Source organism: Acomys russatus, chromosome 16 (genome assembly GCF_903995435.1).
Source record: "Acomys russatus chromosome 16, mAcoRus1.1, whole genome shotgun sequence".
In the NCBI taxonomy this organism is placed as follows: domain Eukaryota; kingdom Metazoa; phylum Chordata; class Mammalia; order Rodentia; family Muridae; genus Acomys; species Acomys russatus.
The window spans coordinates 28,364,049-28,433,437 of record NC_067152.1 but is presented as its reverse complement, the minus strand read 5'-3'; the positions used below and the strand labels follow the sequence as shown (position 1 = coordinate 28,433,437).

The window sequence follows — 69,389 nt, the reverse complement described above, 5'->3', positions numbered from 1 at the left end:
TGGCTCAGTGGTTAAGAGCACTGTCTGTTCTTCCAGAGGTCCTGAGTTCAATTCCCAGCAACCACATGGTGGCTCACAACCTTCTATACCCACTAATGCCTTCTTCTGGCGTGCAGGTGTACATGGAAATAGAGTACTCATATACATTAGAAAAAAAAACTTAAATAAAGTAGGGTTTTGAAAAATCTAAGCCTACATGTAAGAGTGTTTGCCTGTGTACCGCATGAACGCCTGGTGTCCAAGAAGGCCAGAAGAGGTCATTGGATCCCCTAGAACTAAAGTTACAGACTGTTGTGAGCTGCCATGTGGGTGCTGGGAACTGAACCTGGTTTTTTTTTTTTTTTTTTTTGCAAGAGCAGCAAGTGCTTTTAATTGCTGAGCCGTCTCTCCAGCCCTAATAAATTTTGTAAAAGTTCAGAAATCTTTAGAAAAGCAAACTTTGAATTTGCTACTTGTTAAGTAGTACATTGAATGCATGTGGGCAGAGTGACCCAGGCCAGGCTCTGCTGTAGGCCCACCATTTCAGAGACCAGACCCTTAATATCTCTCCAGCACTCGGGAGCTGGGTGTTGTCACTACAAATCTGTGTGTGTGTGTGTGTGTGTGTGTGTATGGGTGGCTGGGGAGCAAACTTAGGCAAGTGTGTCTATCACTGAGTTATCCCTCTAATCCTTATTTTATTTTATTTTTTGACTCAACCTCACTAAGCCACCCAGGCTGGCCTTGAGCTCACTCTGTAGGCCAAGCAGGCTTTGAAGCTGCAACTGCTCTGCCTCAGCTTCCCAAATAGCTTTGATAAGAACCTGTGCCACCAGGATTGGCTCTTCAGACCTATGATGTCTGTGTCTCTGGCAAACTTGTTACTCTTCTCCAAGCAACATAGAACAGTTATCGACACAGTGTTTACTTTGTGTTATGTATTTGAAGCGTCGGGGGAGGGCGTGGGAGCAAGCTGCATGTAAATACAATGCCATTTTGTAGATGGGACTTGGGGAGGCGTTTCGTGTTTTTCAGTCCGGGGGTGGGGGGTACTAGAGTCGATGCCCTGTGGGAGATGACTGCATATTTATAAATCTCCTTAAGAACACTAACAGCTAGATGCCATGTGGTACCTTGGATTGGATCCCAGGACACAGAAAAGTTATTAGTGAAGAAACTAGCAGCATAATAATATAAAATCTGGAGTCTACTTAGGAGTCACATACCACGGTTAACTTCTTGGCTCTGACAAATAATACATCCTGGTTGCATTAGACGCTAACAGTAGAAGAAACACTGAAGGCTATTCAGGAACTTTCTGTGTTGTCTTTGAAACTTCTCTGTGAAGGCAAAAATTATTCTAAAATATAAGTTCATAAGACAAAGGCAAATTTTAAGTACCCAAGAATGAGGGAGAGTGGGAGGGTTTAACCAGGTGGCCACGGTCTGCGAGCAGGAAAATGAGCCCAGCCTGCCAGGCGCAGTCATCCTTGAGTGTTCACCGATGCAGAAAACCCAGCTACAGTGGGAGTGTGCTTGCCAAGCATGCGCTGGGCCCCAGATTCAGCCTGCAGTGTTGAAGGAGAGACACCAGAAGACACACTGAAAACTGAGGGCTAGGAATCTAAAGCTCCTGAGGGCAGGGTCTAGGACAAATATCCCAGGCTACGGTGGACTTCCATTCAACTCCCTGTCAGGAAGATTTTCTGGGACACTTAAAACTTTCTTAAGCTGGACGGTGGCGGTGCACGCCTTTAATCCCAGCACTCGGAAGGCAGAGGCAGGTGGATTGCTGTGAGTTCAAGACCAGCCTGGTCTACGAAGCAAGTCCAGGACAGCCAAGGCTACACAGAGAGACCCTGAACTGAAAAACAAAACAAACAAAGAAAACGTTCTTAAGCCGGGCAGTGGTGGTGCGTGCCTTTAATCCTAGCACTGGAGAGGCAGAGGCAGGTGGATTTATGTGAGTTTAAGGCCAGCCTGGTCTACAAAGCAAGTCCAGGACAGCCAAAGCTACACAGAGAAACCCTGTCTCAAAAAACAACAACAGCAAAACAAAACAAAACCCCAAAACCAGAAAACAATATTACTTATAATAATATTATTATTTATGTAAAGGGTGTGTGTGTGTGTGTGTGTGTGTTCATGTGTGTGTGTGTGTGTGTGTTCATGTGTGTGTGTGTGTTCATGTGTGTGTGTGTGTGTGTGTGTTCATGTGTGTGTGTGTGTGTGTGTGTGTGTGTTCATGTGGGTGTGCACATGTGCCATGTGTATCATGATCTGAAGACAAAGTTCAGGAATTGGTTCTCTCTTTTCATCGTAAGTTCTGGGGATCAGACTCCCATAATCAGGTTTGCATGGCAAATGCTCTTAACCTTCTGCACCATCTCATAGGCCCTAAGACTTTAAGCCTTGACCCAGAATGACAAGTGTTCCAAGCCCGGATCTTTTCCATTTTTAACCCCAAGCTCCACAGGACACCAGTGAGAAATGCTTCCTGAAGGAAATTAGCATCGATCTAAGCCTCAAATTATGTTTGACAAATGGTTTTTTTTTTTTTTTTTCAGATACGACCTGGTATATGATCCAAGATTACCGAATCCAGCGGACACCACCAGATGGTGCGGCAAGGACACGCAGAGCTGGTGGGCAATAGCTACAGACTCGCAGGGACAGCAGAAATTGAAAACAGTGGGGGAGAGACTCAGCACAGGGACTCCTCACTGAGTGCACGGAGGCAGAATACCAGCTTGGAAGTTTTGGCAGGGACTGGAAAGTAGAAAAAAAAAATATGACAGCAGATTCGAAAAAACAAGGGAAGAGAATATCACTGAGTCCAATGGATCATCTTGGAAGAGATTCGAAGGGCAGAAGGTTGGCATCTGTAAATAGAATGGAGTTCTTAGATGAAATTAAAGAAGGGGCATGAAAAGTCGGAGAGGGGACGGCATGGCTTATGTACATTTCTTTCTTTTTTAATATTTATTTATTGTATATGAGTGCTTTCTCTGCAGAAGAGGGCATCAGATCTTATTATAGATGGTTTTGAGTCACCATGTGGTTGCTGGGAATTGAACTCAGGACCTCTGGAAGAGCAGGTGGTGCTCTTAAGCACTGAGCCATCTCTCCAGCCCTTATGTACACTTCACTAGAAACACAGAAGGATAGAAGATAGATAGATCATGGCCCAGACGCTCTGAATCTGAAGGACCATGGCGTGTACTCTTTATACATTTATGTGTGTTTATTTTCTAAAGGTTTATTTATTTATTTATTTATTGTTTGTTTGTTTCTTGAGACAGGGTTTCTCTGTGTAGCCTTGGCTGTCCTGGACTCACCCTGTAGACCAGGCCTCTGCCTCCTTGAGTGCTGGGATTACAGGTGTGTGTCACCGTACCTGGCTTATTTATTCATTTTTTAAAATGTGTGTGTGTGTGTGTGTGCCTGTGTGAGTTTATGGGCACCATATGTGTTCAGATGCCCATGGAGGCGAGAGGATGCTGAGTCCCCTGGAGCTGGAATTATCCGTGGTTCTGAGATACCTGACTTGGGTTCTGGGTACCAAACCTGGCTCCTCTTGAAGTGCCTTAGTTAGGGTTTCTATTGCGGGGATAAAACACCATGACCAAAAGCAACTTGGGGAGGAAAGGGTTTATCTCAGCTTACATGAAGTGAACTCAGGGCAGAAACTCAAAGTGGGAGCTAGCAGGCCGGAGCTAAAACAGAGGCCAGGAGGAACCCTGCTTACCGGTTTGCTCTTTGTGGCTTGTTTGTTTGTTTCAGTAGAGGGTTCCTCTGTGTAGCCCTGTCCTAGAACTTGCTGTGTAGACCAGGCTGGCCTCATATTCAGAGACCTACTTGCCTCCTGAGTGCTGGGATTAAAGGTGTGCGCCACCAATGCCTGGCTCAGCCTGCTTTCTTATAGCACCCAGGACCACTTTCCCAGTGGTGGCACCACTAACAAGGGGCTGGATTCTCTCATATCTATCATCAATCAAGAGACTGTCCCATAGGCTTGGAGAATGTCCTATCGGCTTGGAGGATGTCCCATAGGCTTGGAGGATGTCCCATAGGCTTGAAGAATGTCCCATAGGCTTGGAGACTGTCCCATAGGCTTGGAGAATGTTCCATAGGCTTGGAGAATGTTCCATAGGCTTGGAGGATGTCCCATCGGCTTGGAGAATGTTCCATAGGCTTGGAGGATGTCCCATCGGCTTGTTCACAGGCCAGTCTGACAGGGGCATTTTTCCCTATTGAAGGTCGCTCCTTCCAAATGACTCTAGCTTGTATCAAGTTGACAAAAAACCAACTACCACAAGTGGTAAGTGTTCTTAACCACTGAGTCATCTCTTTCAGCCTGTGAGTGTTTACGGTATGCAAACTGTTAGAGAGCTCAGAGCATGTGTGGTTTTTGTCTGAGTCTGAGGGCGATACAGTCGTAGGGCACAATAGAGCAAGTTGAGAAGGGGGGCGGAATCTTTGTCTCTCATCATGCACGAAAAATTAATTCTAGGTAGATTATGGGGTGAGATGTACAAGTTTTAGACCATAGCAGAGAACAACTTCATGGCCTTTGGGTAAGAGAAGAATTCTTTGTCTTTTTTTTTTAAGATTTATTTATTTTGTATACAGTATGCATCAGATCACATTATAGATGGTTGTGAGCCACCATGTGGTTGCTGGGAATTGAACTCATGACCTATGGAAGAGCAGTCAGTGCTCTTAACCGCTGAACCATCTCTCCAGCCCTTCTTTGTCTTTTTAAGTGTGTGTGTGTGTGTGTGTGTGTGTGTGTGTGTGTGCACACGCGTGTGCCCTCGCTATGTGAATGCCATGGCACATATGTGGAGGTTAAGGGACAACCTCCAGCTCCAATCCTTGCCTTCCAACTTTTTTTTTTTTTTTTGAACAGGATGGCTTTATCACTCCCAGCTGTACATGCAAGGCTAGCTAGCCCTTGAGCTTTCAGAGATCTTCCTGACCCTGCCCCTCCTCCCACACACCTAGCCACTGGAGTCCGGAGATTTCAGAGATGCCCCACTGTGCCCCACTTCCTTTGGGTTCTGGTGATCCAAACTCTAGTTCTCACATTTGTGTGGCAAGTGCTTTATCCACAGGGCCTTCCCCTTCCCCCAGCCTTTGTTTCCTTTTGGTTTTGAGCGTCTCATGTAGCCCAGGCTAGCCTTGAGCTCAATATGTAGCTGAGAATAATATTGAACTGTCTTAACTGCTCAGGTGCTGCCCCAACACCTGGTTTGTGTGGTACTGTGAATTGAACCTAGGGCTTTGTGTAAGCCAGGCCGGAACGCTATCAACTCCCAAGCCTGGGAAAGAATATTTGAGACTCAAAAAGAGAAGAGCACAAAGGAAAACAGTGATAGGCATTGACTATATTGACATTAAAAACTGCCCATCAAATGCAATAAAGCCGGGTGTGGTGGCACACGCCTTTAATCCCAGCACTCCGGAGGCAGAGGCAAGCAGATCGCTTTGAGTTCGAGGTCAGCCTGGTCTACAAAGTGACTCCAGGACAGCCAAGTCTATACAGAGAAGCCCTGTCTTGAAAAACAAAAACAAAAACAAAAACAAAACAAACAAAAAAAAAAAACCCAAACAAACAAAAAGACACAATAAGAGCTATAGAGTTGGGGGAGAAAATGTGGAAAACCATAAATCTCGGGACAGCACGGATCCATTGTAAGCAAAGTACTGAAGATGTCGACAAATGAGACGTCCTCTGAGTCTGTTTATTTACGTCTAAAGCTGACCAGACTGACTAGCTGTGGATGGCAATGTATATGCTGTATAATTAAGTCATAAAGCAGAACATGGAAGCTGTGAACCAGAGGTCTGCAGGGAGCTGCTAATGTTTACTTCTGCATCCGGGTGTGAGCTGTACAGGTGTTCTGGTTTTTATTGCTCTGAGAGTTTGGCTTATGTACTTTTCTGCGTACATATTTGATCTCTCTCTCTCTCTCTCTCTCCCTCCCTCCTTTCCTTCTTTTGGTTTATTTTTTGAGAGAGGGGTTCTACATGTAGCTCTGGCTGTCCTGAAACCAGGCTGGCCTCGAACTCAGAGATGTATGTACTCTGCCTTCCAAATGCTGGGATTAAAGATAGGCACACCATCACTGCCCAGCCAGAATTAATTTTAAATACTAACCATGTATGTATTTGTTTGTTTATTTGTTTGTTTGATGTGGTGCAGGGGCCTGGCATGCACTAGGCAGGTGCTCTACTATTGAGCTACATTACCCACCGGCTTCTCACGGAGATAAAAATGGGTTCGAGAAACTTCTCTGTCCTCCTCAGACTCACTTCACCTAGGGATGCCTGGCTGGGACCAAGCCCATTTCCTCTCTTGGAATTGTTCCTTGTTCCCTATGGAGCCTTGGCTGACCGCCAAGCCCAGCCAGGAGCACCTGTAGCCGGAGGCAAAGTCTGTGCCTCCTCTTCCAGAATTGCTGGCTTCCATCTTTTCTGGCTAAGGCTTCTGGCTACACTCTCTTTATGCACAAACAGGTCTCTCACTCCTTCAGTCCTGGAATATGGAAGCTCCTCCTGCTAGGGCCTCTGCACCGAACACCTTAGCTCTGGCTGAGTGGCTCATGCCTTGACCTCCCCAGTCATCTGGATCCAATCTGCCCGTGCATCTCCTGTCTGTGGTAGGACTCAGCTCTTTCTGGAGAGCTCTCACTCTGAGATCTCACTCACCCAAATCTCCGTCTTCCACTGATTGCTTTTCCCTCTAACCTGCTTGCTAAAACAACAAACAAAACAAAACAAAACAAAAAAAAAAAAAACCTGCATGAAAGGATATATATATATATATACATGCATATAGAATTTTATTTTATTTTATTTTCAAGACAAGGTTTCTCTATGTAGTCTTGGCTATCCTGGATTTGCTTTGTAGACTAGGCTGGCCTCAAACTCACAGTGATCTGCCTGCCTCTGTCTCCCAAGTCCTGGCATTAAAAGCACGTGCCACAACGCCTGGCTTATTTTATCTCTTTTAAAAGATTCTGATTTAAGTTTTTATTATGTGTGTGTGTGTGTGTACGCATGTGTGTCTGTGTGAGTGTATATACACTTGTGTGTGTATATATACCCTTGGAGGCCAGAAGAAGATGTTGGGTCCCTCGGAGTTATGAGTCACATGTATTTTGGGCCACTCAGTATGTATGCTGGGATCTGGGCTTTGGTCCTCATGTTAAAGTATGCACACTCTGAACTGCTGAGCCATCGCTTCAGCCTGTCACCCCATCCCCCAACTAGAGACAGGGTCTCATGCAGCCTAGACTATTGATTTCCTGTTCCTTTTGACTCAGCCTCCCAAGTGCTGGAGTCACAGGCACATACTGCCTAGCCTGGTCTGGGGAAATCCTTTGGGCATATTTGTGGGGGGATTATCTTTACTGAGTTAATTGTGGAAGCTATGCCTACTATGGGTGGCACCCTTCCCTACCCGGGATCCTGGACTGTATAAACCAAGAAAAGGAATGCAGTGGGGGCACACATGGATCACTGTTTGTCCCCATAACTTCAGATACTGTGTGACGAGCTGCTTCAGCCCCCTGTGACCTTGAGTTCCCCACTATGATGTCCTGTACCCTTGAATGTGAGCACCAGCACATACATTATTATTATTATTATTATTATTAATTTATTCATTTAATTGGTTTTTCGAGACATGGTCTCTCTGTGTTAGCCTTGGCTGTCCTGGACTGGCTTTGGTGTACATTATTTTTTGGCAGCATATTTTATCATAGCAACAGTGAGATCAACTTGAACACCATGGTGCACATACATCTCACAATCTATCCAGTCAGGCATGAGTACTGTGAATGCCCTTAGACATGCAGGGAGTCGCACACTAGTCCAGCGTCCGTGCCTTTCTGTCTTTCTTGCCCTTTTTGGTGTGTGAGGGAAGCTTGCGCAGTGCCATGGGCGTGATCCTGCTTGTGCACTGATCTCGCACTTCCCAGCTTCTAGGCAATAAGTTTCTATTATTTATAATGTACCCAGCCTGTGGTGTTTTGTTATGGCAGCAGCAGGAACTGGCAGGTTTTAATTTGCATTTCCATGATGACAAATGGCGCTGGGCTAGCATTTTCTCATATGGCAATATGTTATTTGTGTATCCTCTTCAATGAAATGGATGCTTGTATCTTTTGTCCTTTTTTTTTTTTTTGGCTGCCTGTCTTTTTATTATTGAGTGGCAGGAGTTCTTCATTTTGGGCATGAGTCCTTCATCAGATAATGTTTCCTCCCAGCTTGTGGGGCTCATCAATTAGGCTAGGCTGTCTGGCCAGTGAGATCAGGACCTGCCCATCTCTCCCTCCCCAGCTCTGGGGGTTAGAGCACGTGCTGCCATGTCCGTCTTTTACATGTGGTTTCTGGGGCTCAAGCACAAGTCTTTTTGCTCTCACAACAAGCAAGCAAGCACTTCACTGACTGAGCTATCTTCCTAGCTCCCCGTTTCTGAGACAGGGGGTGTCTTGTTTGTGTAGCCCAGGCTTGCAGGGTTTTGTTTTGTTTCAGTTTTTTTTTTTTTTTTTCTTCTTCAAGACTGGATTTCTCTGTGTAGTCCTGGCTGTCCTCAAACTCAGAGATTCACCTGCCTCTCCAGGGCTGGGATTAAAGGTGTGTGCCACCATGCCAGGGAATAACAATTTTTTAAACGTTTAGAGACAGGGGGGCCGTGTGTGGTGGGGCACGCCTTTAATCTCAGTACTCCAGAGGCAGAGGCAGGCGGATCACTGAGTTAGAGGCCAGCCTGGTCTACAAAGTGAGTCTAGGACAGCCAAGGCTACACAGAGAAACCCTGTCTCAAAAACAAAACAAAGCAAAAACAAAATCAAAACCAAAAATAAAAACAAACGAAAAACCATGTACTAGCTGCTTTTGTGTGTCAACTTGACACAAATTAATCAGAGAGGAAGGAGGCTCTGTTGAGAAACTGTCTCCATTAGATCCAGCTGTAAGGCATTTTCTCAATTAATGATCAAGAGGGGGAGGCCCCGCCCTGTGGTGGGTGGTGCCATCCCTGGGCTGGTGGTAGTCTTGAGAGAGATATATATGTAATCACTCTGGCTAAGCAAGCCATAGGAAGCAAGCCAGTAAGCAGCACTCCTCCATGGCCTCTGCATTAACTCTTACCTCCAGGTGCCAGCCCTGTCTAATTTCCTCCGATGATGGAAGTGTTAGCCAAATAAACCCTTTCCTCCCCAACTTACTTTTGGGTCCTGGTGTCTCATGGCTGCAATAGAAACCCTGACTAAGACAGACCGTTCCTTAGCTTTTCTCCACTCTAAGTGTGGCTGCTGTCTATCCATATGCCATCACTGGGGGGCCTGAGAGAAATTCAGACTGATACCACTCGCCCCACAAACCTCAGGAGACTTATAGACACAATTTGAGGAACATTTGGGGTAGCTGACGCTTGAGGGATGTGAGGGGAACTTTCTTGGTGACATTTGCTGCCTCTCACAGCTTGCCTGTCCATTGCAAGCTGTAAGGCCTGTCTACTGATGACCTTTCTGGGACGTGTGTATCTTAACCATCTTACTATGTGCTGTGACGTTCTTCGATGCTATGTTTGAGGGGAGGGGACACACCCACCAGGCCACTCCTCATTCTCTAAAGATCCCCAGCCATCTGCTCACTAACTCAGTGGTATGTTTCTACTGGTTTTCCTGCACACATCCTCCTTCAATTTTGGAGGCTCAGGGTTTCCTCAACTGAAGCGAGGAGATAATTTCGGTCTCTGTATCTGAGGCTGATACCATGTGATCCCTAGAGTATGTGGGGTGGGGGGTGGGAGGGGGGTAGAGGGACCACAATTGAAGCCAGCTGTTTTGGCATTCATCCCCCTGGTGAAGCCCCTGGACATTAGGATCTTTTTCTCATTCAGCCCCACCCCCTCCCACTCTGGCAGAATCCAGCCGCCGTCTTCCCAGCCGTACTTCTCCTTCCTCGCGCCTCCCCGTCCCCAGGGCAGCGTGCACGGATAAATCTTTCGCAGCACGTAGCATTGTTGCCACGGGTTGGTCGAGCTGCTGCCCGGTGCCCACCCCACCCCCGCCCCCCGCTCGGCTTTTTAATGTCCCAGTACAGCCTGTCTTCCTCGATCGGCTTTGAAGCTCCAGGTCCTGGCACAGTGCCTGGCTCTTGCAGGGCTCTCAATCAGTGTTTGCAAAATCGGATTCTCAGCGGAGCAGGTGTCCGCGGGGAGCGGGTTGTGCAGAGGGCGGGGGCTGCTAGGGGCCTGTGGGGCCGTGCTCCGCCCCTCCCGGCCCGCGCTGCGCCTCCGCCCGCGCGCGCTGCCCCGACCCGGCGCGCCGCGGCAGGGAGGGGCCGGTGGAGGCGGAGCCAGTGGCGGCGGAGGCTGGTGGCTCCCGCGCGGCTGCGGGTCACCGATCCCACATCCCGGCGCGACGAGCTAAGAAGGAGCGCGGGGCACACAAGGGACTAGGTGCGTGGCGGGAGGGGGGCCGGGGACCCGCCCCTCGCGTGCGCTACTGCCTCGCGGCCCACCCTCCCCAGCGGGGACTGGGATCCTGGCCCGCGGTCCCCCCTCGATGCTCCGCGCTCGCGCATCCCGTGCGCCCTACTCCTTGGCGCCGCTACGCATCCTCCGACACCGCCCGCCCAGCAACCCACCGGGTGGGGGAGATTCTCCAGAGATGCGTTCGCGGTTTGTCCCCCAGATTCTTTTGGAAAGCGGCTGGAGTGAGGGAGGGGGAGTGGGGGGCGCAGCTGGAAGCCGCGGAAGGGTGAGCTCGGCGTGGGGGGTGGGGGCCGGGTACCATTTTTCTGCCTTCCGTGTGACTGGTGCTCCACACAGAGGGGTGGCTCCATGTCTGCAGAATGAATGAATCATGAGTCCTTGTCCCTCTCTGAAGGAGGACTTTTGAGGTCCACGTGCTACAGAGGACCTGGGGAGGGGCCTCTTGGAAATGGGGTACCTGCTTCCAGCATAGCAGAAACTCCACCCTCACTTCTTCATCTCTCTGCCTTCAGACTAGAGGCTCCCTTTGAATTGGGGGCTGGAAATGGGGCGGGGAGTGGGAACTCTTGTAGACCTCAAGTAGGTACTTGTTGAAAGGAGGTTGAGACTTGAGCAGGCACTCTTAGAAGGTAGAGGCAGAGCTGTGGTTGAGAGCATCCTGCACAAGGCAGGGACTCTTGGCACTTGCCAAGGTCAGTCTGGAAAAAGTGATCTGGGTACCTATTCTGGCTCAAAAGTTACTTAGGGACCCCCCCCCCCCAGCCTCTGTTTCTACATTAGTAAAACGCGAGGATTGGTGTTCATCCTTTAAAGTTTTATGCACAGTCAGTCAGAAAAGAGCAGCATGTTGGGGGCATCCAACCAGGCTTGCTCCCTGCCCACCCTTCCCCACAAAAAGTAACTTTTCCCCCCTTTTCTCTCTCTGTCTCTCTGTCTCTCTCTCTCTCCTCACAGAGGTCATAAGCAGATCCTGGTGATGTGTGTTCTTTGCTGAGTGACTCCTCTCCACCCTCCAAGTCCCCCCGCCCCCACAAACCGTAGGGACAGCTGGGGACCTGTCGGGCACAGGCATGCCAGTGCTGTCTGAAGACTCGGGTGAGTGCCCTCAACCTGGGCTACACCTGCCAGGCCTCCCAGGGTTAGGGGGGCGGAGGTGGGGGTGGGATGGGGTGGGGAAACCAAACCAAACCCAAACCAAAAGCAGGAGCAGTGCTGTGGTGTTGCCTCTGGAAGCTGTCCTGCTTGCCCACCCCTCTGACCTGAGCCAGCAGGGAGAATGAACAGGAACTCCACTTTCTCTGGATCTTGCTTTTCTTGCCTCTTCTTCCTCAGGTTTGCATGAGACCCTGGCCTTGCTGACCTCTCAGCTCAGGCCTGACTCCAACCACAGGGAAGAGATGGGCTTCCTGAGGGACGTTTTCAGTGAGAAGAGCCTCAGCTATTTGATGAAGGTGAGAGCTGCCTCAGCCTCCCCTTACCCCCAAGGGAGGCTCTTCTGGTGTCACCTCAGCCACTTCCCTGCCCCATGAAGGTCTTTAACTCACTAGGCAGGGCTCTCCGTATTATGCTGTTATGGAGGGGACCCAGCCTGTGGCCCTGGGTGCCACTACAACCCTAACCCTGGGGGCAGGGGACAGCGCGTGGTATTCAAGGTAAAGCAGAAATCAAGTATCTTTGCAGATTCATGAGAAACTCCGTTACTATGAGAGGCAGAGTCCCACGCCAGTCCTGCACAGCGCCATGGCCCTCGCTGAGGATGTGAGTCCCAGATTTTACTGTTTGGACTTAAGGTGGAGCAACACCTCAAGGCCAGAAAAGACTACAGCTTGCCTTTAACTGGTTACATTAGAGGTTGGGAGCCTGAGGATGAGGAGGGAGGGGCTGCTCCCTCCCCTCTCCTCCTTTATCGTGTGTGTGTGTGTGTGTGTGTGTGTGTGTGTGTGTGTGTGTGTGTGACTGTGTGTGTCTGTGGTTGCTGGGAACCAAGCCTGAAGCCTTGTACTTAATAGACAAGTGTATGGCTGAGCTGTAGTGCTAGGACTGTCTGGGTTTTCTGGCATCCAGGGAGGCCTTATTAGCCTCAGTCGGGGCCAGGAAACATGGTGATTCCTGCTGACTGTGTGCTCTGGAGCAAACCTGTTCCCTCAGCTGTAAAATGAGAGAGCCTTGGATCCTATAAGCGGTTTCTCCACCTGTTCCAAGAACTGGTGATATTAGTAGGTCAGCTAGCGCCTTGTGTCCCGGCTTTGGGATGCTGGCATGAAGTCCTGAATTCAGGAGACTTGCAGTGTGTCCCTGCTCACCGGCTGTGGTTTCCTGACTCTTCATGGATCTATCTGGTCCTTGCTGGTTTTGGTTTAGCTGTCTGGGTTGGTGACATAGACTGACTCCCGTATAGATCACCTAACATCCAGCTAGCTAGCTGGGCTCTGTTCCCAGAGGGCCTCAGGCCAGAAGATGACTCTGTGGGGGAATGGTGTAGTCTGTGGCTAGACCCTGTGCCTTGCGCTTCCACGGTGTGATCACTTGGAGTGGGTTACATCACTCATGCTCTGCACTGCCAATTTTGCCACTAGCTGTGACCTTAAAGAGGTCACCCAACCTCTTGGCCCCAATTTCCTCATCTATGGAATAGCCTAGTGTGAGGGGCGCAGACTGTACAGCCAGACAAAGCTGAGTTTAAACTCTGGCCATGTCACTGTGAGCTTGGTGATGCCGGGAAAGATTTGTCATCTCTCTGGGCCTCATCCTTAAATAGCAAAATGGTGCCCATAGTATCCAGTGTTGTTGGTTTTGTTGTTGTTGTTTTTGTTTTTATTTTGTTTTGTTTTGTTCTTGTTTTTTTGAGACAGGGTTTCTCTGTGTATCAGCTCTAACTGTCCTGGAAATCACCCTGTAGACCAGGCTGGTCTCAAACTCACAGCACTTGCCTCTGCCTCCCAAGTGCTGGGATTAAAGGCATGTGCCACCACCGCCCGGCAGCATCCAGTTTGTTGAGAAGACTCAAATAAAGCAACAGTGTGCGATAGGTTTACACTTTACACATGTTGAGTGCATTCTGGTCCCTGGTTTGATTTCCCCAGAGTGTCCACCAGGCCTGGAGGTGTGACATGTTTCTGGATGCTGCACTCATTTCTGAGAGGATCCTGTGTCTAAGGCCCAGGGAAAAGGGCTCCCCTCGTCCCTTCCCCGCACCCCAGGATTCCAGCAGGCTCCCTCAGGGGCACCCCCAGCCTCTTGTCTCCTTCTCTTACAGGTGATGGAAGAGCTGCAGGCTGCCTCCGTGCACAGTGATGAGAGGGAGCTGCTGCAGCTGCTGTCCACCCCCCACCTCAGGGTAGTCACGCCACAGTCCCTGCACACCCACACAGCCGTGTCTCCTGGGACGGGGGTGGAGGGAGTGCTGGAGAAGGAGAGGAGGAGGCTTCTGGGTGAAGGATCCTGAGAGATGCTCTAAGGAGGGGCTGTGCGGGGGGCATTTGTTAGGCAGAAGATAATGAGCCCCTCTCCACCCCTGCCCAGCCAAGGACCGCTAACCTCTCTGGCTTTCCCGGCAGGCTGTGCTCATGGTACACGACACAGTTGCCCAGAAGAATTTTGATCCTGTTCTGCCCCCTCTGCCTGATAATATTGATGAGGATTTTGAAGAGGAATCAGTGAAGATCATTCGTTTGGTGAAGAATAAGGAGCCTCTGGTATGTGCCTGCCTCCCGCCCCCCCCCCATTCCTCTGCATCTCACCCCTAACCCAGAACACCCGAAAGGCACCCTACCAGGGTCACAGTGAATGGCAGCCACTTTGCCAGGATGAGGGCTGTGCCCTGCAGCACCTTTTGTGTGTGTGTGTGAAAGACACTCTTTTCCTGAGGGGAATGCAGTGCCTCTCAGCTGTGGCTAAGTCATTTTGTGCAGTAAGCAACCCACATGGCTGTTTAGGGTGACCATGATCTTCCTGCTCAGAAACAGAAGTTAGCAGACTCAGTCCAAGTGCCAAATGTATGTAGCCTTCAGCTCAACTTCATTGTTTTTAAAGGCAAGGTGATGCTTATTCGTTTGCCAGGAAGAGTTGGATAGTAACAGCAAAGACCCAAGCCACTCCTCGACCCCCACCAAAGCCTTAGATATGTAGACACTGTTCCTTGTAGACAGTTTGCTGATCCGGCTCTGAATGCCAAGGCAGTGGAGACACAGATACACTCCTAGAGGCTGACAGGTAAGTGTTGGTTTTGCCCCTGCTTTCAGCAGTGATGGACTGGGTAAAGAGGTGCGTTTATTTGTCAGCTGGAAGGAAGTGGAAGATTTTAGTATTTGCCTTGGAAAACCCCAGAGCCGGCATGCTCTGGTTCCAGTTTCCCCCAGCTGCCCTGTGGTGGGTGAGCCATGTCTCCCAACAGATGAAGATGTCCCTGTTGCCCCTGCTTCCTCGCCTGTGCCGTGGAGTTCAGTGTATATCCTAGGGTTCCTTCTGTGCACTCGCAGTGTCGGGGTTGGCTGTGGTCCAGAGAGGAATATGTGATGTGCAGTGATATGGGGACTCTGGAGGTCAGGGGCCAAAGAAACCTTGGGCAGTGCCAGAGGGGGCAGCCTCTGTAGTCAGCAGAATTTGTCTTCTATGCTGGACGACGCAAATGCTGCAGTGACAAATGTACAGTGTTTGCATGGATAATCAGTGACAAAAGACAAACATCTCTTGGACACTTACCATTTATATGTCACATACATTTTCCTTAGGGGACTCTTGTAACAACCTTTCAAGTTAAATGCTCTCCCTTATCCTACAGGAGGCAAGCTCAGAGAGCACAAGGTGCTCCCTTGCTAAGGCTACCTGATTTCTGGTCAGTGGATGAATTGTGTATGAATCTTGGGCTGTCTGCACTTGGCTTCTCCCTGCCCCCACCCCCACCCCCCAAATCTTTGTGCTGACATAGCCCCACTTACCTGGTACAGGAAATTGGGAGCTCATTAGTGCCTGTTTTTTTATCCCTGAAATCATCTCTTTGGATTTCACGAGCCAAATCCTGGTTCCGACGCTCTGGTAGGGGCATAATTGGTTCCTGTTGGCAACAACAGAAGGCCTCAGAACACTGGGATTGCCTCGAGGCAGGTTGAGAATTTTGCTAGCACACACTGTCCTTGTTATTAACTGTCTTTGCAAGTGACAAGGGCTGTGATGAGACAGAGAAAACTCTGTGTTTAGCATCATCAGAAGCTTCCACACCTTTCTGTGAGGGTGACTTTGAGGATGTTTAGCTACTCTGAAACCCAGTCCTTCATGTACTCTTTATTCATATAAAATTTTAAATTGCATTTATTTGGTGTTGGGGGGGTTATGTGATGCCACAGCACAAGTGTGGACATCAGAGGGCAGCTTGTGAGACTTGGTTCTCTCTCAGCCATGTGGGTCCTGGGGATTGAACTCAGACGTGGTGGGAGATGCTTTTATCAGCTGAGCCCTCTCACCAGCTCTATTTAATTATTACTCTTTTTGCCACAGAGTCTCAAGTAGCTCTGGATAGCTTCAAACTCATCATGTAGCTGAGGATGACTTTGAACTCTCGGTTCTCCATTTTTCACCCCCTGAGTGTTTGGTATTGCAGGCATGTGCCACCGCGCCCAACTCAGGAGGCCGCATCCCTTGTGCAGAATGAATCCTTATGCTTTTAAGCTGTGAAGTGTGGAGCCTTGCACATCCCCCAACCCCAACCCCGGTCTTGAGGTGTTCTCGGCCTTGGGAAGGGTCTCCCCTGACCTACCTTCTGGTGTGGCAGAAGGAGAAATGAAGGAAACTTGTCAGTTGAGTTGAAGCTGCCTTGCTGGAGTCTTGTTATTTTTTGTCTGTAATTCAGGGTGCGACTATCCGAAGGGATGAGCACTCAGGGGCTGTCGTGGTGGCCAGGATCATGCGAGGAGGTGCAGCAGATCGGAGCGGTGAGTGGAGCCTCTGTTTGGTTTGGTTTGGTTTGGTTTTTTGGGACAGGGTTTCTCCATGTTAGCCTTGACTATCCTGGACTCACTTTGTAGACCAGGCTGGCCTCGAGCTCACAGTGATCCACCTGCCTCTGCCTCCCAAGTGCTAGGATTAAAGGCATGTGCCACCACTGCCTGGCTAGTGGAGCCTCTGGAGTGGTGGGTTGCCAGCCCTGGCGGAGACACTGGCTCTCTGTCCCCACCTCTTGGGTAACCTTTGGGGATTGTGGGTGGATTCTCAAGGTTAAATTCTCAGTAGGAATTTAACTGAAGTCTAATAGGTTTAGGGTTCTCATGGATGATCAGGGAAGAAGGGCTCAGGCATTTGGTGTAGGCAGAAGATTATCACCTTTAAGCTTGAAGGTAGGCTTAGTTGGGGATTCCTAGGCAGGGTGGAGATGGAGCTTGCCACCTTTGCACCTGCTGTGGACAGGAGTGTGCTCCGGTTAGTTTGGGTGGAAAACATGTTGATAGTTATTCATGCATGGGAAATCTGGCAGACAGGCTTCTCAGTGTAGGGAGATGTTACCCTCCAGATTTGGGGAACTGACTGGAGAACCTTACTTCCTAAACGCTAACAAGCACACAGGCCCCTGAGCATATTGGTAACATACAAGAGACTGTGATTCAGAAATCTGCACTCCTAATGGTGGTGGTGGCTACTGCTGGCCCAGTACCCACTCAGAGCACCAAAGAGAGGCCAAATTATGTCAGGACACTGACCATTAAAGTAGTGGCAAAGTGGTGCATGTGGTAGCACTTGTGTCTATAGTCTCAGCTGCTTGGGGGTTTCAAAAGGGATGATTCCTTGTATGCGAGTGGTTAAGACCAGCCTGGGCAGCTTAGCAAAAGCCTGTCAAAGCAAGGTGGGGTGCTCAGCTAAGTGGTGGTAGGCTTGTCTAGAATGCATGAAGCCCTGAGTTCCATCTGCAGCACTGCATAAAAACCAGGCATGATTGGTACACGCCTGTAATGCCAGCACTCACAAGGGGGAGGTAGGAGGATCAGAAGTCCAGGATCATCCTCTGCTACAGAGTGAGTTTGCAGTCAACCTAGGCCACCTGAGTTCAAGGTAGACAGATAGATGGATACATAGCTAGACAGATACATACATGCATGCATACATACATACATACATACGTACATAAATGATAGGTAGATAGATACATATCTACATACATAGATGGTAGGTAGGTAGATAAATATATACACACACACATACATACATACTGATGCCATTACATTTCCTTAATTTCCTTATTAAGACTTAAGAAAGATATTCTTGGAGTGTGTCTGCAGTCCAGGAAGAGTAAAGAGATAGGGGCAGAGGAGACAGCTCAGTTGGTAAAGTTCTTGCCACCCAAGCATGAAGTTCTGAGTTTGATTCCCCCAGCACCCACATAAAAACCCGAGTGTGGTCACACATAGTTATAATCCCAGTGCCAGGAGAAAATGTTGGCTCAGTGATCTCAGGTCCCAGTGAAAGCCCCTGTCTCAGAGAACAAGGCGGATGGTACCTGAGGGGAAACGACACTAGACTTGTCCTCTGGACTCTACATGCATGTGCACACAAGTATACACATAGCTATATACCTACACACACACACACATACACACACACACACACACACACCAAGCAGAGATGTGGCGGGAGGAATGCAGCTTTCCTCGTGCACGGTGGCTCTTGTTACTTCTTAGCAATGTGGCTTCCGTGGGGCCGCTGTGTGCACCCTCAAATGTACCTTGTACATGGGGACCTCCCCCAGGGAGTGATCTGAATTCAATGCTGAGTGTGTGTGTCGGTCTTCCCCATCTTTAGACCCGACTCTGCCCTGCAGTGGCTTCCCCAGTGCCCAGAGGCACAAAGCCCAGTGTCCGTGCCAAACTCACCTCCGTCTCCGTGCCTCCTAGGTCTGGTCCACGTTGGTGATGAGCTCCGAGAGGTGAATGGGATCGCCGTCCTGCACAAGCGTCCAGATGAGATCAGCCAGATTCTGGTCTGTATGGCGTGCCTGCCGAGAGGGAGGTCTTCAGAGACCCAGAGCAGGGAGCTCCCAGAGCCAGGGCCCATCTGCCTCTGCGTCCCTGCTTGTGTGAGGGTGGGCCAGGCAAAATGGTTTCCAGTTTACCTGCCTCTCTCTCTCTTCAGCTCTTCTCTTCAGCGTGGCTGTCCTCTTCCTTCATCCCAGCTGCTTTGGCCAAGAACCCTTTCAAGTCTTTATCCTAGTCTCCACCTACCTTTTAGCCTCCTTCAAGGCAGTTTAGGGAGAGGGAGGGCTTTTCGACTTGCACATGGCTGATATTAGCGTGGAAGAAGTATAAAGTACCTTGTAACAGCAAGAAGAATCAGGAAAAGAAAAACAGCGTGATAGTCTGTTCAGGGGCAGATGAGGCAAAAAGTGGAGATGGTAGGGGTCGAGTGAGTGCCTCTGCAGTGGTCGCAAGTCCATCCCTGGGTGTCCAACTCCTGACGGTTGTAGGGGTGGTGCAGACAAGATCAGAGCTACAGAGACAGGCTCTCCTTCAGTACCTTCCCCCACCCCACTGTTGGGGAATACAGATGCAGCTGGGCCTTTGTGAACATCCTGGTTGTGGACACTAAAACAGCCCAAGAGGGGCAGGAAGAGATGGCTCAGCAGTTAAGAGTACTTGCAACTCTTCCAGAGGACCCAGGTTCAATTCCAGCCCCTAAATGACAGCTGACGACTGTCTATAACTCCAGTCCCAGGGGATCTGATGCCCTCTTTGGGTCTCCACAGGCATCTGGCATGCAGATGGTATATAGGCATACATGTAGACAAAACACTCATATACACAAATAAATAAATAAAAATTTAAAATAGTCAAAAGAACACCAGGAAAGGGATGTCTCAGGATCCCTGAAGTCTGGAGCTGTGGGGAGCTGGAATTCAGGGCATGCCTATCTTTTTTTTTTTTTCATTTTTATTTTTTTAGGTTTTTCGAGGCAAAGTTTCTCTGTGTAACAGTCTTGGCTATCCTGGACTCACTTTTGTAGACCAGGCTGGCCTCGAACTCACAGTGATTCACCTGCCTCTGCCTCCTGAGTGCTGGGATTAAAGGCATGCGCCACCACGCCCGGCAATGCATGCCTGTCTTAAATTCTGCTTAAAATCTTCAGCTTCTCTGTCTCATGAAAAGGCAGGGTGTTCATTTCTTACCTTCTCCAGCCCTGGCAACAATATTAACTATCATTGGTAGATACCTGATATATATATGTGTGTGTGTGTGTTTATGCATTTATGCATATATATGTGCATATGTATATTTTTATGTGCATTGGTGTTTTGCCTCCGTGTGTGTTAGCTGCTATATGACTGCTGGGAATTGGACCCCGGTCCTCTGTAGAGCAGTCAGTGCTTGTAACCACTGAGTCATCTCTCTAGCCCCAACACTTGATTTCTTTTTTCTTTTTGTTTTCTTTTTTTGTTTGTTTGTTTTTGTTTTTAGAGACAGAGTTTTTCTGTGTAGTCTTGCTTGTCCTAGAACTCAATTTGTACACCAGGCTGGCCTTGAATTTATAGAGATCCGTCTGCTTCTGCCTCTTTGAGTGCTGGGATTATAGGCGTGTGCCCCCAGGGCCGGCTAACACTAGATTTCTTTTTGTTTGTTTATTTGTTTTGTTTTGCTTTGCTTTTTGTTGTTGTTGTTTTTGTTTTTGAGACAGAGTTTTTGTGTGTAGCCTTGGCTGTCCTGGACTCGTTCTGTAGACCAGGCTGGCCTCGAGATCACAGAAATCTGCCTGTGTCTGCCTCCCGAGTGCTGGGATTAATGGTGTGAGCCATCACTCCCAGCCAACACTGGATTTCTTTCTTTTCTTTTCTTTTTTTTTTTTTTTAAAGATTTATTTATTTATTTATTATGTATACAATGCTCTGCCTGCACGTACACCGGCAGGCCAGAAGAGGGTATCAGATCCCACCATAGACGGTTGTGAGCCACCATGTGCTTGCTGGGAATTGAACTCAGGACCTCTGGAGGAGCAGTCAGGGACCTTAACCTCTGAGCCATCTCTCCAGCCCCCAACACTGGGTTCCTTAATAGCAAATTTCAGAGCAGTGGAAGCTGCCAGTCTTTCATTCAGAGACCACCCATCCATTATTAGACCTGGGAAGTAAGACTGCAACTCACTGGGGCTGGGCTGGAAAGCCATCAGCCTCTGTTCCCTCTGCCTTCAGGCCCAGTCCCAGGGATCCATCACCCTCAAGATCATCCCTGCCACCCAGGAGGAAGACCGCTTCAAAGAGAGCAAGGTATGAGGAGGTGTTCTCCGTAGAACCTTCTCTGCTGGGGCAGGGTGGGCGTTCTGAACCTTGCCAGCCTTTGGGCACAGTCATCTGACCAGCCTGTGCAGCTGGCCCTGGTAAGCTGTCTTCAGCCAAGGACTTTAATAGTCCTGAGTGACTCATTGTACCTTGCTGTTCGGAAATAGGATTTTACATAGCATGCTAACAAAAAGCAAGCTTGCTGCCACTGACGTAGAAAATCTGGGCCATTGAGAGGAGAAGGTGCCTGAGGGGCTGGATTCTGGAGCTGTGTAGTAGCTGCTGTTAGCTGGCCCTACCTTGGGTTGTGAACTCTCTGTGCTGGGCTCCCTGCCAGAGGGGTCTTATTGTGGATGGAGGGAGACTGTCCAACAGGTGGTTCACTGCTGTGTGGCATGTGATTCTGGATTGGCTGCTTGGTGTCGGAGGGAGGGAGGTAAAGATGGCTACAGCTTCAGAGAGAAGGGGGCTTAGGGGCTTGTAGTGGGTCAGCACGTTTTGGGGGGGGTTATCTGAGAGAACAGTGTCGTAGGGCTTGAGGGTCAGGTGGGAGGAGCCGTTGTGCAGATGTGGGTTCAGCTGTGAAGGGCTTGACCCAGCCCTTACCTAGGTAGTTTGGGCGTTCCTGTGAGCTGACTCTGGCTGGCATAAACGGTTTGAAGGCAAATGATTTATTTGTTGGGAAGTGACCCCAGGCTGCATGGGTAGTGAGGGGAAGGGAAAGGCAGACAGTCCCTACAGAGAATGTGCTACACAGAAGCCACCACCCACTGAGTGTGCCTGGTGCTTAATCCTGAACAGCTAATCGGTACACAGGCCTGTTGTTCTTCCAAGCCAAGAGCTTGGGAGGCGTGTATGGCAACTCCTAGCAGGCCCTGGGGCTCTGTTCTTTGTAGTTCCGCCGCTAGATTAGAGATGAGCAGGCTTGGCAGCCGAGAGAAGTAAGTCCTTAGGCGAAGGGGTGCAGGTGCTAACCATTGAAGTCAGCCAGCACAGAGAAAAGTGGTACACCCTGGGGGCTGGAGAACACCCCAGAGCCCAAGGGACAGCCCCACCGTGGCGAGAACAGCTAGTTATTAGATGTTGGGGTGCTTGCATCACAGCACACACATGGGGATCAGATGAGAACGTGCAGGGGTTAGTTTGTTCCTTTTATAAGGTGGGTTTTGGGGATTGAACTCAGGATGCCTTTACCTGAACCATCTGGACAGCCCTGGTGAGAGGTTAAGGGTGCTTCTGTTTGTTCCTGGGGGCGGGGGCAGGAGCAGGGTTGATCCAGCCACAAGTGTGTTTTAGAAAGCTCTCTCTGAGCAGCCGCTAGAGGAAAGGGGGGAGGGTGGAGGCCAGAGGCACAGAGGCAGGGAGGCGCAGAGCGAGGCTGTTGTAGAAGCCCAGGTAGGAGATTATTGAAGAATCACAGAGGAGAGCTGGGCGTGGTGGTGCGCACCTGTAATCCCAGGACTCGGGGAGGCAGAGGCAGGTGGATCGCTGTGAGTTCCAGACCAGCCTGGTCTCCAAAGTGAGTCCCAGACAGCCAAAGCTTCACAGAGAAACCCTGTCTTGAAAAACAAACACAAGGGCCCAGGGGTCCCGCTCAAACTAAGGCACCAGCCAAGGACAATACAGGAGGTAAACTTTAAACCCCTTCCCAGACCTAGCCAATGGTCAGAATATTCTCCACACTTGAGTGGAGAGTGTGATATGACTTTCTTACGTACTGTGGTGCCTCACATTTGACCATGTCCCCTGGAGGGGGAGACCTGGTGGCACTCAGAGGAAGGACAGCAAGTAGCCAAGAAGAGACTTGATACCCTATGAGAATATACAGGGGGACGTAATCCCCCTCAGGAACAGTCATAGGGGAGGGGAATAATGGGAAAATGGGGGGGGGGAGGAATGGGAGGATACAAGGGATGGGATAAACATTGAGATGTAACAAGAATAAATTAATAAAAAAAAAAGGAAAAAAAAAAAAAAAAAAAAAAACAAAAAAAAAAAAAAAAAAAAAAAAAAAAAGAAAAACAAACACAAAAAAATCACAGAGGAGAGCCAAGTGTGCACACCTTTAACCCCAGCACTCAGGGAGGCAGAGGCAGGAGGATCTTTGTGAGTTAGAGGCCAGTCTGGTTAAAGTGACTCCAAAACAATCAAAGCTACACAGAGAAACCCTGTCTCTGTCTTGGGGAAGAAAAAAAAAAAAAAAAAGAGAGAAGAAGGAGAAGAAGAATCATCATCATCATCATCACAGAGGAAGTGCTGGAGAGATGGTTCAGTAGTTAAGAGCACTGGCTGCTCTTCCGGGGGACCCGTGCTCAATTCTCAGCAACTACATATGGCAGCTCACACTCTCAGTCAGACATACACGCAGGCAAAACACCGATGAACAAGACATAAAAATAATAAATAATTTTTTTAAATCACAGAGGATAGGGAGGAGGGTTCCAGTTTGATTTCGTGGTGAATTTGGCCTTGAAGTTCTTGGGCATAAGGTAGAAAGGGGAACAGGGTGAGTTTTGTACGTTCCATCAGGGGCGTGGAAGGAGGCGGGCCAACCCCAGCCTCATCACCCTGTGCTGAGTGCGTGAAAGAAGGCACAGGGCAGCCTCTGGCCCAGCAGAGATGTCAACACTTTACTGATGAAAAGCAGATGAGGGGGAACAGCTGATGTCTTCCCTGACCTCTTGTTTTGCAGCCAGCAAAGAGAACAGCGTGTCCATAGGTGTCTCTTCCTAGCACTTTTGGATTAAATCCCAGGGTATAAGTGATATTGACCCCTGTATGGGACCATAGCATCCCATATGGCTTGATACAGGAGGAGAGTGTGGTACCCTGTCCCTATAGTGTCTATATCTGAGGGAAGAGTACCCGTCCCTGCCGCAGAGGCCCAGAAAGTTCTTATAGCTGTCTAAGCTCAATCTTTTGTGTTTGGCACATGAGGGACGCTGACCCTCGATCTTTCTTTTCTTTTTATTTGCCGCTGAAATAACGGAGCCTACGTCATCTAGAATTAGAACACTTGAAATAAGTTCATAGCACTGAGTGACAAGAGAACCAAGAAATGAGACGGGACGCAGCGCTGTGTCCTGTCCTGCCTTCCCCAGAAAGGGGACATGGCCAAGAGCGTGGCAGAGAAGGCAAGATGGAGCTGTCAGGACTGTGGGTGCCAGTTCCCGACTTGGGAAGGGAGGATGAAGTTGGCCGCGGCGGTTCTGTGGCTGTCTGGGCTCCTTTCTTTGAGGACCTCTAGAGTCCTGATCTGCGCAGATGCTTCCCTGAGTTCACCAGGAGAAGTTGTCGTTAAGAATAACAGCGGTTACAAATTGTGCTTGCTTCTGCTTTTCGTCTCTGGGATTAGTAGTCACCTAGTGCAGCTGGGGCCCAGAGCGTGGCGGATCAGGTCCATGGGGAAAGCTTTCAGTTGGGAAAAATCAGATGTAGGGTCTCTCTCTCTCGCTCTCTCTCTCTCTCTCTCTCTCTCTCTCTCTCTCTCTCTCTCTCTCTCAAAAGTCAGATGTGGGTGTCTTTCCCCCCTCCCCCCCACCACACACACGGAGGCCAGAGCGCAACTTGTAGGGATTGGTTTTTCTCCAATGGAGGAAACTGGGGGCTCAAACTCAGCTTGTCAAGGCTTGCATTGACTGCATGCACCTTTGCCCACTGCCCCCCGTTTTCTGACTCTTCGTTTGGGTTTTGGTGTTGGTGCCGGGGATGGAACCAGAGTTTGGGAGAACTAGGATCTCGTACGTGCCAGACGAGTGCACTGTACCACTGAGCCATGCCCCAGCCACTCATTTTCCTACTACCTATGGATTTCCTGACTCAAATATCCCAAGAGGATGTGAAGAACACTAGGAAAACTATGTAGGGTGTTCCTAACCAGCTTTCTGCTCTTGGGGCCATTTGTGTTTTCTCACTGCTAACGGCCACTGTGTCATGATGGGGCCTATGCCCTTGTATAGAAGGACCCCCTTAACTGTAGCCCTTGCCTTTCCAGGTGTTCATGCGTGCCCTCTTCCACTATGACCCTCAGGAGGACCGGGCCATCCCCTGCCAGGAGGCAGGCCTGCCCTTCCAGCGGAGGCAGGTCCTGGAGGTGGTGAGCCAAGATGACCCCACCTGGTGGCAGGCCAAGAGAGTAGGAGACACCAACCTTCGAGCTGGCCTCATCCCCTCCAAGCAGTTCCAGGAGAGGTAGGATTGGGGTGCTACTGTGATTGGGGTGGCTGGTGGTGCAGGTACATGGAAACCCCTTGAGTCTCTGCCATCTCTGACATAGGGGAGCCCACTGAGGTAAGTAGCAGTTGCTCTTGGCTCTATATGTAGGTTCTGGCCCCATAGCCAGGGAAGCTGGCCATTTTGAGATTTAAATAAATATATGGACATTTAGTTTTCCTTTTCACTACTGGGGAATCTAAATCTAGGACCTGGCTAGGCAGGTACTCTACCTCTGAGCTGCAGCGTCAGCCTTCTGTTTTCTTTTTTTGAGACAGTGTCTCACTAAGTTGCCCAGGCTGGCCTTGAACTCATTCTGTAGCCCAGGCTAGCCTTGACTTGCAATCCCTGTGCTTCAGCAGCCTCCCTACAGGGTTCCCATCAGGCCCAACTGGACAGTTGAACTGCATTAATGTATACAGTTGTCTTTTAGTATACTCTGGGATTACTTCTAGAACCTTCTAGTAGTGCTTAAGGACCTTGCATACAATGATTTTGCATTTGCATATGACTCCTGTCTGCCACATCCTCTTGGTGCTATGACTCTTCCCTGGGTGATTGAGGATTGCTGCATTGTAGCAGTTTGAATGACAACGGCGCCTGTAGGCTCATATATTTGAATGCTTGATCCTCAATCAGTGGAACTCTCTGGGAAGGATTAGAAGGTGTGGCCTTTATAGAGGAGGTATGCACTGGGGGGTGGGCAATAAGGTCTCAAAAGCCAACCCCATCCTCAGTTTGCTCTGCTTTGTGCTTGTGGCTTGAGATGTGAGCCCTCGGCACTGCGCCAGGGCCACGCCCTCCTGCCGGCTCGCTCCCATACGCCTTACTGCGATGATCATGGCCTTTAGCCCTCTGGAACTGTGAGCCCCAAATGAAACTCTTTCTTTTATAAGTTGCCTTATCATGGCGTCTTATCACAGCGATAAGAAGGTGACTAAGACACCCATTCAGTGTTAGTGCCGTGTGATACGTTGGCACACTGTATTGTGTAGGGGATAGTGAGAAGAGAGCCAGTACGCAGTCAGTATAGGCACAGGCATGCAGGGGAGGCTTCACGGAGGCAGGGTGGTGCCTGAGCACTCCTCTGTGGCTGCTCCCTCAGGTGGACTCCAGTTTTTCTCTTGTTATGGGTTGCTATAGCAATAGAGTACATGGAAGGCTCTTTATAATGCCTATTTTCTTAGGCTAGATTTCCAAGAGGATACACTCTGGGATGAAGTAGGGGGTAGATAGGACTGGGCCACCTGCCGTGTGGATGGTGGCCCTCTCTCTCATCCGTTGGTGTACAGAATGCAATGGTGGCAGACCTCAGGGCCCAGGCGTTTCAGTGGCCCCTCTTGCTGTGGATTCTAGACCGAGGCGTCTGTGTTAGGAAATGTTAAGGCTTCACCCTAAACACATAGAAGCAGAAACTCCAGGCTGACCCTGGCTCTGTGTCCTCCCTCAAAGGTATTCCAGGGGAGTCTGAGGTCTGAGGATTGCTGTTTTCTCAGGGGACCCCCTGCCTCCCCACAGCCCCATCTGCAGTTTTGGCTTTGCAGGTCTCACTATCTTAGAAGAGATAGGAGAGAGCTCTTGCCTCTGTTCTGTTTTTATTTATTGTTTGCATGTGTGTATGTGTACACCTGTGTACTTGAGTATGCGTGTGTGTGGAGGTCAGGGTTAACATCTAATGTCTTACTGATCGCTCTCCACTTACTTTTTTTTTTTTTTTTTTTAAGACAAGGTCTCTCACTGAACCTGTCTCACTGATTTGGCTAGTCTTGATGGCCAGTGAGCCTCAGGGTTCCCTATGTCTCTGCCTTCCCCTTTGAGTCACAGCCTCCAGCAGTTGTTTTGTTATTTTAATTAATTAATTAATTAATTTTGAGACAGGGTTTCTCTGTGTAGCCTTGGCTGTCCTGGAGTCACTTTGTAGACCAGGCTGGCCTCGAACTCACAGTGATCCACCTGCCTATGGGATTAAAGGCCTGTGCCACCACAGCCCTGGCTATTGTTGTTTTAATTGTAGAACCTGAGGCACAAACTCAGTTCCTTACCAGCAGCCGAGCTATCCCTCCAGACTCTTGCCCCTATTTGAGATGTGGAATCTGGATACTGCCAGAGCCCTGGGGTGATGCTTGAGCTAGGCCTGGGAGACTGCCTGCCTGCCAACCATATTGGCTACTGCTGGGGAAGGCCACGCTCTACAATGAGTGCACTTGGGCGGGGGCTGGGGGGTTGTTACATCAGGGTCACTTTTGACCCATAGTCCTTCCGGAGAGTCCTGTTAGTTTCCATTTTCCTCAGAGATGCGAGGCAGAGTAGGGGTGGCGAAGAACACTCCCCTCCACCCCACCCCACCTGCCTCAGGAGTCAGCCATCGTAGTAGCGTAACCAGCAACAAGACCTGGGGCACCAGCCAGCATTCCTTCATGTGGCTGTCTTGGGAAGGACAAGTCTTTTGCAGGCCAGGAGACAGTTTTTCCTCCCTATAAGCTGGTCCCCCCCTTCCCTACCCAGAATACACTGTGAAACAGGAGCTCCTTGGTATGTTGAGGTGTGCCCAGCTGTGGGATTCAGGCCTTGCTTTCACCACGTTTCTAGAAGGTTCCCTTTCAGCTAGTTCTCTGACCTAGCTGATGATGTCCGTTTGTGTCCCTGCAGGCGGCTGAGCTACCGGAGAACCACCGGCACCATACCAAGCCCCCAGAACTTCAGAAAGCCCCCCTGTGAGTAGACTGACAGAGGTTGGCATGCGGCGAGGGGGGGGGGGATCTGATGATGAGTTGGAGGAAGGGACATCAGAGGCCCTGTCTGAGCCTACAGACCTCCAGAAGAAGGAGAAGGTGGGTAGAGGTGTAGGGAGGGGAAATGGGAGAGCGGCTATGCTAGGGTCCGTGGATACACCTGGGGGAATGTTAACACTGCACCAGGCTGGTATGCAAACATTTGGAAGAGAGCACCCAGCTCTCACTAGATTCCCAAGGAACACTTTGAATATTAAATTTTACCCATATGGGGCGCTGGAGAGATGACTCAAAGGTTAAGAGCACTGGTTCCTCTTCCAAAGGTCCTGAGTTCGATTCTTAGCAACCACATGGAAGTTTGCAACCATCTATAATGATGAAATCTGGTACCTTCTTCTGGTGCACAGGGGAACATTGTATGTGTGATAAATATATAAATAAATCTTTTTTAAAATTTACCCATATGGAATGGCAATCAGAGGTGTTAACGCATGGCCTTATGCATCCTAGGGTAGCTATGAATGTACCACAACATAAAATTATAAAATTCCTTAAACCATTATGAATTTTTTGTGACTTTTTTTTTTAATAACTCAATTGTGTAGTCCTCAAGGGTGAACTTTGTAGATAAAATTTTGTCTTAGTGTCACTCCAAAGTGTGTGCCTCCCCCAAGCCGTGGGCCACAGGTTGGACAACCCTCTGTGATCTGGGACAGTTCTGTCCAGTGTTACCTAGACATCCTTGCTAAGTGTCCTTGTACCTCTGTGACAGCACTGGGAGGCTCAAGTTGAGAGAACACACATTACGTTTGAATTTGAGATAGACACAAATTGCTTCCTAGTGCATCTTGAGTCATATTGGAAGCACATTAAGAAATTCTCTGTTCTTGGGCCGGGCATGGTGGCGCACGTCTTTAATTCCAGTGCTTGGAGGCAGAGGCAGGCGGATCGCTGTGAATTCGAGGCCAGCCTGGTCTACAAAGCAAGTCCAGGACAGCCAAGGCTAACACAAAGAGACCTTGTGGGGGCGGGGAGGGGGAGGTGGGAGGGGCAAAGAAATTCTCTGTTCTTAAACAGATTTAGCTGATTGGCCCACATTCATCTGAAATTCTTCTCTGTGCAGCACCTAGTCCTAAAAACAGGCTTGCCCACAGCTTCACCTTCTATTTGAAAATTTTAAAAGTATTGTTGGGTAGTGCCAGGACCAAGCCCTCAGCCTCATGCGCACACACAAGGCAGGTGCCCTGTTGTAACCGCTCCCTTGCTTTTGGTCACTGTGGTCCTGTGACGTGGATGAGATGACACCCTCATGCCCCAAATGGAAACATTGAGGCACCTGTGGTTCCACGCTGGGTTTTAGAAGGCAAGTCTTAGACTAGAGCCCTTCTCAGAGAGAGACTGTCCCAGAATCTACCCTCTGTCACTGGTGGCTCATAACTGTGGGGGGGGGGGGGCTTTTCAGGCACCTGCATTTTCCAAACAGGTCTTAAACTGCAGAAAAGGGGGGAACAGGTCCTTTTCCTACTGTGGGACCCCAGAAGGAGTCATTGCCAGGGGCTGTGTTTCCAGGCTTTAGGTGAGGAGGCTGCGGAGCAAATCAGCCAGGAGGGCACTTCTATTGGCCGTGTGCCGGCTTTCTCTGGCTGCTAGTGAGCTGCACACAAGAAGACTAATTAGAGCAGGGCTGGGGGGGCTTCATAATGTACCACCGCTCAGATCATAGGCTTGTCGGAGCTGGGGGAGCAGGACAGATGGAGATCTCCTCGGGTTGCCGAGGCCATCGCTGCCTCTCAGCCGCAGGGCTTCCTAGTTCCCTGCACTAACGCTGTCCCATCTGTCTTTTATGCAAACTGCAGATGATCAGCCTTGTGACAAAGGTAGGCCTGGTGTTTGTCCCCGTGTACATAACTAAACCCTTTTTCTGTGGAGCATCTGGGGTTGACCCAGCTGGTTTTCCTACCCGCACCTGGATGCTGGTGCCCAGATGTGTGGGTTGGGAATGGGCTTCAAAGCCTTAGGGCCCCTCCTTGTGTGCCTGGCATTAAAGAATGATGCTGTGACCCTGGGTGCTAGGTAAGGGTCAAGAAACAGAAAGGCAAGGCTGAGGGGTGAGGCCTTCCATCTTAGTCCTGTGTCCCATCTGGAACCCAGAATCCCCACCAAGGGCTGCAAAAGTGAACGGGGCCTCTGCATGGAGAATGGAGCAAAACAGAAGTTCTGGGCCTGGGGCAGCCAAGAGATAGAATTCTCTAGAGCTACCCTGGATCACCATCCCAGAGGGCTCTTGCCTGGCTACCTAGGAGCTGGGGCCCTGTGGGCTTGAGATGTGTCTTACATGACCCCCCCTCCCTCTTTCTTTGGTTTCCAGAGACCTCTGACTGCGAAGGGTACTTCAAAGGACACTATGTGGGTGAGTAGCAGGCTCTCCTCTGGCAACCCACTCCGGCCCTTGCCCAAGCCTAGGTTCCAGAACCTGAGATCCAAACCCTAGCAGCCCTGTCAAAGGTTGCTGAGCCCCGGGGGACTCTCCTCTCCTTGTAAACAGTCAGCCAGCAGAAGGCTGCACCCACTCAGGCCTAGGGCCCCCACCCCCAGCTGTGGAGCCGGAGCGAGGCACAGAGACCTGTGTTGACACCCATTTTATCTTCATCATCTTACTTGGAGTTTATTCAGTGTGCCGGGATTTTTGTCCCTGTCCCCCCCACCCCCGGCGTTTCCCCTCAAGGGTTATAGAAGACAGGCAGATGTCTCCCAGTGTTTATTTAGATGTGATGTCAAACTCACAGGGTTAGACTGAGACCTCCTGGGCGCTGCACACCAGACTCGGGGACACCATTGCTTCCTCATTTCCTTTTCTGCTGCCTGTCACATGCGAGTTAATGTATACATCCTGTCCCTTTAATCCCTGAGCTCCTCGGTCTGTATTTCCTAAACACAAGGACATCCTGTGGCACGACTTTGGGATAGCGATCAAACCCTGGACATTTCCTTTGCATACAATTCTACTGTCTTCTATGCAGCTATTAAAATGTCACCAGTCGTCCGAATAATGTACTTCAGGGCATTTCCCTTAGCCTGGGAACCAGTCTCTAGAACCATCCACTTGTACATCGGAGTTCCCATTTTACAAATAAGCAAACTGAGGCTCAGAGAGATGAACGTACTTAATCTAAGGCCGGCCACATGCCAGGGAAAACAGTGACCTTTGGATGTCTTTGGGTATAGGGACCACCCTCTCTTCGTGTTAGCATGCTCTCTGTGTTGGCCATTCAGGGCAGGAGGCTGGACAGCCAGGTGCCCAGCCTTCCCTCCACGCCTGGCTAACTGGAGAATGTCTTTAGTGGAGGGAATCCCAGGACCAACGCCATCTTTTCCTTTCTCCCTTTCCCAAGCTGGTCTTCGGAGAAGCTTCCGGCTGGGCTGCAGGGAGAGGCCGGGTGGCTCCCAGGAAGCAAAGGTGCCTGCGGGGGCTGAGCCTCAGGTGCTGCTGACCTACGAAGAGGTGGCCAGGTACCAACACCAGCCTGGGGATCGACCACGCCTGGTGGTTCTCATTGGTAGGTGATGACATCCTGAGGTTCCAGGTGGCCTGGCTTCCTCGGGAGTGGGTACAGAAAGAGTAGGGACCAAAGTCAGCCTTTTCTTTGTTCCAGGGTCTTTGGGAGCTCAACTCCACGAGCTGAAGCAAAGGGTGGTGGCCGAGGACCCCCAGCACTTTGGTGTTCCTGTTCCACGTAAGAGGGCTCGAGAGAGTGTGTGTGTGTGTGTGTGTGTGTGTGTGTGTGTGTGTGTGTGTCTCGAGAGGGTGTGTGTGTGTGTGTGTGTCTCGAGAGGGTGTGTGTGTGTGTGTGTGTGGCTCGAGAGGGTGTGTGTGTGTGTGTGTGTGTCCGTCTGTTCGTCTGTCTGTCCGTCCGTCCGTGTCCGTGTCCCCATGAAAAATTTCCAGAGATTGGAGTTTTCGTGCTCGAGAGAGAGAGTGTGTGTGTGTGTGTAGTTTTCGTGCTCGAGAGGGTGTGTGTGTGTGTGTGTGTGTGTGTGTATCCATGTCCCCGTGAGAGTTTTCCAGGGATTGGAGTCTTCGTGCTTATACTGAGTTTTGGTACTTTGGGTGTGAGAGTCCACCAGGCATTGCCTGCTCTGCAGATGGTGGGACCTAGGAAGACTGCTGGAAAGAGACTCATTTTTCTCAGCAGACCACTAAAACCCTCTGAGACAGCTAGCCTGGTGGCTGGCTGGGGAGGGAGATGAGTCCTGAGCACACTGCAGGCTGGAGAAGGGCACACTGGTCACGGAAGCTGCAGAGCCAGGGAGGGAGGGATTGCTGTTGCTGGACGGCTAGCTTGGCTAGGTGGCTGGGTACATTCCTGGGTCTCGTCAACGGTTCTGATTGCCAAGGAAGTAGGGTGCCAAGACCCAGTAGGTGTGGGTCCTGGTTCTGGAGGAGGAGAGAGAGCCAGGTACAAAGCCCTTATATGTAGGAACTTAGCTGCCTTCCACCAGTACTGCAGAAAGGAAGATATATTGTCATCATATCATACTGATGAGGGGGAAGACGGTAAGACTCAGAAAGGGGTGGAGCTAGGCTTGGAGCCCGAGCGGCTGACCCCAGGTCATTCCTAAGCAGGTGGCAACATGGCTGCTTGTCCTGTCCCTCACTGTCTGGTTCTCTGGGCCCATAGGGATGGCAGTGTGTCTGTCAGGTGGCCACCAGAGAGGGAATGTTGCGGGGTGGGAATGAGCCTTTCCAGAATGTTCTGGGGGAAGGGCAGCTACAGAGCCTTCCTTAGACCACATTGCTCTTCCTGGATCCCCAGGCCAGCAGCCTAGCCATGGCTGTCAGAATCATCCTCTGGAGCCAAGTGGAAGAGACTTGGGGGAGGTGGTGGGGCTGTGGGGATCCCAGCCTTTAGGTCTCAGGTGGAGGAAGCAGGGTTGTCAGGAGTTGCTCTCACACGCTTCTCCTTCTGAATGAGAAGCCTGTACTCAAAATTCAAGCCTGCCAGTTTCCAGGGAGCCATAGCAAGAAGTCAGGGAAGGCTTCCCAGAGGCGGTGGCTTTTATACCGAATGCCGAGGTGTAAATAGAAGTCTTCCAGGCGGAGAAGAAAGGAAGCGTTTGCTGTGTAGAGGGTGCAACATGTACAAAGGGTTGAAGGTGTGGCCCAAGGCAGCTGTGCTAAGGACTCAGAAGGTTAGTGGAGACAGTGGGGCTGGAGATCGTGAGGGTCCTGTGGGCTTGTGAGATGTTTAACATCAAATCAATAGAGAAATAAAAGTCTGAAGCCAATGACATGGGGGAAGGACCCTTAGCAACTCCTTGGGGGAACTGGCACAATGTCACACGTGGAAACACAGCATCCTAGGGATGGCCTTGTGGCTCTGTCTTCCAAACTGCCATGCTTTCTGGGAAAAGCTATCTGTTGCCCTCTTACGGCCTTCTATTCTGTGAAGACCTGATTGGCCCAGACGTGCGTATGTCAGGGTTCCATTGTGGACATCAGTGGGGACACTGTGTTTCAGGAGTGTCTGAGAGCTGGTACCCCTGGCACCCATCTGGGCAGAGAGCAAGGGTCACCTGTCTGCATGGCTTCTCTCAAAATGAGAACCAACTGTAATAAGGAATGGACAGCCCAGGTGTAGGGAGTGCCTCAGCTGGGGGAGCGCTTGCTGAGGAGGCAGGAGCACCTGAGTTTGGTTGCCAGGTTTAGGTTTAAAAAGAAAAAAGTGAGCAAGTTAGGGGACTTTACTAACTCCAGAGCCAGGGAGGCAGAGACAAGCACATTCCTGGTGCTCCCTGACGCTCACATGCCAGCGGAACTGGTGAGTTCCAGGCCAAGTGAGAGACCCCAAAGGCACCTGGGGAATGACATCTAAGGTCGGTCTCTGTCCTCCATATATACAAGTACATAAGCACGGAATGCCTCTGCATACACAGGCATGTGCACATGCACGCGTGCGTGCGCACATGCACACGCTTACACACACACACACAGACACACATGAGTTCACACACAGTGCTTAAAGCAGGGCCAAATATATCTGTGCGCTTTCCCTCTCAGATGAGGAAATTGAAACTAAAAGCTTGAAGTAGGGACCTTTTTGGTGATTATTTCAAAGCCCCAGCATCAAGAAGGCAGCCCAACAGAGCATCAAGAAGCCTGTGCTTGGCACAGAACCAAGAGATTGTCCCTGACTCTGACTGACCGGCTGGGGTTTGGAACATGGTGCTAACCATCTCTGGGCCTTGTGCTCCCCAAGTACTAAATAATATCCTTTTGAGTCTGGGGCTGAGGCTCAGTTTGTAGAGAGCTTGCCTAGCACGCCTGAAGCCCTGGGTTCAATCCCCCACACTATGTCAACCAAATGCGATCAATGTAGGGGACGGGGGAACAGAAGTTCAAGGTCTTCCTCAGCTACATAGTGAGACTGGGCCACCAGAGATCCTGTCTTTTAAAGGTGGCGGGTTTGGGAGGTGTTGTGAATGGAAGTGCTGACTCATGCACAGGTCAGTGATGAGTTCCGGGGCAAGAACGGAGGCTTGTTGCTCTCTTCTTGGCTCAACAATCTGTCTTTCTTTTAAAAGACACCACCAGGCCCCGGAAGAGCCACGAGAAAGACGGGATGGAGTATCACTTTGTCTCCAAGCAAGCCTTCGAGGCTGACTTACATCACAACAAGTGCGTTGCATCATGAGCCAGTGGGCCCTCTGGTAACCATGTGTCTCTGTAACTGTCCAACATTGTATCAATACTTGTGACAATACTTGACTCCCAGGGGGTCGGGGTAGGGGTGGGGTGCTTCTGGAAAGGCTAGGGGAAGCAGGAGGTGGGAGAGAGGTCGTATGGGAAAGTCTTGCTTTTCTGATTTTTGCAAAGTTGGGGATTTCTCAGAAACTGAAGCCTTTTCTCTCTGATGGTGTTTTAGGTTCCTGGAACATGGTGAACATAAGGAAAATCTCTATGGGACCAGCCTGGAGGCTATTCAGGCTGTTATGGCCCAAAACAAAGTTTGTTTGGTGGATGTGGAACCGGAGGTGAGTGCCTGGCTCACCTGGGCACGGGAGCCTGTGGAACCCAGGGCGGTGTGGGGTGGGGTGGGAGGTGGAGCCTTACCTGTTCTATAGAACACTTGAGAGTCAGTCAGAACAGTCAGTCAGTTTAACTGATGCTTGGTCCTCTCTGAGAATTGGATGAAACCTTTAGAGCCCCAAACATGCCCTGCTACCCTCAAGAACAGGATTAATTGGAGGGAGCCTGGGTACCCTCAGAGTGGCCCAGAGATCCAGGACAGCAACCCCATTATAGAGAAAATCATGAGATAGAGAGGCAGGCCATGGTGACACAGGCCTGTTGTCCCAGAACTGGGAGGCTGAGGCAAGCAGATTGTGAGTTTGAGGTCAGCCTGGCTACACAGTAAGTACCTGTCTAAAAAAGGGTAGGGGTGGGTTATAGAGATGCTTAGTGACTCAGGATGCTTGCTGGTCTTCCAGAGGACCTGAGTTCAGTTCCTAGAGCCCATATAAAGTGGCTCACAACAACCCACAACTCCAGTTCTAGGGGGATCTGATGCCCTCTTCTGGACTCTGTAGGCACTGCACTCACATGTGCACATACCACCACCCCTCCCCCCAGACACACACATATGCAGTTTTTAAAAAGTCCCTGGCCAGTTGTAACAGGACAGAAAATTATTAGTGTGTATACCCAGGCCAGGCTGTTGCCACTTTCCGTCCTTGCCAGCCTCCTGCCTCTACAACTAGAACAACTACATGCAGTGAGGGGAAGGCCTGGAGGGAGGCCACAGACCAGTATCATGAGATTGCTTTGCTTGCAAGAGTTGGGGAACAGCCTGACCTGTGCAGAGCTTCGAAGCCAGTCCCAGTTCTCCACGGCTAGCGTTCTGCCGGCTCCGCAGGCGTCTGTCTGGCCACCTTTTAAACCTTGTCTTTCAGACAATTTCCCATGCTTGGATTTCTGCATTGAGATTTTTTTTTTTCCCCTCTCCCTATTACAGGAGCATAGTTTTGATACTGTGGTGTAAACTGTGAGCTTTATTTTACCTGAGTCAACTTGAAACAGATGTCCAAAAGCACATTTCACCTGTAGGGGAACGCCTGGCTTATTTGGACTCCCTGAGAGGTGGTAGTTGCAAGTCAGGGACTGGAGAGACTAGCCCAGCAGCCAAGAGCACGCGCTGCTCTTGTGGAAGGCCAGAGCAGGTCCCTGCTTCCACACTGGGCGGCTCACAGCTGCCTGTAATTCCAGCTCCAGGGAATCTGTCACCCTCTTTTTGGCCTTCCTCAGTGCCTGCAGTCATATTTGAGTGTATGTGTGTGCACACGCATGTGCATGTGCACACTCACATACAAATAATGAATCTTTTTTTTAAGCACTTAATGCCTGTATAGAGGACCTAAATTCACTTCCTAGTGCTACATGGCAGCTCACAAACCATCTGTAACTCCAGTTTTAGGGGATCCAATACCACCTTTGGGTCTCCAGGCACACACAGGCAAAACATTCTTCCATATAATATAAGACTTTTTAAGACTTTCAAAATATAAATGTCAAAGATTTGTTTTATTTATTTATTTTTTTAAGATTTGTTTATTATGTATACAGTGTTCTGCCTGCATATACACCTACACACCAGAAGAGGGCACCAGATCACATTATAGATGGTTGTGAGCCACCATGTGGGTGCTGGGAATTGAACTCAGGACCTGTGGAAGAGCAGACAGTGCTCTCAACCTCTGAGCCGTCTCTCCAGCCCTTTTAAAAATTCTTATTTTATTGTTTTTATGTGTATGAGTGTTTTGCCTGCCTCCATGTCTATGCACCACTTATAATACCTGAGGAAGCCAGAAGAGGGCATTGGATCCCCTGGAACTGGAGTTACAGACAATTGTGAGCCACCATGTGGGTGCTGGGAAGTCAAAACTGGGTCTTCTGGAAGACAAGGCCAGTGCTCATAGATGCCGAGTTATATCTCTAGCCCCTCCAAGATTTTCACTTTTTTTTTTTTTCAAGACGGGGTTTCTCTGTGTTAGCCTTGGCTATCCTGGACTCGCTTTGTAGACCAGGCTGGCCTCAAACTCACAAAGATCTGCCTGCCTCCACTTCCTGAGTGCTGAGATTAAAGCTGTGTGCCACCATGCCCAGCCCCTCAAACATTTCTTAAAATGTGATTTTAATGATTTTTGTGTGTATGCAAATAGAAATTCAGTATCAGTGTTCACAAGTAGAGACCTTTACACTGTGCGGAAGACACACTCTGTTAGTGTGGTTTGCATGCGGGAAAGCAAAATTCTACACTCGTTTCAAGTGACCCCATAGGTCACTGCTTCCTTTACTTCGCAAACCTTTGCTTCGTTGAATACCAGAAGATGGCCTGGGGAACAGCTCAGCCATGCACACTGTAGGCCTGTGACTAAGGCCCGTGCACGGTGAGCCTCGGTAGGTTCAGCTGTGGGCAGATACAAAAGAGCCGGAGGAAGTTGAGTTGGAGAGTCCCAGCTACGAGAGACTCTGAGGCTCTGGACTTTTCCTTCCTCCCTAAGTAGCCTGCCTGGCCCAGTAGAGTTCAGTGTCCAAGTGAAGGATGAGAGAGTGGTTAGGGTGCCCAGTGGAAGTCCATCTCGGGACTGATGCCACCAGGGCTCTTGCCATTGAGGATGGAAGCCCAGGAGTACTGAGCTTTCAGAATGCATGTGTTAAGCCAGGCCTGGTGGCGCATGCCTTTAATCCCAGCACTCGGGAGGCAGAGGCAGGCGGATCGCTGTGAGTTCAAGGCCAGCCTGGTCTACAAAGTGAGTCTAGGATGGCCAAGGCTACACAGAGAAACCCTGTCTCGAAAAACCTAAATAAATAAATAAATAAAAACAGAATGTATGTGTTGTGATAATGTGTTGCAAAAAGCGTATAATTTTCTGGAACTTTTTTTTTTTTTTAGGCACTGAGACACCTGAGGACCCCTGAGTTTAAGCCCTATGTTATATTTGTGAGGCCTGCGATTCTGGAGAAAAGGAACACACCGCCTGTATCCCCAGACTCTGAGGACATAGCAGTTCCACTTGTGAGTTTAAAGTTGACTGTTTCTCCTTTGAAGGAGCTGCACCTAGCTGACTGTGGCTACTCCAAGGAAGAGAGAGAGGCCATAGCTTCTGCGTAAGGCTGTCTTTTCCTTTTACAAGGCCAGGAAAAGATAGTCATGTCGCCACAAGGAGATGGGGACCATGCCTTCTAATCCAGGCAGGGTAACTTTGCCTGGACTCACCATCCTCTGCAACCTCATGTCAGCCTCCTCCCTAAAAGGGGCGAGTGATGGCTATGAGGGGCCCTGGCTGTTGAATTTCTGAATCGAACTCAAGTGCTGTGTGTGTGTGTGTGTGTGTGTGTGTGTGTGTGTGTGTATGTATGTGCAGGGTATGTGTGTGCATGTATACATGTGTGAGTGTGGTAGTCAGAGGTCAGCTTTGGATGTCTTTCCCCAGGAGCTGTCACCTTGCTACCTTGGTTTTCATTTGTTTTCTATGAGTGCATGTATGCCTGTGTGCATGTGTGCCTGTGTGCATGTGTGTGTGCATGTGTGTGTGTGTGCACGCGCACGCGCACCAGGAATTGATGGCAGGTGTTTTCCTCTATCAATTCTCCACCTTATTTTTGAGGCAGGGTCTCTAACCGAAACAGGGGCTTGCCATTGTAGCCAGACTTACTGGCCGGCAAGCCCCTGGGATTCATCTATCTCTTGCCCTGCCCTCCTCTGCCCCCATGCTAAGGTTATAGATGCACACCCACCCAGTTTATATGTGGGTTCTGGGGTTCTGAACTTGGGTCCTCGCTCTTGCACGGCAGACACTTCACCTAATGAGCCATCTTTTCAGCCCTTCTTTGTGTGGTGTTAAAGATTGGTCCCAAGTCCTTACCAGTAATTAATACACATCCCCCTCTTTTTTTTTTTTTTTTTTTCCCAGACATGGTCTTGCTTTGTATCCCAGGCTGGCCTGAAACTCACGTTCTTCCTGTCTTAGACTCCCAAATGCTGGGATTGCTGATGGGCATCACCACATTCAGCTTCGTACCTCTTTGGAAACATTTTGGGCCAGAGAGAGACAGAGACAGAGAGAGAAAGAGAGAGAGAGAGAGAGAGAGAGAGAGAGAGAGAGAGAGAGAGAGAGAGAGAGAGAGAGAGAGAGAGAGAGAGAGAGAGAGAGAGAGAGAGAGAGAGAGGGGAGAGAGAGAGATATAGATAGATACAGATATAACCAGGCTTTCAGTTCAGAGATCCTCAGTGGATACTTTGTGAGCAAGTGAGTGTGTCTGCTGCACATTGATTTCCTTCCACGCGATAGCTGCTACTGCGCTCTGCCCTTGTGCTCACAGTTAAGGTTATCCACGGGACACAGGCGTCGGCTCTGCACGTTAAACAAAGGTGGGGGTCTGACAGGGGAGCATTTCCCAGACTACGTAATGTCTCTTTCCTGGCAGGATGAGCAGCAGCAAGAGATGGCCACCTCGGCTGCCTTCATCGATCAGCACTTTGGGCACCTGATAGACACTGTGCTTGTGAGGGAGGACCTGCAGAGCGTCTGCAGCCAGCTCAGGGCTGTCATAGACACTCTGAGCAAGGACACTTACTGGGTACCCATCAGCTGGGTGAGGTAACTTCACCCCTTTTAGAATCCAGTCTGGAGGGACCTCGAAGATCACATAGTTCCAAGCCTCCCTCGTGTACCGTCAAGGAATCTCAAGTGCAGAGAGAAGCAGGATTTCCCACCAAACCATCGTGACTGAGCATTAGTGGGGACCCTTGCCTGGTGTTTGGATTTTTTTGTCTTTTCATTTGCACTGCACCCCTTCGCGAGTGGAGTTGAAAGGGACAGTCCACAGAATAACGTGTCATTCATGAAAGTCTCGCGGTCAAGTTGGCCTTGATTCTTTGTACCAAAGCTACATAGCCACTGTCTTTTTGGGGGTGGTGGTGGTGAATTTATATAGTGATTTACAGTGACGTTTCAGCTTTATAAATGTGACACTTCACTGGTCCGGCTCTGTTGGAAATTGTTTTACACAAGGGAATCTTCCATGCAATGGAAGACCTTCTGTCTTGCAGCATTGAGATGTTACTTTTTTGGGGAGGGGGGTTAGGTTCCTGCCTGGTGGTAGAGAAATTGGTTCCCTGCCTTTTCATATCATGCTCACACATGATTTTCCTGCAAGACAGAGGCACACTTACTGGTCCACATGGCTCACTAGACTACAATGCAGCAGTGCCTTCGGGGACTCTTGAGGAATGTCAGGCTGCCAGTCCTCTTCCTGAATGACCCCCCCCCCATGCTCCTGAAAGGGAGCCCTTGCTGTGTTTGATTTGTCCTCTTCTGTCAGCTGTCCCCTGTTACCTGCCTTGGTTCTGAGCTGTCTCCGTTCTCAGATTGGGCCTCCCATTGTGCTGGATTGTGGGGAAAAAGATGACTCCCATATGTCAAAGCTCTGTCTAAGCCACAATAAATCGGTCCTGTCAAAAGTGTACAAACTCAAAGTGTGGGTTGTCATGTTGTCTCTGAGCAGAGTGATTTACCCAGGGGCTGTGCCAGGTCATAGCTGCTGGGAGAATTTAGCCTCCGATGAGTCACCATTGTATGTAATTTTTTTTGTTGTTGTTTTTCTTTTCTGGCTGTGATGTTATCTTAAGCACGCCAAGCTGATGACGTAGCAATCTTATTCTCATTTTACAACTGTGGGGGGAAAAAAAACGAGACATTGTGTGCTATCTTCATAAGTACACCAAGCCAATGACGTAGCAACCTTACTACCATTTTACGATTGCGGAAAAAGGTGAGACTTAGAAACTTTGAATCATGTTTCCAAGTTTATACCAATGATAAAAAGCACAAGGCTACTTGCTGTCCTTCCTCTGAGTGCCACCAGGTCTCCCCCTCCAGGGGACATGGTCAAATGTGAGGCACCAGAGTACGTGAGAAAGTCGTATCACACTCTCCACTCAACTGTGGAGAATATTCTGACCATTGGCTAGATCTGGGACTGGAAGGACAGCAAGTAGCCAAGAAGAGACTTGATACCCTATGAGAATATATAGGGGGAGGTAATCCCCCTCAGGAACAGTCATAGGGGAGGGGAATAATGGGAAAATGGGGGGGGAGGAATGGGAGGATACAAGGGATGGGATAAACATTGAGATGTAACAAGAATAAATTAATAAAAAAAAAAGGAAAAAAAAAAAGAGAAAAAATATGCTCTTAGCAATCCACAAAAAAAAAAAAAAAAAAAAAAAAAAAGCACAAGGCTGAGGGAGGTATGTCCATAGGTAGAAGTGCTTGACATGCAAGCCTGAGGACTTGAGTTCAAACCCCCAGACCCCACATCAAAGCCTCATTTGTACTGCGTTTATGATCCCAGTACTCCAATCAAGAGATGCGAAGTGGAGACAGGAGAATCCCTAGAAACTTGAACTGGCTAGTCTGCACTCACACGCATGTGCACACGTACATTGTGTGCTTACATACATTCCGGCGCATGCATCACAATACAGCTGTGTACATTCGAGCCTCAATCTTTCTCACATGAGAAATGATCCTTAACCACTATGCTATACTGCCTCATGCTTTTAGGGCTCTATAACAGGGGCTCCCTAGTGAAAATACCTGTGAGGAATGTATTCATGGCTAAAATTAATAGTGTGCTTACAACTTCCGGAACTAAAAAGATGTACTTTATACATGTGCAAAATACCTTATCCTTGAAGCAGGCCAGGCTGACCGTAAAGCACCAGGCAGACCCTTTGCTGTCCCATCTATAAAATTCCAGCTACATTTCATTTATAAGAACCCTTAGAGCTCTTTGGCTCACCACTCAGGGAACCCAGGCTCCAGGATCTCATTTGTTAGGACTTTCTGGCAAAAGGGCAGCTCCTCATTGGATTTTTGTCAAGTGAAATAGTGATTGAAACTATTTCATGGTAGGGGGCCAGTGGTTGCCTCATGAAGGGTGAACGGAGAAGTAGGATCTGGGACCCACTTCCAGGCAGATGACACTTTAGGAAGAAAGAGCTCATTCCTGGCTATCCCACGGCTGCAGCATGGTGGAGATCCCACCCACCCGTAGGAAGTCTGATGTGGGTGATTGGTCCTCCAGTGTCGTGTACCAGGTGACTTTTTAAAAGAAATGCAGTCAAGCCAGGTGTGGTGGCGTATACCTTTAATCCCAGCACTCAGGGAGGCAGAGGCAGGTAGGTGGATTGCTGCAAGTTTGAGGCAAGCTTGGTCTACAAGGTGAGTCCAGGAAAGCCAAGGCTACACAGAGAAATAAAAAACAACAACAAAACCAACCAACCAACCAAAAAACCCATGTCATACTAAAGAGTCATTTTCTGCTTACTCCATATCTTTAGCCAATTGCCAGATGAACTGGTGGCAACTTGGTGTGGGTTATAGGCCTGAAAATGGGCTAGGTTAAAGAACCTAGCTATGTTCACCGCTATCTGCCTGCTATGAAATCTGTGAGAGGAGAGGCCGCGGGGACAGGTGTCATCTGGAAGGTGTGCTTTTGCTGTTTATACAGAGCAGAGAACACTGTTACAAAAAAAAAAAAGTACCTGTTTGCAAACATATATAGGTGGCACGCGTGCGTGTGTGTGAATCCATATCCGGGCCCAGTTCCAACAGGCAGTGTGTGTGTGTGTGTGTGTGTGTGTGTGTGTGTGTGTGTGTCGAGCCCCCAGCACAGTTCCAACAGGCAGTGTGTGTGTGTGTGTGTGTGTGTGTGTGTGTGTGTGTGCCGAGCCCCAGCACAGTTCCAACAGGCAGTGTGTGTGTGTGTGTGTGTGTGTGTGTGTGCCGAGCCCCCAGCACAGTTCCAACAGGCAGTGTGTGTGTGTGTGTGTGTGTGTGTGTGTGTGTGCCGAGCCCCCAGCACAGTTCCAACAGGCAGTGTGTGTGTGTGTGTGTGTGTGTGTGTGTGTGTGTGTGTGTGTGCCGAGCCCCCAGCACAGTTCCAACAGGCAGTGTGTGTGTGTGTGTGTGTGTGTGTGTGTGTGTGTGTGTGTGTGTGCCGAGCCCCCAGCACAGTTCCAACAGGCAGTGTGTGTGTGTGTGTGTGTGTGTGTGTGTGTGTGCCGAGCCCCCAGCAAAAAGCACACCCATACAGCTCTATGCCTCTCAAGAAACATTTTATTCCTTGGGCCCCCAGACACCGTTAAGCCTTTGGTGTGTGTCTACAACAGCCAGAGAGCATGTGAGTTCTAGAGGCTTTTCAAGGTCAGGCACGTTAACTGGATGTTCTGTGTGTTGCCGCTGCCGATCCTGCCCACCCTGTGCTCATCCATTACAGAGCCTTCGGCTCTCTCACCAGTTTCCAGTATCAGTGCATGCCACCCTTGACCCAGTGGCCAGCAGCCTTCCCTGCCTCCCACCTGTCTCCTTGCAGGAGAGAGATCTGAGGTTATGACCTCCTGCCAATCAGAGCTCAGATGTGCTTAATCTCAGTCCATACAGTTTTTTCTATTATATGTATATCCCCGGTGCTTTACAGAGTGTCCACAGTTCAACTGTGCATGTCATCAAGTGTCATATTGGCCATCTATGCCACCAGGATCAGGCATCCAAGGAATGATGGATTTTTTGGGGTTTTCTTTTTTTCCCCCAAGATGATTTTTTTTTTTTTACAGTATTGCAACTTGATCTTCTTGTGGGACAGAGGGAGCAGGGGCTGTCCCTCACTCTTTTGCAGGCTTTTAGGACCCTTTTCCTCATACTGAGTTGCCCCATCCAGCCTTAATATGAGGGGAGGTGCCTAGTTTTATTGCAACTTGGTCTACCAGAGTTGATTGACAGCCATGAGAGACCTGCCCTTTTCTGAACAGAAACGGAGGAGTGTATGGGGGAGGGGCAGAGGGAGGTGAGAGGGAGGAGAAAACGCAGAAGGGGTGTAAAACAACCACAGTAGTGATGGTGATAACAGAATTTTTATTTGTGTATGCGTGTTTTGTCTGTGCACCAACGCACGTGGATTCTGGGAATCAAAGCGGGGTTTCTGGAAGAGCAGCCAGTGTTCTTAACCACTGAGTTATCTCTCCGGCTCCTGGTTTGGTTTTTTTTGAGACAGATCTCACTATGTAACCTAGGCTGGCCTCATCCAGGCTGGTCTTGAATTATGATCCTCCGGTGCCTCTGCCTCCCAGGTACTGGGATTATAGGCCTAACAGTGATGGCTCTTGACAGATTTAGTAGTTACAGACTTCAGCATACATAGAACGTCCATTTGGGGATTCAGACAGTTAAACCATCAACATCAATGTGGGATTATTTTTCAGTTGGGTTGATCTGTTTATTGCTTCATCTCCCTGCTCTTTGACTATATTTCCCAGCCATCGCTTCCTTTAGAGTTAAATATAACTAAACACCTTGCATAAAGGGAGTCTGAGAGCTGCAAAAGTGGACAAGGCGCAGATTCGGAGTCTCTGGCACTGGCCCTGGTCTCGGTCCCCTGCACTGTCCTCTGTCTCCCACATAGCCTAGAGCCTGGGCTTTGGAGAAGCCACTCACAAAACCAACCCGAGAGAGAGAGAAAGGGGGGGGGGTGTTAGGAGAGAAGCTGACTCCACAAAGATGTCCTCTGATTTTTGCACTTATGCCATGGTACATGGCCCCCCAAATTGGCCACAGACCCGCAGATACATGAACACACACACTAATATTTTATTTTTAAGTTGCAGAAGTAAAAAAACACAAAGCAAAACTTAAAACTTGGACAAACTCGAAAGTACCATGGAGAGGGCAGAAGGTCCCTATGCAGGAAGTAGCTCAGCTGGTAGAATGCTTGCCTAGTACGCGCCAAGTCTGGGTTTGAGCGCGTGCACCACGTAAGCTGCGTGTGGGTGTGGTGCCTCAAACCCGTAATCCCAGAACCTGTGAGGTGGAAACAGAACTGGGAAATCAAAGCCATCAGCCACACAGCAAATCCAAGGGACAGCCTGGGTTATACACGGGACCCCGAAAGGAAGAAGAAGACGAGAAGAGGAAGGGAGGGAGAAGAATGGTAACATTTATAGTATCAGTCCTGGCAGGAAAGGACAAAAGTCAGGACAGAGAACTAATGGCTGACACCCCTCCCCCTCGCTGGAGAAAGACAGCCTATAGTTCAAGAAGTGGATCAAATTCCAAAGTATGATATTCGTTAAGCCCTTAAACACTTCCTCTTTAATCTCCTAGAAACTGGAGATTAAGGGGGGGGTGGAATACCAACCTTAAAAACAGCAAAAAATAGCCAGGAAGGAAAGCAATTCAAGTTCTATTTTTGCATTGGGAAGAAGTGGCAAGCACGTCAAAAAACCGAGGACAAAGAACTATTTACGTTGAAGCCTGCATTCCGTGAGACTATATTAGGAATGAGGAGGATCAACAGTGTTCTCAGAGGGAGAAAATAGAATTGTGGAGACCTGCCCCCAAGGCAGTTCTAAACAAGGAAATGCACAGAGGTGGGACTTCAAGAAGGGACGAGGAGCCAACAACACAAAAGGAGCTAGAATGGACCCGCTCCTCATCAGCTTCTTTACCTGTGCCAGACGGGCAGAACAAAGGTAACCGCCATCTTACATGGTGCTTGATATTTGTGGCGGAACCACTTTTGTACATTAAAAGGGAGAGGGAGCTAAGAAGATGGCTCAGCAGCTAAAGCACTTGCCGCGCAAATTTGAAGTTCTGAGTTCAAATCCCCAGAGGACGAATAAAATTGACATGGTAGCTCATGTCTGTAATTCCTGCCCACTGGGTGGGCAGAGACAGGAGAATTGCCAGATGTTCGGGGGACAGGTTAGTGCGGTGCACACAGGAGCTAGCAACAAAGTGACCCTGTCTGAAACAAGGTGGAAAGTGAAGAAGAGACCTGGGGCTGTCCTCTGGCCCCCACACACATTATTTAAAAAAATAACAACAACAACAACAAAACAGAGAGAGCGAAGAGCCAAAATATGTACTTTGTCAGAGCATAGAGTTCCAAACAGTAGTGGCTACGGTAATGTCAAGTAAAGCCGACTTCGGAGGAAGACGATTAGTGGCGACAAATAGGGGGCCATTATAACAATAGGATAAATCAATATACCAAGAAGATATGGAAAGAATATGCACCCGAGGACAGAGCTCGTGACAATGAAGCAAAACCTGGTAGAACTAACAGCAATGTAGAGTGCTTGCTGCTCTCGCAGAGGGCCTGGGTTAATTTCCCGGCACCCACACAGGGTAGCTCACAACAACTTGTAAATCTAGATCTGAGAGACAGGACACTCCCTTCTGTGCTCTGCACGTACACGTGTATGTGCGTCCACGCGTGCGCTCACTGACACAGAGGGACACACAGGAATGAAGCCTTTAAATTGATAGAGCTAAATGGGAAAAATCGACAAATCCACAATCATTGGGCATTTTGACACCCCACTCTCAGTGACCGAAAATACTAAATTCAATACTGTCGCCCAGATAGACCATATCCTGGATCATAAGGCAGCCTTAAAAAGCCTAAAAGAATTGAAGCCATACGATACGTCCTCTGGGTAGGGTACAATCAAACTAAAGATCAGTTGACACCAAGAACCAAAAGGAAACCTTCCAAATATTTGAAACTGCCTGATACAATCCAAGTGGGCCACAGAAGTCTCTACAAGGGGGTGGGCTCTTTCAAGTGTTGGAAATAAATAGGCACTCAAGCAAAGAGAAAGAATCATAGATTCTTCCCGTCAGAGGGGATAAGCATAAAAATTAGTGGGAGAGGGAACTGGGGATATAGTGAGGTTATTAGAGTGCTTGTCTAGCATGTGTGAAGTCCTAGGTTTGATGCCCAGCACAGTACAGGTCCAGCACGGTGGCTCATGCCTATAATTTCAGCACTAGGGAGGTGAAGGAAAGAGGGCTGTGGGTGCAAGACTACCCACAGCTAGTTAGCAAGGTTAAGGCCCTGCATGAATACGAATTAGGAGCTAAGGAGATAGTGCTTACAGCCCAAGCTAAGGACCCAAGTTTGGATCACCAGCACCCACATAGAAGCCAGGTGTGAGGGCGGTACAGAGACAGGCAGATCCTCGGAGCTCATTGGCCGGCCTGGCTCTCAGTCAGTGAGCTCCCGCTTCAGTGAGGGACCCTGTCTCCAAAACAAGTGGTCGAAGAAGACACTGGATGTCAGACTGAGCCTCCACATACATTGCGTGCACGCACGCATGTGCACGCACGCGCGCGCGGGCACACACACACACACACACACACCAGTGCATATCCTCACACGAATATACAGGAACATAGAATAAAAATAAGTCTCATCACATCCTCCTGTTTTCTGCCCTCTTTTTCATGCCAAGCTTTATAGTAACATCTCAAGATGGGGCATGCGGTCACTCTGCAGTGTCTTGAGACTCTGAGCAGCCAAGAAATCGTAGGGTCTTCTCCGTGTCTATTCCATGGTGAGTAACCTGGTGTTCAGAGGAAGGGAGGAGGAAGTGGGGGATGGGAGAATACCAACAGTAGCACTGTGCTTTGGAGAGCCTGGGTATCCATTTATCCTCCCTCCCTTGAAGGCACAGAGCCACGTGACCAATCAGATCGAACCACATAAAATGCTCAAATGGCTGTGCCTTTTACTAGGAATGGAGACCTAGCTTTAAAGCCTAGACTTCTTGTTAATGCTTTTTTTAAAATTTAAAACATTTTAAAAGTTATTATGGGATTGGGGTCCATGTGCCACAGCACACATGTGGAGGCCAGAGGACCACTTTTGTAGCGTGGGTTCTCTCTTTCCACCTTGCCATGGACTCTGAAGATCAAGTTCTCCGTCAGGCCCAGCCTTTACCTGCTGAGCATCTCAGCCTCCCCTTTTAATGTCTTATTGGCACAGATCACTTCCTCTTCATCTCCCACAAAGTCTCAAAGCTGATGACAAACAAACAAACAAACAAACAAACAAAAAACCCCACCGTTTCTAGAAGAGCCAAAGAGCTCTGAGCTCCCTGAATGGCTCTCGATCGCCTCCCCTGGGCTAGGTCCTTCTTGGCCATTCTTGGAGCTGTGAGGGCTTTGGTAGTACGTGTGGTAGCAATGTGATATAATAAAAATGACATACCTATTCTTCAGAGAGAAGATATCTTGTTGTGTTTCTGATATAGCGCCTTGAATTCTTGAAGAAAGAAAAAAATCGGAAAGGTTTGTTAATGTCGGCACACTGGTATGAGAGTTGAAATTCTAAATTCCTAGAATGGCTTAAAAAATATATCAAGAGGAGGCCTTTAAAACTCTGCTCATAGGCTGGGCATGGTGGCAGATGCCTTTAATCCCAGCACTTGGGAGGCAGAGGCCAGTGGATCACCGTGAGTTCGAGGCCAGCCTGGTCTACAAAGCAAGTCCAGGACAGCCAAGGCTACACAGAGAAACCCTGTCTCAAAAAAACCAAAACAACAGTAACAACAACAAAAAAAACACTGCTTCTGGCTCCCCTGAGTTTTACTTCTTTGCTTGTTTCTTGAGGCAGGTTCTCAATACTAAGTAGTCCAGGCTGTCCCCCTGCCTCACACTCTGCACCAACTCTCTGCATACAGGATCACATTACCCTCCCCCATCTTTGGAGCAAGGATGCTGCCCCATGTTTTCTGTGGGTTTTTTTTTTGATACAGAGTTTCTCTGTGTAGCCTTGGCCATCCTGGACTCACTTTGTAGACCAGGCCGGCCTGGAACTCACAGCAATCCACCTGCCTCTGCCTCCCGAGTGCTGGGATTAAAGGCATGCGCCACCACGCCCAGCTCCCATGTTTTCTGAAACTGACTCAGTGACATCATCACCAGATGTCTTGACCATTCCACGGTTTGCATCCATGAGCTATGCTTGCCGTGAGGGTCTTTGAGTGACAGATGGCATTTCACATGACCTCGCTGTTTACATATTAGCGCCTGTGCTGAGCATAGACTAACTTTTCAAGTACACCCTCGACTATGACAAAAGGGACCACGTGCCTGCCAGTCAATCTCCGATATCTTGCGGTCATAGTGGGGTTTGCGGTCACCCAACCTCTTTAGAATGCCCTGGTTTTCCATGGTGATTCTTACTAGCTCACGGTTCCTTGCTTCTCTGTTTAAGCTGAAAAACACAAAAGAAAACCGAGGCGGGGGTGGGGTAGGGGTGCTGTTTGTGAAGAAGAAAATTTGTCTCCTGGCTGGAAAGAAAGAAGAGCGGAAAGCCTGGCACAGTGCACTCTGGGAAATACAGGAAGCATGCATGGGTTCCCATCAGCCGTCCTCAGCCCACAGCGTCCTGGAAGTCCTCCTAGCTGATGCAGGATAGAGCTTAAGTCTTAGTATTGAGCTCAGACTTCCAACTCTGAGTGACTCCATGTTGCATAAGATAGTTTTCACCCTGGGCCTTGCCCTGAGAAACTCCACAAGCAGCTTCTCGTTCTATTTTGAGGGTGCAGGATGAGTCTGCACCTGGCTGGATATGTGAACAGCACCATCTGTCCCGTGCCACCCACACGTCACAGACTGCTAATCTGTTTATTCTGGGAAGTAGAGAGGTTCCCATCCTATACACTTAAAAAGGTGATCTGGAATTACAGGGTGAATATGGGAACATTAAAATAATATGAGGAAAACTAGGCTCAAGAGCCAGACCAAGAGCCGGGCGGTGGTGGTGCACTCCTTTAATCCCAGCACTTGGGAGGCAGAGGCTGGTGGATCGCTGTGAGTTCGAGGCCAGCCTGGTCTACAAATTGAGTCTAGGACAGCCAAGGGCTACACAGAGAAACCCTGTCTCAAAAAACCAAAATAGTAATAATAATAATAATAATAGAAAAACTAGGCTCAAGAGCGAGACCAAGAGCTGGGTGGTGGTGGTGCATTCCTTCAATCCCAGCACTTGGGAGGCAGAGGCAGGAGGATCTCCTCTGTGAGTTCGAGGCCAGCCTGGTCTACAAAGCAAGTTTCTGAACAGCCAGGGCTGCACAAAGAAAACCTGTCTCCAAAAAAACAAAGAGCCCAAGAGTACAATTCTCTCACCTACAGAAGTGGACGTCTTGCTCGGGCATGCTAATGGTCCCAGTTATGGGTAATCTGACCAGATATGTGGATCAAGAGACAGACCAAGAAGAACTCCTGTCTTGTCCCATCTGTTGATACTTGCATTACCATCTGCTTGTCTGATTCCCCCATTTGTTCATCTAGACCGGGTCGGACCCTGTTGCCTCTGAAGCTGGACTCAACGCTGCTTCTTCTGCCCAGCGTGCCAGCAGCCTCCCCGGTGACCTCCGTCTGGATCATCCTACCCAGCAGAGACTATCGACTCTGTCTTTTCCCAGCGTGACCTCTCAGGCCTCTTTAAAAATCTGTGAATGGCTTTTTTTTTTTTCTTTAAGGTTTTGTTATTATTCTATAACCTACACATATACATGCACAGAGAGCCAGGTTTACTGTGTGGTCTTAATTTGTAATCTAAGAGTTAATATAGCAAGCAAGATGGGAGTAGGGGGGGTGGGAGGAAAGCGCTTTATCTTAGCCAGGGCAATCCAAAACCAAACCAAACCAAACCAAAGTGGGAGTATTTGGCAAACTGCTGCCAACAAAACCTGAGGACTGGAAATGTATTATCCGATAAATCCCAACACTGTCGAAGGACATGAGTGTGTTTATCTATGCTTCTGACAAAAACGCTCATGACTTCCGTGTGTTATAGATATTACTCAAGGGTTATGATGTAAAACCAGGATTGGAGACTTGGTTTATAGAAGCAGGGACAGCTCCCTGTGTGTTACGGCATAGACATGTTTGGAGTCAAGTTTTGGTTCATCTTCCTTGGCTTTTGGTTTTGTTTGAGATCTGCTGGTAGAGACAGCAGCTGAGTTCTCCCTCCTGCCCTCCCTCCCTCATACCTCTACACACATGTGCCGCCATTCTTTCCCTGGTGTATACTTTCTCAGTCCATACCATACTGTTTTAGGATTGTTTTTTTGTTTTAACAAACGATGTACTTAGGCTGGGAGTGTTTGGGGCTGAGAAATAATGTTCATTTCATCACTCCATCTTGGAGGCACCTGGCATGTAGTAGGCTAGTCAGGGGACTTGTGAAACTGATTGTAGGAATGTCATACCATAATCTTGGTTAGGGCGCTGTATCCAAATGGCTATGGATCCCCCAAATCCATAGCCTGATTCCTAACACTTAAAGTGATATTAAAACCACACGTGTGTTTTAGAAAGCTCTCTGGGCAGCCCCTAGGGGAAAAGGGAGTGGGTGGAGGCCAGAGGCAGGGAGGACAGAGCGAGATTGCTGCAGAAACCAAAGTTCTGCAAATTATTAAAATTCACAGAGGAATGCTGGGCGTGGTGGTACACACCTTTAATCCCAGCACTTGAGAGGCAGAGACAGGCAGATCACTGTGAGTATGAGGCCAGCCTGGTCTACAAAGTGAGTTCAGGATAACAAAGACTAACAGAGAGATTCTGTCTCAAAAAAACCAACCATCCAACCAACTAAACAAACAAAACACAAAACAAAACAAAAGATAAAGTGAGGTTTGGGGGATGGGATTAGCACCCTCATAAAAGTCAGGAGAGAGAACCACTGCTCCTTCTGCCATGAGCTTCCAGTGCAAAGATGGCTGACTGCAGCCTCCATACCAAGGTCAAGCCTGAATCCACTGGTGTCTCCCTCCATCTTTGGATGCCCCTCACCTCCAGAACTGAGAAAGAGACTGTTGCTCTCTGCTTTGCACCTGAGCCACCACTACACATGGGCATTTTGCAAAGGTATTTAAGTGTGTGCTTGGGACAAGAGGAGAGCGGGGGAGTCTCTCAAATGACAGCAAAGGTGAGATTTAACCCTGGAGAAAGGTTCCTGGCTTATGAAGCTGTCAGTTTTCATAGTGTAGTCTCTTGCGTCTCTCCATAAAACATCCTGTGAGTATTCCTCTCGTTCAAACTGGAAGGGAAGGTTGAGTTTCCTGGGGGGAGGGGGGAGGAGAGAGAGAGAGAGAGAGAGAGAGAGAGAGAGAGAGAGAGAGAGAGGGAAAACACTACCTTTTCGAAAGGTACTCGTTCCAACAGTCCACTTTGGCAGGGCCGCGATGGGCGTTGGCGATTTTCTGGCATAGTTGTTTATTTTCATATTCGATTTTGTCAATTCTCTTTTGTTCACCCTGGCAAGAAACCCCATCGTGGTGACATCATCACTGCGCCCCTTCCACATAGTGGCACCCATCACTTTTCTCTTTGAGGAAAGGGAGCGGGGCACATGAGGAGGCTGGGACAGAGCTTAAGAAAACGGGGTGAATATGGGAGGGTGGGTGGGAGGGACGTTAATGAATCTTTAGGTTGGTGAGTTATTTAGAAGGCTCTGGTGAAATGGGTCTCTTTAGAACAGAGGTTAAAAAAAAAAAATCAATAAAACACAGCCACAGGTGGCAAGAGTACCTGGAGTTTGTTCAACTTTAAAATGTGATGTGTGTGCGCCATTGGAGGTTTGGTATCGACAGTAGGCTTCACTGGAGGGCAGAAAGCGCGGTTACAGTGCAAGATCTGACCAGCCCGAGGAACCCACCAGGCTACCCGACCCCACCCTCTCTGAACATCCTGCTTCTGGTTTTGTTTTCCCACCTGACATCTCTGGAGAATTTGAACAGAGATGAACAGAATGGGGAGGGCTATTCAGTCAGTAGAGAGCCAGGCCAGCATGCCAGAGACTCTGGGTTTGGTGCCCAGTACTGCCTAAATCAAGGGGTGACACGCAGGCCAGTCACTCCAGCATTCCAAAGGTGGAAGCAGTAGGGCTGGGAGTTCAAGGCCATCTTCGACTCTCACCTGGGCTACCTGAGCTCCTCTTTCAACAACCAGAGAGATAAATTTCCTTTCAATCCAATGACATAGCATCTTTTCCACAACCCCTTCCCAACAGCACTAGAAGAGTCTACTGGGCACCAAGGTCATATCCTCCAACGTTAGGTCAGAGAGTTTAAAAACCGAGTCTTTCCAGCTCACAGGGAGAAGATAAAAGCTTGTCCTTGAACATAACGTCCTCCTGGCCAAACTCAGCGGATGAGGCCAAGTGGATGAAGCTTGGGTTAACATAGTTTCCTGTCACTCTCCTCTTTGGTGGATCCTTCTAGAACGTCTGGTGGCAAGCGCCCAGCCCCCACTGCTCACTCACCTATTTGTACTCTATTCTTGTGCAATACGTAGTGGCCAAAGTCCAGTTTCTTCCTGAAGGTCGTGCTCTGCCTGTGATTAGAGACAATGACAGGGTAGGCCAGGTAATCCAGGGAATTGTTCATCTTCTCCTCCCAGCTCCACTTCAGAAATGAGACCCTCTGGCTCGCTCTGTCAGGCACTTAGCTGTCCTCATGACAGGGGGTGTCATAGTTACCCAGTTATGACATCAAGGCAAGCCTCAGAGAAGGAGTAGAAGAGCAAGCCTTTGGGTGTCTTTGGGCACCTTGTAAAAACTTGGCATGTTAAGTCGAGATAAGATTTATATATGTTGATGGGGTGTGGAGCAATCCGGTACTTATACACCCTGGGTAAGTCTCTCTCTCTCCCCCATCTCTCTCTCTCTCTCTCTCTCTCTCTCTCTCTCTCTCTCTCTCTCTCTCTCTCTCTCCTCAAGCATTTACAGTTCTGTGCTGGACTTTTGGCTTCACGCTAAGTCAGGTCCATGTCAAGATGAAGGGAAAGGGGCTTTGAAGCTCTCCAGCTGCTTGGAAAGCAGAGGTTTTCCAAGGCTGGAGGGGAAGGCATGATGTGGAGGTCCCTGGCTAGACAGGCGGGGACTCAGGATTCCAGCCCTCATGATGCCCTTCAGGAGCTCTGAGCTAAGAAGCCATAGTTTCCTGCAAGGTTTCCTTGAAGATTTGAGACCATAAGCTTTTCTGGGTGAGTTAGTGTAACAAGGGTTGGGGGGGGGGGGGGGGGGGGGGGGGGGGGGGGGGGTGGGGACGGCAAATGCTTGTAATACCTGCACTCTGGAAACTCTGGAGGCAGGAGGATTGAGTTCAAAATTATCTTTGTTAAATAGAAAGTGCAAACTAAGCCTGGGCCACGTGAGACCCCCACAGACACACCTCAAAAAAAAAAAAAAAAAGTATGAAATAAAACAACAATGTGAAAGAAAAAAATTCTTAGTAAGTGGCAAAGTGAGACTTGGGATATGGATTCCAGAGACTGTGTTTGCCCCTTTGCAGTTAGGCACCCTGCCATTGATTTAGTACCTGGAGAGATGCTTTGATTAAAATGAGATGAGATACCGTGCCCTTTGCCCTCGTGGAAGCTCTGGAGAGGATCAGCTACTGACACCGTGTGGCTCCCAGTGGGATGGCAGCGGCTCTAGCTGTGAAGGAAGGGTGACTAGCCATGGGGCACTAGCCCCGGGCACAAACTCAGTGAGTGCTCGGCACATTCACAGAGAAGTGTTTCTACTGTCGCTGTGCTTGTCTGTTCAGCGCCGGGGACTGAATTAGTGTTTCTTTCTGCGTGTTAGGCTCCTTATCAGCCCAGGGACCTCATACTCAGCCCCTGGAATGTTTCTGGAGTCTTTCTAGCAATCCTTAGAAGCCAGGTGTTGCATATTCTTTACTGCAATGTTTGGGACAGAAGTGTATGTGTATATATATATATATACACATATATATATTTTCTCCCCCCATGGGATGGATCGAAGTCTAAACATGAAATCCATTAATGCTTCACATATAAATATATCCTGAGTATAATTTTATACAGTAATTTTGAGTGCACCTGTGTTTTGACTGTCATCTGTCACTGGTCAGGTGTGAGAAGTTTCCACTTGCATTGTGTTTACACTCGAAAGTTACAGACTTGTAAACACTTCGGATATTCAAAATTATAGTTGCTCAAATTATTATCCTGACACCGTAACACCTTCCTCTCTTCCATTCGCCAGCAAACAGGCTAAGATTAAGTAATGCCTCGAGGTCAGAGTGCCAAACCTGGCAGCCTATAGCCACAGCTTTAAAAAAGCTCAATGCTGAAACAAGTGTCCCAGAGTAGGGCTTCTCCCTGTGACCTTGGATAAAGATCCATCTCCTGGGATGGGCAAGTTGTGCCTTGGTTCAGCAGGCGTGGGCTGGGAAGATGTGTTCAGACATTTGTGTGTTTGGGATGAGGGAATGGATGCCCCCACGCTGCAGGTACGCAGCGAGAAGGGTTCACAGGAAACCCCACGGATGCCCGTTATCCTGAAAGAGCGACACCAGGTGCAGGTGTCTTGCGTTGGGTTCAGTAAAGAAAGTGCCTGAACACCCTTGCCTTAGCCTGAGTGAGTGCGGACCAGTGACACAGGAGTGACGACATCTCAGCCAGGGACGCGCCCCCGGAACACAGTCACGCGTGTCCTCGGCGCTGCGGAGCGCTACGCCGCACGGCGCCGGCAGCTTCCCGCACCCAGTGGGCCCGCCTCCGGGGCGGGGATGGGCGGCTCCGGGTTGGGCAACCCCGCCCCGCTGACCCGGCTTCTCCCCTCGCTCGCTCCTGCCCGGCGTGCAGGGCCCGCCGCCGCCATGTCTGGCCCGTTCGAGCTCTCGGTGCAAGATCTTAACGACCTGCTCTCAGACGGCTGCGGCTGCTACAGCCTCCCGAGCCAGCCCTGCAACGAGGTCATCCCGAGGGTCTACGTGGGCAACGCGTGAGTCTCCGGGAGGGCCAAATCCGGATCTGTTCCTCGGGCGCCCCGCCCACTCGGGGGCTGGAGTGGGGTCCAAGGGCTTGATCGAGGTGGGGTTGGGGAGACCCTGGGCGTGGTCACCGACCTGATAGCAATAGCGGGGGGACTGGGGACTGACGCTGGAGTCGTCGCCCACTCCCCCGCGCGTGAAGCCGAGGAGCTGGACCCCGCATGCGCTGAGACCCGAAGGTGCCCGGCCCTGCCCTTGGCCACCTCCCGCTCCGGCTTTGGCTTGGGCGGGGATGAGGCCACCACGTTCTCTTAACAGGTGGCAGGGCTGCCTCTTGGCCGTTCATCATGTGACAGCTGCCTAGTTCTGCAGTGAGGTCACCGTGGAATGTCTGCCTTCGTTGCCATGGCAATGGGATGACGTTTCGATCCGGGTGTGGAGCTTTTCTTGTCCGTGTCAGGAAATCTAAATACCCTAAAATACCCTAAAAGGGGAAGTAGCAGGGCCAAGGCTTTTCCTGGCCCCTCCAGATAGGGTTTGACTTAGATGGGATAAATCAAAATGATAAAGTCCGTAGAAGACTTGAGCCATCTGAAAATTCCTCCTAATCGCACCACCAGGAAATGTGTGTATTATTGATCTCTTATGCATCCTTATACTTTTTTTTTTTTTTTTTTTTTGAGACAAGAGTTCTCTGTGTAGCCTTGGCTGCCCTGGACTCGCTCTGAAGACCAGGCTGACCACGAACTCACAGAGATCCACTTGTCTCTGCCCCCTTGAGTGCATTAAAATTTTTTTCTTTTTTTAGTCATGCTATTAATAAGAATTTCTCAACAGTGGGAAAGAACCAGTATTAACACCGAAAGAAAGGCTGGCATGACCCACATTGGGGGAGGGCCCACATTGGAAGTTCATGAGTATGAAGGCCCATTTATGAAAGCCCTAACTAAGCTCTTTGGGTCCAGTTCAAGAACTGCTTGTCAACCCTAATACCCAAATCCACTAATAACCAAATCCTCTGTTTTTGCGCAATAGGAAGTGGTGGTCTGGGGCCGTTCGTTGAAGGGTAGTGAGGACCTTTCAGTGTCTTACAATTGTGTTTGCTGTCCTGCACCTGGGTCCTGATGCTTAACCTGCCTTGCGTGGAACCGGAGGGAGTTCACGTGGCAGGTCCCCAACACCCGGGGACCAGTTGCATGCACTGCATCACTCATTCCTCTATGGAGCACCTACTATGTGTCAAACACTATTATGACGTTCATCCGTCGTTATGGTGATGGCGGTGATAACGGTGCATCTGTTGGATTGGCGTTAGAGAATTGAGACGTGTGGGCACATTAGTCTGTGTTCTGTCCGCGTGGCTGTACAGTCTTGCTCAGTATACTGAGCAGGAGTGCCTAAACAGGCTCACAGAGTCAGGCCCCTAGCTCAGTCAGTCACTGCATAGTCCTAGGGAACCTCTCCCAGCCCTCCCTACCCCAGCTACCCAGGAAGCCAGGGGGTGCAGGGGCTTGGCAGCCTCAGGAGCCTGCTTGCTGGGGGACAGTTTGTTGCCTTTGTCTGTGGTGGCTTCTCTAGGCTGCCACGGAAAACACATCCTTTGCCCTCTATGCAAATCTGACCTTGACATGGGGGCTGCTCAGCCAGGAGGATCGGCTGCCTACCTAGTGGGAAGAATTGTGCTTCCTCACGCATCCAGAACTCCTGGACCAAAGGGCTTCAGCCACATCTCAGGGCAGTGAGGGAGCTGTGTTTCTGACCTCTGGGTTTTTTATAGGTGGTGTGGGCATGAGAGGAGGGGGAGGTAGGAGGGCAGAACACGGCGGACTGGCTAGAGGCAGCTTTCCTCCTAGCTCTGGCTCAGCAGCCCATGTGAGCAGACGCGCATCTGCGCATCCCCCTGCCTGTCCTGCAGAGTTTTAAGATCTGCCCTGTCTTTCGGGCTGCCATGACAGGCGGATGGGACCATGCGGGAGACGCTGCTTTGTAAAGTACAAACTGATGTTTATATTGGGGTGTTGCGAGGGGAAGTGAAGGGCCTCTTTGACCATCCAGTCGAGGTCTCTTCTAGCTCCCATCATTTTGGGGGAGGGGCTACTTAAGTGCTAAGACATTCCAGAGACTCTCAGAAGTGTAGCTAATAGAATGTGGCAGGGCTGATCCCTCGGGGAACCTAACCTGTGACAGTTTTGTTTTTCACTCATCGTTGTGCACTTACTCAGTACCTACCACGCACAGGCACCACAGCGGGCACTAAGGGGACAGGCCACTCAAGGGACTCACAGCTCTGAACAAGTAAAGCATGGCCCTGCCTTGGGATCTAGACACCACAGAACAGGCACCTCCAATACTCAGGGCTTATCCCCATTCTACAGAGAGGAAAACAGAGGCACAGAGAGCTTAAGTGGTTTGCTTTAAAGTTGCCTCGTAAATGGCAGGGCTGGATTCAAACCCAGACATTCTGACCAGGTTGGCCTCGAACTCAGAGATTCCCCCTACCTCTGCCTCCCTGAGTGCTGGGATGAAAGGCATGCGCCACCACACCCGGCTTGTTTCGGTTGTTTGAATCTGGGTCTTACCATGTAAACTCAGGCTGGCCTTAAACTCATGATCCTTCTCCCATGGCCTCCTGACTGCTAGGATTACGGGTGTGTGTTACCATGCCCGACTCTATAGCTTGTTGCACTGGAAGGAGCTGGAGAAATCCCGCACAGGGCTCTACAAGATGAGAGGCAAATCTACACAGAAGCTGGGGAAGAGTAGTAGAGGGAACAGCATGGCCACGGACCCACAAGTCTATTTGGGGAAGCTGCGGGTAACTGGATCTGGCTGGGGTGAGGGGAGAGGTCATGGGATGAGGCAGGAGCCACGGGGGATAGCCATGACAGGCTCCTTACTTTGGCAAGAGAGTCAGATCTTTCTCATCTTCCTCACTGGGGAGCCACCTCACTTCATTTCTGGCAATGCCTCCCATCCAGGTCTGTGGCTCAGGACATCTCTCAGCTGCAAAAACTGGGCATCACCCACGTCCTGAATGCTGCCGAGGGCAGGTCCTTCATGCACGTCAACACGGATGCCAACTTTTACAAGGATTCCGGCATCACCTACCTGGGCATCAAGGCCAATGATACACAGGAGTTCAACCTCAGCGCTTACTTTGAAAGAGCTGCAGACTTCATTGACCAGGCCTTGGCTCATAACAATGGTAAGGGGCCTACAGCCAGGCCCCGGAGGGGGGAGGGTTGTGGGGGTGTGTGTGTGGGAGGGGAGGAAGTGTCTTGGGCTTGGGCTAGCCTAGAAAGCAGAGCTCAGCAGGTCCAGCTTTGGTCACTCTGTTTCCTGTCCCCTGTGGTGATGTTTGAAGATTTAAGACTCTCTGGCTGGCAGCTCAAGTGGCCCTCACCTGATACATGCAGTTCAACTCCTTCGCACAGTGGCAGCACCAGGGTCCTTGTCTTTACTTTGACTTGGGCAGAGAGAGGTTTCCAGCCACCTGCCTCCCAACTCAGACACCTGTGATAATAGCAAAGCCTTGCTAATGGCCAGGATAAGAAGTCCTGGAGTAAAGCAACACAGGATAGTTGACTCAAGTAGCTCAGTGAATTCAGTCATCACAGCTTAGATTAGTACCACATACGGCATGACTAGAGTGACTGAGAGACCAGCTTGAAGGAGCAAAGACTTTTCTTTTCCTTGGTCAGGGGTTTCGGTCATTGGGGAGCTGGTCTCGTGCACACAGACGAAACATCAGGACAGTGGAGTGTGTGCAAGAGGAGGCCCTTTACCTCATGGCAGACAGGGCACGTGGAAAGACAGAGTGGGGAAGGGATTGTGGATCAACTGTTCCCTTCAGACAGAAACCCCCTGGGACCCGCTTCCTCCAAAGAGGCCACACTTGAAAGTTTCCAGAAACCTTCCAAAACCTCCACCAACTAGGGATTAAGTGTTCTACATGTGAGCTCATGGGGGCCATTGCATAGAGCCTGTGTCTTATGTCTGTGCCTGTAGACAAAGTATAACAATATTTCAGACATACAGAACACAGCAGTTAGGTAGCTATGTTTCTTTCCCTTTGATTTAGTGTCCTCATTTGCATATGTGCATGTGTATATACCGGAAAGTGAGTGAGCACACGTATGCACATGCACACACATGTATACACATGCAAACGCACACAGGCACGTGTGCCAAGGAGTGCCCAGGAGTGGGGGTAGCCTCGGTTTGTCTAGAAGACAGAGCAGTCACTTGTTTCTGAGAGGACCTAAGGAGATTGTATGGAGGAGGTATTGTGTGGGCTGGGCTTGGTTGCATGGTTGGGCTCTGTGCCCTGGTTGTAACTGAGCATGCTCCCAGTGGGAAGTGGGAGGGTGGCTGCCCTGCAGAAGGTCTCACTTTCTGGTGGGATCAGGACAAGCCTCACTGGGGATTTTAGGTAATAGCTAGAGAGAGAAAGGCTGGATAGTGGGGGGGTGGGGGGGAGGGGTGTGTGTGCATGTGCTCCCATCTCCTGATGTAGGAGGATCTGGGGAAATAGAGGGGTATTTGGTGGGTAAGGTGACAGGTGCAGAGGAGATGTTGTTAATTCTGGGTCAGCAGTTTCCTTCTAAATAACACCTGTGGGGAGGTGTGGGCGGTTGTCATTCACTCAGCCACAGAAGGGTGCCCAGTGGACACTGCAAATGGCAGAGCATCCAAAACCCAGAGCCACAGTCCTGGCACTGGAAGAACTCACCCTTCAGAAGGAAAGTGGCTCTGTATGCAGGTGCTTGGGGCCCGTGGGGCGGGGGGACTCCCAGTACTGGGTGGTGTTTATCGAATGCTCTTGTGTGCCAGGCACTAGCCTAGGGCTTTGTCTCTGGCTCTGATTTGTTTTGCTTTCGAGACAAGAGTCTTGCTGTGTATCCCTGGCAATCTTAGAACTCCACTGCGTAGCCCAGGCTGGGGGCAGGGGGTAGGCAGCACCCCTTCACTTCAGAGACTAGACTCCAGTCTGCGAATGATGACAGGTCTGAGTGGTGTTTCAGGAAGATTTTCCAGCTGCCACCAGGCGGGGCGTGGATTGGCAAGGGTGGGGGGTGAGCTGGGGAGGTACAAGCAGAATGTGAGTTAAATACTCTGTGCGGGGAGCAGGTGGCTGAGGTAGGAAGCGGGGCTTTTGCCCGTGGGGGTCGGGCTCACCTCAAAGTGAAGGGATTTTGTCCTCCCGTCATTGCTTTCCTTGCCCCCTAGGAATTCTGAGTTTACCTTTCCCTGGTGATGAAGGAGTGAGACAGACAGGAACAGACTTTGTGAGTGTGGCAGTGGGAACAGCTGGTAGTCTGCAGGAAGGTGGGCAGGAAAGGGTGCATGCTGCAGTCTGAGACAGCATGGAATGCAGGGAGAGAGGAGAGGAAGGGATAACAGGGCATTTTGGGGGAACCACAAGAGGGCATTTGGGCATGTGTGTGTGCGCGTGCGCGCGTGTGTGTGTTGTTTGTGTTTGTATTGGAAATACATTCCCTTAAAAATACCTATTTACCTATCTATTTATATGAGTACATGTGTGTGCCTTCATGAGGTTATGTGCACCACATGTGTGCAGGAGCCCTAGGAGGCCAGAAGAGGGCATCTGATTTCATGACACTGGAGTTACAGGTGGTTGTGAGCCACCTGACATGTTTGCTGGGAACCAAACCCAGGTCCTATGCAAGAGCAGGGAGTGCTGTTAACTGCTAAGCCTTCTCTTCAGCCCTGAAACCCATTCTTTTAAAATGTGCTTTGCAGCGAACGATGTAATTGAATTCTGGAAAGTGCATATGTATTTAATGTGACAGTCATTAAAATCTGGCTTATGCAAACATCTGTGAAGCCATCACCACAACCAAGATAGTGAATGTGTCCAACCCCCACGTTTGTTTGTTTGTTTGTTTGGTTGGTTTTTCAAGGCAGGGTTTCTCTGTGTAGCCTTGGCTGTCCTGGACTCACTCTGTAGACCAGGCTGGCCTCGAACTCACAGCGATCCGCCTGCCTCTGCCTCCCAAGTGCTGGGATTAAAGGCATGCGCCGCCATGCCTGGCTAACCCCCACGTTTTTAATGTCCCTGTGCAACATCTCCTGTCCCTTCAACCTGCCATTCTCAAGCGCCTCTTGGTCTGTTTGCTGTCACTGCAGAGCTGTGTGAATTTTCCAAACTTTTATGTCAGAAGCGTTACAAAGCATGCACTTTTTTGGTGGGGGGCGGTCTGGTCCCTTTCACATAATTTGAGTTTTATCTATGCTATTAGATACCACTATAGTACATTCCATTTTTTTTTTTTTAAGATTTATTTATTTATTTATTTTATGTATGTGAGTGCTCTCTCTGCATGTACACCTGCAGGCCAGAAGAGGGCATCAGATAACATTATAGACGATTGTGAGCCACTGCGTGGTTGCTGGGAATTGAACTCAGAACTTTTCTGGAAGAGCAGACAGTGCTCGTAAACTGCTGAGCGATCTCTCCAGCCCACATCCTTTTTAAATTAAAAAAAAAAAAAAAAAATCTTATGTGTGTTGCTGTTTTGCCTGTGTGTATGTCTGTAAAGGTGCCAGAACCCCTGGAATTGGAGCTACAGACAGTTATGAGCTGCCATGTGGGTGCTTGAACCCCAGGACCTCTGCAAGAGCAGCCAGTACTCTTATCTGCTGAGCCATCTCTCCATCCCCAGAACCTTCTTCTTTAAAAACATGTTTTTATTTATTTGTCTGTGTGTGCATGTGTGCAGGTACCGTGGAGGCCTGAAGAGGGGCATGGACCTCCCTGGAGCTGAAGTTATAGGCAGCTGTGAGCTGCTAGCTGGTGTGGGTGTTAGGAACCAAACTTGGATTTAAAACAAACACTTTTAACTGCTGAGCCATCTCTCCAGTATAACAGGGATTTCTGGCTACTTATTTGGGTTCTTGTATCTTCCGCCCTTCTCCACCCGAATCCCTTCCAACAGCCCAACACTAGGTAGGCAAGAAGGAAGGTTAGAAGGGAAAGGGGGTATAGACTACTTCCTGCTGGTTAGGGGCATTGAGTTCCTTGGGGGCAAAGTTGATCTTTGTCGACAGGACATCTCTTTGTGATCAGCCACTTGACAAGCTGCAGCAGCAGGGGGAGCAGCCCCCAAGCCCTTTTGGGGCTCTGGCATTTATGAGAATCGCCAGAATTCCAAATGTAAACTGTCCTCAGCTGGCAAAAATCACACTGTCCTAGATCATGAGACAAATCATAGTCAGCTGCTGTGGACAGTCTGAACCAGTCCCATATCCCACACCCATATTACCAACATAACTGGGTTTTTAAAGAAACCAAATTCTCGGGCTGGAGAGATAGCTCAGAGGTTAAGAGCACTGGATGCTCTTCCAAAGGTCCTGAGTTCAATTCCCAGCAACCACATGGTGGCTCACAACCACCTGTAATGAGATCTGGTGTCCAGAAACACAGGCAGGCAGAACACTGTATACATAATAAATAAATAAATTTTAAAAAAAAGAATTAAAAAAAAAAAAAAGAAACCAAATTCTCACTATACACCAGTGTCCTTTTTAATTTCTTGACAAGTATTACATTGGATGGACACGCAGAGCATATCCTGTTTAGCTAATTATGTACATTGTTTCAGTCTAAGACAGAGTTATGCTCTATAGACTAAGCCAGCCTCAAACTTGCCATCCCCCTGCCTCCCAGCATTACAGGCGTGTGGCACCATACCTGGTTTCATGGTTTGCTCCTGACTAAAGGATACATTTCATATAGGGAGGCTCCATGTCACAATTTACAGAGTTCAGTGAAGGACGCACGCCCATGTACCAACCCCCAAATCAAGAAACAAAACACAACTAGCACCCCAGAAGGCGCGCTCCATGTCTCCTCCCATCTCTGTACCTACCCATACTCCCAGGTGACCACTGTTCAGGCTTCTAACAACATGTTAGTTGGGCGTCTTTTCTGCGCTGTGGAACCACACTACATTTGTGTGCTTTATACATGGTCCACATTAGTCTGTTTTTTCTTAGATTGTTTTGTTTGTTTGTTTGTTTGTATGTGGTGTGTGTGTGTGTGTGTGTGTGTGTGTGTGTGTTCACATGCATGTGCAAGCATGCCACAGCGTATGGATGGACATCAGAGTACAATGTGCAAGGTTCAGTTCTTTTCTCCAGTCATGTGGGTTCCAGGCACTGAACTCGGGTCATTATGTTTGGCAGCAAGTGCCTTTACCCGCTGAGCCATATTCTATTTCTTTTTGAGGCAGAGTCTCGTTCTGTAGCCCAAACTGGCACTGAACTTCCAGTGACTCTCCTGCCTCAGCTTCTTAGAGTATTGGAATGACAGGTGTGTACCATGTGGATTTGGAGTAGGAATTCAAGTCATCACCCTACCGTCAAGCACCTCTACTCACCGAGCCCCCTCTGTTAAAGTTGTTTTTATAAAATTGTGTTTGTTTCTCTCTTTCTCTCATACCCCAGCCAACATCAAAATAATTCTATTATATTGGTTTATAAAGATTTACAGCACAATCCTGAGTAGTAATTTACTCATTCTTTTTAAAAAATAAGTTATTCAGATTACATCCAATTGTTATCCCCTCACTCGTATCTTCCCGTTCCCCCCTCCTTCCCTCTTTCACCCTCTTCCCCTCCCCTAGGTCTGTGACAGAAGGGGACCTCCTCCCCCACCATATGATCACAGCCTATCAGGTCTCATCTGGATAGCCTGCTTCCCCTTCCTCTAAGTGCCACTAGGCCTCCCCACCAAGGGGAAGTGGACAAATAGGGGGCACCAGAGTTCATGTCAGAATCAGTCCCCGCTCTCCACACAACTGTGGAGAATACGCTGTCCATTGGCCAGATCTGAATAGGGGTCTAGGTTTACTGCAGGCATCGTCCTTGGTTGGTACAGCAGTTTGTGCATGCTGCTCTGGGTCCAGATCTGCCAGCCTTGATGATCTTCTTGTGGGGTTCCTGGACCCTCTGGGTCCTTCTATCTCCCCATTCTCCATACCTCTCTCACCTGGAGTCCCAATAGCAAGTCTCAACATCTGTCTCAATCCCCTGTTGAGTGAAGACTCTCAGAGGACATTCATGTTGGGCTAATATCCAATTATAAGTGAGTATATACCATGTGTATCTTTCTGGGCCTGGGTTATCTCACTCAGGATGATCATTTCTAGTTCCACCCATTTGCCTAAAAATTTTAAGATTTCCTTGTTTTTAATAGCTGAGCAGTATTCCATAGTGTAAATGTACCACAGTTTCTTTATCCATTCTTCAACTGAGGGACATCTAGGTTGTTTCCAGGTTCTGGCTATTACGAATAAGGCTGCTATGAACATAGTTGAGCAAATGTCCTTTTTGTGTGGTGGGGCACCTTTCAGGTATATTCCAAGGAATGGAATAGCTGGGTCTGAAGTAACCCTATTCCCAATTTTCTGAGAAAGTGCCAGCTTGATTCCCAAAGTGGTTGTATAAGTTTGCACTCCCACCAGCAATGAAGGAGTGTTCCCTTTTCTCCATATCCTTGCCAGCATGTGCTGTCACTTGAGGTTTTTATCTTAGCCATTCTGATGTGTGTAAGATGAAATCTCAGAGTCATTTTGATTTGTATTTCTCTGATGACTAAGGATGTTGAGCATTTCTTTTAAGTGTTTCTCAGCCATTTAGTATTCCTCTGTTGAGAATTCTGAACCCCATTTCTTAATTGGGTTATTTGGTTTGGTGGTATTTAATTTCTTGAGTTCTTTATATATTTTAGATATTAGTCCTTTGTCAGATGTAGAGTTGGTGAAGATCTTCTCCCAGTCTGTAAGCTGTCACTTTGTTTTGTTGACAGTGTTTTCTTCCTTATAGATGCTTCTCAGCCTCATGAGGTTTCATTTATTGTTGACCTTAAGGACTGGGCTGTTGGAGTTCTGTTCAGGAAGTTTTCTCCTGTGCCAATGAGTTCAAGGCTCTCCCTCACTTTTTCTTCTAACAAATTTAGTGTATCTGGTTTTATGTTGAGGTCCTTTTAATCCACTTGGACTTGAGTTTTGTGCATGGTGATAAATATGGGTCTACCTGCATTTTTCTACATGTAGACATCCTCTAAGACCAGCACCATTTGTTGAAGAGGCTATCATTTTTCCATTGAATAGATTTGGCTTCTTTGTCAAAAATCAAGTGCCCATAAGGTGTATGGGTTTATTTCTGGGTCTTTGATTCAATTCCATTGATCAACCAGCCTATTGCTATGCCAGTACCATACTGTTTTAATTACTGTTGCTCTATAGTACAGCTTGAGATCAAGGATAGAGATTCCTCTGGAGGATCTTTTATTGTACAGGATTGTTTTAGATATTCTGGGTTTTTTTTCCATATGCAGTTGATAATTGATCTTTCAAGTTCTTTTTTAAAATTGTATAGGTATTTTGATGGGGATTGCATTGAATCTGTAAATTGCTTTTGGTAAGATGGCCATTTTTACTATGTTAATTCTCCTGATCCACAAACAAGGAAGATCTTTCCATCTTCTGATATCATCTTCAATTTCCTTCTTTAGAGACTTGAAGTTTTTTTTCATACAAATCTTTCACTTGCTTGGTTAGAGTTACATCTATATACTTTATATTACTTGTGGCTATCATGAAGGGTGTAGTTTCCCTAATTTCTTTCTCAATATGATTGTCATTTGTATACAGGAGGGCTACTGACTTTTTTGAGTTGATTTTGTATCCAGCCACTTAACTGAAGGTGCTTATCAGCTGTAGGAGTTCCCTGGTGGAATTTTGGGGGTCACTTATGTACACTATCATATCTTCTGCGAATAGGGATAATTTGACTTCCTCCTTTCCCATGTGGATCCCCTTGATCTCCTTTTGTTGTCTTATTGCTCTTGCTAGAACTTTAAGGACTATGTTGAAGAGATATGAAGAGAGTGGGCAGCCTTGTTTAGTCCCTGATTTTAGTGGAATTTCCTTGAGTTTCTCTTCATTTAATATGATGTTGGCTACTGGTTTGCTGTATAAAGCCTTTATTATGTTTAAGAACGTACCTTGTATCCCTGATCTCTACAAGACTTTAAACATGAATAGGTGTTGGATTTTGTCAAATGCTTTTTTGGCATCTAAGGAAATGATCGTGTGGGTTTTTTTTTTTTTTTTTCTTTCAGTTTGTTTATATGGTGGGTTACATTGATGGATTTCCATATACTGAACCACTCCTGCAGGCCTAGGATGAAGCCTATTTGGTCATGAGGACTTTGATGTGTTCTTGGGCTAATTTACTGTGTTCTTAACCCCCTAAATTAATCTGCCTTCCTCCGAGTGTAAATCCCAGAGATACTTGCATTTTGTGGCTTTCCTTCTCCAGGACCTCTCTCCTCATCTCTCCTGGACCTCTGCCCATAGTTCAATTCCCTACTCCTTTCTCTAACTCCTCCCCCACTGGAGGGCAGGAAGTCCAGCCCTGTTCTCTCCTCTGCTCAGCGATTGGCTGTGAGCTGCTTTATTAGCATATCAGGGGACAGTTGGGGGGATCCCTGTTGCACAAGATTGATGCAGGAGATTCTCAAAAAAAAAAAGGATTGCAACCAGATATGGGGGTGGTGGTACAGAAATCAGCACTTGAATTACATAATAACCTTATGCCTACACTTCTCACTGGCCCTACCTAGATCATTAATTAAAAAACAAAACAAAACAAAAAAACCCAAAACACTTATGTACCCATTCTGTTGTTGATAGTCTTGGGAATTTCCACCTGGCAGGGGGCCACTATAAATAGTGCTGCTTACAAACACTGAGGTCCTTGTCTCAGTGAGTGGATGTTGCCTGTCTCCATGGTGGAGGGCCTCTTCACAGCCTGCCTTCCCTTAGTGACACAGAAGCGTCCTGGTTGTTTCACATCTGTCCCTGATCAACACTGGGTCCTTCATTCTTACTATTTTGGCCCTTCTGGGTGGGATGCAACTGCATGGCAGCACGCTCTGCTTGCTGTGTGGAAGCGTTTGAGTGCTAACAGTAAGGTTGGGCTTCCCTCCCCAGTTTCCACGGCTTTCCTGTTTCTTGCAGGCCGGGTGCTCGTCCACTGCCGTGAGGGCTACAGCCGCTCCCCAACGCTAGTCATCGCCTACCTCATGATGCGGCAGAAGATGGACGTCAAGTCTGCTCTGAGCACCGTGAGGCAGAATCGTGAGATCGGCCCCAATGATGGGTTCCTGGCCCAACTCTGCCAACTCAACGACAGACTCGTCAAGGAGGGGAAGGTGAAGCTCTAGGATGCCCTCAGAGGTCTCACCGGGAGGCCCTGGCCGCCATGCTTAGGAAACACAGTGTACCCTGCTCCCAGCATCACAAGACACTTGCCCACGTCCGTCCCATTGTGGTCCTGGGCCACTCCACCCTTAGGGAGCACATTGATGAAGCTTGCTGAGGAGGTCGTCTGTCCTTGTCCCTTGGCTGTCCTTTCCTCTATGTCCTCTCCCTGAGGTAGGAGCTTAGGGAGGACCTCTGTGGCATAGAACCATCTCAGTGACCCAGGGTAGAAGGCCTTGTGAGGGTGTAAGGCCCAAGCCACTCACAGGCACTCCCATGACCCCCCTCCTCTTCCTGAGTGGTCCAGCACCACGAACCTGGTAAAGGAACTGTGCAAAGGCAGGTTCTGGTCTTCCCATGTCTGTTGCTGGTCCTCACAGCCAGCCACACCCTGTTTAGGCAGAGGCATGGCATGTGTTCTGAAGTGGAGTGGACATAGGTTATTAGCGGTTGAATTTCTTTAAAAAAAAAAAAAAAGCTGAGTTTTTATTATTTCTTAGAATTAAAGACACTGCATAGGGGCCCTTGAGTAGGCAAATTATTTTTTTCCCCCCACCCCCAGAGAGCTCTCCTGATTCTTTGGAATGTTTAAAATGTGCCTCTTTGGAGAGCTCATGCTCCAAATCTGCTGCTTCGGAGCCTTCCCTGTGGCTGGCTCTGTTCCTTTGCTTGTTAGAAGAGCAACGCCTTGGGCAGGGTTTTGTTTATCTTTTTTAGAAGACAGGGTGTTGAGGTCCAGCCTTAAAAAAAAAAGCAAAAAACAAAAAAAACAAACCTCGATTTGGAGAATTGCAAGGGTTTTATCCCGAATTATAGTGTCTGCGAGCCCAAGCCGTTGTACTAACTGCTCTTAGTCCTGGTTGTCATTCTAAGAATAGAAGGAGGAAGTTGGCCAATTACAGCTCATGTTTGTGGGTGTGTGCATGGGTGTGTGTGTGTGTGTGTGTGTGTGTGTGTGTGTGTGTGTGTGTGTGTTGGGGGTGCCTGTCCCCTTGGGGACAGAAGGAAAATGAAGGGGCCTTGTGTTTACCCTGCCCATTTACGGGTAGCTCTGATGGGTTCCATGGTGTCTGTGCAGGAGCTTGGTGTGACTCACTGAGCAGAAATGAAATGTGATGTATCATCCAGATGGACCCCTCTTTTATTGGAGAGAGAGCAAACAAAGAAATGACCATTTAAAGGACTCCCTAAGGACGGTTTTGAAACACGACAGACCTTGTGTGTGTGTGTGTGTGTGTGTGTGTGTGTGTGTGTGTGTGTGTGTACACATTTGCCAGAGATCGAACGCAGTCTTTCTTAGGACTTTATGTTCTTGTTATTTGTGTCTCTCCGGGGTCACACAGAACAGAGAGGTGGCACTTAGCCATCACCCCAGCACCTGGCACAGAGGCGTCTCATAAAAATCTGTTTTATGAGAACTGGAGCGGTTTAAGGGCCCAGTGTATATAGAGTGTTGTCGTGGGGCACCCAGACCCCAGCAGCCTGTGTGCCTGCCTGGAGGACGCCTAACAGGAGTTTGCAGAGCAGTCTGACTTGGAGGGAGAGAAATATCAGGGACTTTTTGTTGAATGTTTCAAATTCAGCTTTAAATGTAAGAGTCATCAGTGTTAACAGTTATGGTGAGGAATGTGCCTTTTACAGAGCTGCTGAGCAGCATCTGACAAAAGCCAGGAGAAGCAGACCCATCTTAGGGTGTCCCTCCTGGGGTAAAGACCCCTGAGCATAGCAGGAGCAGAGCTGTGCAGTCTGGAT

General features: G+C 49.1%; 3 protein-coding genes across 4 annotated transcripts; 2 read left to right on the top strand and 1 right to left on the bottom strand.

Moving 5' to 3' along the window:
• The first annotated feature begins 10,657 nt into the window (after window positions 1-10,657).
• Mpp3 (MAGUK p55 scaffold protein 3) lies at window positions 10,658-39,521 on the top strand. The gene is made up of 19 exons (XM_051158739.1): window positions 10,658-10,678; window positions 11,447-11,587; window positions 11,825-11,943; window positions 12,173-12,250; window positions 13,749-13,829; window positions 14,050-14,187; window positions 16,338-16,419; window positions 18,370-18,455; window positions 20,655-20,729; window positions 24,736-24,932; window positions 27,603-27,667; window positions 29,542-29,562; window positions 30,054-30,095; window positions 31,078-31,242; window positions 31,339-31,419; window positions 34,268-34,361; window positions 34,609-34,717; window positions 37,636-37,758; window positions 39,171-39,521. Exons 2-19 carry the CDS (start codon window positions 11,563-11,565, stop codon window positions 39,345-39,347), a joined length of 1,758 nt encoding a protein of 585 aa, XP_051014696.1. The 5' UTR covers window positions 10,658-10,678; window positions 11,447-11,562; the 3' UTR covers window positions 39,348-39,521.
• Window positions 39,522-47,076: 7,555 nt separating this feature from the next.
• On the bottom strand, window positions 47,077-52,989 carry Cfap97d1 (CFAP97 domain containing 1). 2 transcript variants are annotated; one of them, XM_051158736.1, is made up of 5 exons: window positions 52,866-52,989; window positions 52,133-52,203; window positions 51,740-51,858; window positions 47,798-47,855; window positions 47,077-47,154 (listed from the first exon to the last, which is right to left on the bottom strand). In XM_051158736.1, exons 1-5 carry the CDS (start codon window positions 52,987-52,989, stop codon window positions 47,077-47,079), a joined length of 450 nt encoding a protein of 149 aa, XP_051014693.1. The 2 variants fall into 2 exon arrangements, with proteins under 2 accessions (XP_051014693.1, XP_051014692.1); XM_051158735.1 differs by lacking the exon at window positions 47,077-47,154 and adding an exon at window positions 48,686-48,809 and having other exon boundaries at window positions 47,802-47,855.
• A 2,165-nt stretch (window positions 52,990-55,154) lies between these two features.
• Dusp3 (dual specificity phosphatase 3) lies at window positions 55,155-67,932 on the top strand. The gene is made up of 3 exons (XM_051158732.1): window positions 55,155-55,355; window positions 58,323-58,549; window positions 67,395-67,932. Exons 1-3 carry the CDS (start codon window positions 55,231-55,233, stop codon window positions 67,598-67,600), a joined length of 558 nt encoding a protein of 185 aa, XP_051014689.1. The 5' UTR covers window positions 55,155-55,230; the 3' UTR covers window positions 67,601-67,932.
• The last annotated feature ends 1,457 nt before the right edge of the window (window positions 67,933-69,389 follow it).

Excerpts from the sequence above, each read along its gene's own strand:
- Mpp3 (XM_051158739.1), top strand. The coding sequence starts at position 11,563 with ATGCCAGTGCTGTCTGAAGACTCGG. Across the intron at positions 13,830-14,049 it reads TGTCCACCCCCCACCTCAGG|GCTGTGCTCATGGTACACGA; the intron begins GTAGTCACGCCA and ends CTTTCCCGGCAG. Across the intron at positions 34,362-34,608 it reads GCTGACTTACATCACAACAA|GTTCCTGGAACATGGTGAAC; the intron begins GTGCGTTGCATC and ends ATGGTGTTTTAG.
- Cfap97d1 (XM_051158735.1), bottom strand. The coding sequence starts at position 52,989 with ATGAACAATTCCCTGGATTACCTGGCCTACCCTGTCATTGTCTCTAAT. Across the intron at positions 52,204-52,865 it reads CAAGAATAGAGTACAAATAG|TGAAGCCTACTGTCGATACC; the intron begins GTGAGTGAGCAG and ends TCTGCCCTCCAG. Across the intron at positions 48,810-51,739 it reads AACGAGTACCTTTCGAAAAG|CTTAAACAGAGAAGCAAGGA; the intron begins GTAGTGTTTTCC and ends TGTGTTTTTCAG.
- Dusp3 (XM_051158732.1), top strand. The coding sequence starts at position 55,231 with ATGTCTGGCCCGTTCGAGCTCTCGGTGCAAGATCTTAACGACCTGCTC. Across the intron at positions 55,356-58,322 it reads AGGGTCTACGTGGGCAACGC|GTCTGTGGCTCAGGACATCT; the intron begins GTGAGTCTCCGG and ends CCTCCCATCCAG. Across the intron at positions 58,550-67,394 it reads GGCCTTGGCTCATAACAATG|GCCGGGTGCTCGTCCACTGC; the intron begins GTAAGGGGCCTA and ends TGTTTCTTGCAG.